Below are 63,146 nucleotides of genomic sequence, written 5' to 3' on the forward strand. Positions count from 1 at the left end.
TTAAACTTAAAAGCTTTTGCACAGCAAAGGAAACCATAAACAAAATGAAAAGACAACCTACGGACTGAGAGAAAATATTTGCAAACAATGCTACAGACAAGGGATTAATTTCCAAAATACACAAACAGCTTAATATTAAAAAAACCCAACCCAACCAATTAATGGGCAGAAGACCTAAACAGACATTTTTCCAAAGAAGACACACAGATAGCCAATAGGCACATGAAAAGATGCTCACTATTGCTAATTATTAGAGAAATGCAAATCAAAACCACAATGAGGTATCACCTCACACCAGTCAGAATGGCCATCATTAAAAAGTCTACAAATAATAAATGCTGGAGAAGGTGTGGAGAAAAAGGAACTCTCCTATGCTGTTCGTGGGAATGTAAAAAAGACACTATGGAGAACAGTATGGAGGTTCCTTGAAAAACTAAATATAGAGCTACCATACAATCCAGAAATCCCACTCTTGGGCATATATCCAGAGAAAGCCATAATTTGAAAAGATACATGCACCCCAATGTTCATAGCAACACTATTTACAATAGCCAAGATATGGAAGAAACCTAAGTGTCCATGGACAGATGAATGGATAAAGATGTGATGTATATATACAATGGAATATTACTCAGCCATCAAAAAGAATGAAATAATGCCACATGCAGCAACATGGGTGAACCTAGAGATATCATACTAAGTGAAGTAAGTCAGACAGAGAAAGACAGAATCATATGATATCACTTATATGTGGAATTTAAAATACGACACAAACAAACTTATTTACAAAACAGAAATAGACTCATAGACATAGGAAACAAACTTATGGTTACCAAAGAGGTTAGCAGGGGTGTGGAGAGATAAATTAGGAATTTGGGATTAACATACACACACTACTGTATATAAAATAGGTAAAAAAAAAAAGGACTTACTGTATAGCACAGGGAACTATACTCAATATCTTGTAATAACCTCTAAGGAAAGAGAATGTGAAAAAGAATAGATATATATGTATAACTGAATCACTTTGCTGTACACTTGAAACTAACACAACATTGTAAATTAACTATACTTAAAAAAAAGAACTCTAGACCTTCAAGATGGTGGAACAGTTAGATGTGGAGATCACCTTCCTCCCCACAAATACATCAAAAATACATCTACATGTGGAACAACTTCTACTGAACACCTACTGAACGCTGGAAGAAGACCTCAGACTTCCTAAAAGGCAAGAAAATCCCCATGTACCTGGGTAGGGCAAAAGAGAAAGGAACAAACACAGACAAAAGAATAGGGACCCACGTCTCTGGGAGGGAGCTGTGAAGGAGGCAAAGTTTCCACACACTAGGAAGCCCCTTCACTGGCGGGTACAGGTTGGGGGGAAGCTTTGGAGCCATAGAGGACAGCACAGCAACAGGGGTGCAGAGGGCAAAGCAGAGAGATTCCTGGACAGAGGATCGGTGCCGACCAGCACTCACCAGCCTGAGATGTTTGTCTGCTCACCCACGGGGGCGGGTGGGGGCTGGGAGCTGAGGGGCTTGGGCTTCAGAGGTCAGACCCCAGGGAGAGGACTGGGGATGGCTGCGTGAAGACAGCCTGAAGGGGGCTAGTGTGCCACAGCTAGCTGGGAGGGAGTCCAGGAAAAAGTGTGGATCTGACGGAGAGGCAAGAGACCATTGTTTCCAGGTGCGTGAGGGGGAGGCTTCCTGCTCCATGTGCCCACAGAAGGCAGAGCACTGCCTAAGCAAGCTCCAGAGACAGGCACAGCTGTGGCTATCATCTCGGGCCCCAGAGGCAGGCACAGACCACTACCGCTATCGCTGCCGCCACCAAGAATCCTGTGTGCAAGTGCAGGTCACTACTCACACCCTCCTGGAGCCTGTGCAGCATGCCATTGCCAGGGTCCCATGATCCAGGGCCAACTTCCTTGGGAGAACACATGGCATGCCTCAGGCTGTTGCTACGTCATGCTAGCCTCTGCCGCTGCAGGCATGCCCCACATTCTAATTATGACTACCGTACCCCTCCCTCTCCCCAGCTTGAGTGAGCAAGAGAGAACTAATCAGCCGCTGCTTTAACCCTCTCCTGTATGGGCAGGGAGAAAAATGCCTGAGGGCGGCCTACACAGAGGCAGGACCAAAACCAAAGCTGAACCCCAGGAGCTGTGCAAACAAAGAAGAGAAAGGGAAATTTCTCTGTGCAGCCTCAGGAGCAGGGGATTAAATCCCTGCAAAAGGCTTGATAAACCGTGCATCTGTGGAATACCTGAATAGACAATGAATGTTCCCAAAATTGAGGTGGTGGACTTTGGGAGCAACTGTAGACTTGGGGTTTGCTTTCTGCGTTTGACTTGTTTTTGGTTTTATGTTTATCTTAGTTTAGTTTTCAGTGCTTGTTTTCATTGGTGGGTGTGTTTATTGGTTTGGTTGCTCTCTTTCTTTTTTTTTTTCCTTTTTATGAGTATGTGTGTATGTTTCCTTGCATGACTTTTGCCTGTTTAGTTTTGCGTTTACCATTTGTTTTGGGGTTCTATCTGTTTGGTTTTTTTTTTTCTTCCTTTTCTTCCATGCCGTGTAGGTGGCAGGGTCTTGGTGCTCCAGCTGGGTGTTGGGTCTGAGCCTCCAAGGTGAGAGAGCCAAGTCCAGGACATTGGACTACCAGAGACTTCCTGGCCCCATGTGATATTAAGCAACAGCTCTCCCAGAGACATCCATCTCAACACTAAGACCCAGCTGCACCCAACGGCCAGCAAGCTCCTGTGCTGGACGCCCCATGCCAACAACTAGCAAGATAGGAACACAACCCTGCCCATTAGCAGAGAGGCTGCCTAAAGTCACACTAGGTTCAGAGACACAACAAAACACATCACCAGACGTGGCCCTACCCACCAGAGGCACAAGATCCAGCCCCACCCCCTAGAACACAGGCACCAGTCCCCCCACCAGGAAGCCGACACAAGCCACTGAACCATCCTCACACACTGGAAGCAGACACCAGAAATAAGAGGAACTACGAATGTGCAGCCTGAGAGAAGGAGATCCCAAACAGTAAGTTGCACAAAGTGAGAAGACAGAGAAATATGCAGCAGGTGAAGGAGCAAAGTAAAAACCCACCAGATCAAACAACTGAAGAGAAAATAGGCAGTCTACCTGAAAAAGAATTCAGAGTAATGATAGTAAAGATATCCAAAATCTCTGAAGTAGAAAGGAGAAAATACAAGAAACATTTAACAAGGACCTAGAGGAACTAAAGAGCAAACAAACAATGATGAATAACACAATAAATGAAATTAAAAATACTTTAGAAGGAATAAATACCAGAATAACTGAGGCAGAAGAACAGATAAGTGACCTGGAAGATAGAATAGTGGAAATAACTGCTGCAGAGCAGAATAAAGAAAAAGAATGAAAAGAATTGAGGACAGTCTCAGACCTCTGGGACAACATTATACACACCAACATTCGAAGAAGAAGAGAAAAAGAAAGGATCTGAGAAAATATTTGAAGAGATTACAGTCAAAAACTTCCCTCACATGGGAAAGGAAACAGTCAATCAAGTCCAGGAAGTGTAGAGAGTCCCATACAGGGTAAATCCAAGGAGAAATATGCCAAGACACATATTAATCAAACTATCAAAAATTAAATACAAAGAAAACATATTAAAAGCAGCAAGGGAAAAGCAACAAAAAACATACAAGGGAATCCCCATAAGGTTAACAGCTGATCTTTCAGCAGAAACTCTGCAAACCAGAAGGGAGTGGCAAGACATACTTAACGTGATGAAAGGGAAAAACCTACAACCAAGATTACTCTACCCAACAAGGAACTCATTCAGATTTGACAGAGAAATTAAAACCTTTACAGACAAGCAAAAGCTAAGAGAATTCAGCACCACCAAACCAGCTTTGCAACAAATGCTAAAGGAACTTCTCTAGGTGGGAAACATAAGAGAAGGAAAAGACCTACAAAAACAAACCCCCCAAAATTAAGAAAACGGTAATAGGAACATACATATTGATAATTACCTTAAATGTAAAGGGATTAAATGCTCCAACCAAAAGACACAGGCTCACTGAGTGGATACAAAGACAAGACCCATGTATATGCTGTCTACAAGAGACCCACTTCAGACAAACGATGAGGAAAAAAAATGGAGGCAAAGATCAAGAAGATGCAAGAAATGTTTAACAAAGACCTAGAAGAATTAAAGAACAAACAAAGAGAGATGACTAACACCATAACTGAAATGAAAAATACACTAGAAAGGAATCAATAGCAGAATAACAAAGGCAGCAGAACATTTAAGTGACCTGAAAGACAGAATGTTGGAAATCACTGCTGCAGAAGAGAATAAAGAAAAAAGAATGAAAAGAAATGAAAACAGCCTAAGAGACTGCTGGGACAACATGAAACGCACCAACATTTGCATTATAGGGGTCCCAGAAGGAGAAGAGAGAGAAAAAGGCCCCGAGAAAATATTTGAAGTGATTATAGTTGAAAACTTCCCTAACATGGGAAAGGAAATAGCCACCCAAGTCCAGGAAGCACAGAGAGTCCCAGGCAGGATAAACCCAAGGAGAAACATGCTGAGACACATAGTAATCAAACTGACAAAAATTAAAGAAAAATAAAAATTATTAAAATCACCAAGGGAAAAATGACAAATAACATACAGGGGAAGTCCCAAAAGGTTAACAGCTGATTTCTCAGCAGAAACTCTGCAAGCCAGAAGGGAGTGACACGATATATTTGAAGTGATGAAAGGGAAGAACCGATCGCCAAGAATATTCTAGCCGGCAAGGATCTCATTCATATTCAATGGAGAAATCAAAAGCTTTACAGACAAACAAAAGCTAACAGAATTCAGCACCACCAAATCAGCTCTTACAACAAATGCTAAAGGAACTTCTCTAAGTGGCAAACACAAGAGAGGAAAGGACCTAGAAAAACAAACCCCAAACAATTAAGAAAATGGTAATAGGAACATACATATAATTACCTTAAATGTGAATGGATTAAATGCTCCAACCAAAAGACACAGACTGGCTGAATGGATACAAAAACAAGACCCGTATATATGCTGTCTATAAGACACCCACTTCAGACCTAGGGACACATACAGACCGAAAGTGAGGGGATGGAAAAAGATATTCCATGCTAATGGAAATCAAAAGAAAGCTGGAGTAGAAATACTTGTAACAGATAAAAGAGACTTTAAAATAAAGAATGTTACAAGAGAAATGAAGGACACTACATAATGATCAAGGGATCAATCCAAGAAGCAGATGTAACAATTATAAATATATATGCACCCAACATCGAGCACCATAATATATGAGGCAAATGCTAACAGCCATAAAAGAGGAGAACGACAGTAACAAAATAATAGCGGGGGGCTTTAACACCTCACTTAAACACCTATGGACAGATCATCCAGACAGAAAATTAATAAGGAAACAGAAGCTTTAAATGACACAATAGACCAGATAGATTTAATTGATATTTATAGGACACTCCATCCAAAACCAGCACATTACACTTTCTTCTCAAGTGCACTCTGAACATTCTTCAGGATAGATCACATCTTGGGTCACAAATCAAGCCTCAGTAAATTTAAGAATATTGAAATCATCTCAAGCATGTTTTCTGAACACAATGCGATGAGATTAGAAATAAATTACAGGAGAAAAAAATGTTAAAACCACAAACACATAGAGGATAAACAATATGTTATTAAATAACCAAGAGATCACTGAGGAAATAAAAAAATACCTAGACACAAATGACAACAAAAACATGACGGTCCAAAACGTATGGGATGCAGCAAAAGCAGTTCTAAAAGGGAAGTTTATAGCAATACAATCCAACCTCAAGAAACAAGAAATATCTCAAATAAACAATCTAACCTTACGCCTAAAGGAAGTAGAGAAAGAAGAACAAAAAAAAAAAACCCCAAAGTCAGTAGAAGGAAAGAAATCATAAAGATCAGAGCAGAAATAAATGAAATAGAAAAAAAGAAAACAATTGCAAAGATCAATAAAACTAAAAGCTGGTTCTTTGAGAAGGTAAACAAAATTGATAAACCTTTAGCCAGACTCATCAAGAAAAAGAGGGAGAGGACTCAAATACATAAAATTAGAAATGAAAAAGGAGAAGTAACAACGGACACTGCAGAATTACAAAGCATCCTAAAGAGACTACTACAAGCAACTCTATGCCAATAAAGTGAACAACCTGGAAGAAATGGACAAATTCTTAGAAAGGTATAACCTTCCAAGACTGAACCAGGAAGAAACAGAAAATATGAACAGGCCAATGAAAAGTAATGAAATTGAAACTGTGATTAAAAATCTTCCAACAAACAAAAGTCCAGGAACAGATGGCTCACAGGTGAATTCTATCAAAACATTTAGAGAACAGCTAACACCCATCCTTCTCAAACTCTTCCAAAAATTTCAGAGGAAGGCACACTCCCAAACTCATTCTATGAGGCCACCATCACCCTGATACCAAAACCAGACAAAGATATCACAAAAAAAGAAAATTACAGACCAATATCACTGATGAATATAGATGCAAAAATCCTCAGCAAAATACTAGCAAACAGAATCCAACAACACATTAAAAAGATCATACACCATGATCAAGTGGGATTTATCCCAGGGATGCAAGGATTTTTCAATATACGCAAATCAATCAATGTGATACACCATATTAACAAACTGAAGAAAAAAGATCATATGATTATCTCAATAGATGCAGAAAAAGGTTCTGACAAAATTCAACACCGATTTATGATAAAAACTCTCAAGACATGGGCATAGAGGGAACCTACCTCAACATAATAAAGGCCAGATATGACAAACCCACAACAAACATCATTCTCAATGGTGAAAAACTGAAAGCATTTCCTCTAAGATCATGAACAAGACAAGGATGTCCACTCTCACCGCTATGATTCAACATAGTTTTGGAAGTCCTAGCCATGGCAACCAGAGAAGAAACAGAAATAAAAGGAATACAAATTGGAAAAGAAGAAGTAAAACTGTCACTGTTTGCAGATGACATGGTACTATACACAGATAATCCTAAAGATGCCACCAGAAAACTGCTAGAGCTGATCAATGAATTTGGTAAAGTTGCAGGATACAAAATTATGCACAGGAATGTCTTGCATTCCTATACACTAAGAACGAAAGACCAGAAAGAGAAATTAAGGAAACGATCCCACTCACCATTGCAACAAGAAGAATAAAATACCCAGGAAAAAACCTACCTAAGGAGGTAAAGACCTGTACTCAGAAAACTATAAGACACTGATGAAAGAAATAAAAAATGACACAAACAGATGGAGATATATACCATATTCTTGGATTGGAAGAATCAGTATTGTGAAAATGACTATACTACCCAAAGCAATCTACAGTTTCAGTGTAATCCCTATCAAATTACCAATGGCACTTTTTACAAAACTAGAACAAAAAATCTTAAAATTTGTATGAGACAGTAAAGACCCCGAACAGCCAAAGCAACCTTGAGGGAAAAAAACAGAGCTGGAGGAATCAGACTCCCCAACTTCAGACTATACTACAAAGCTACAGTGATCAGGACAATATGCTACTGGTACAAAAACAGAAATATAGATCAATGGAACAGGATAGAAAGTCCAGAGCTAAACCCATGCACTTATGGTCAACTAATCTATGCCAAAGGAGGCAAGGATATACAACTGAGAAAAGACAGTCTCTTCAATAAGTGGTGCAGGGAAAAGTGGACAGCTACATGTAAAAGAATGAAATTAGAACACTCCCTAACACCATACCAAAAATAAACTCAAAATGGATTAAAGACCTAAATGTATGACCGGACACTATAAAACTCTTAGAGGAAAACATAGGAAGAACACTTTTTGACATAAATCACAGCAAGACCTTTTTTGAATAACCTCCTGGAGTAATGGAAATAAAAACAAAAATAAATCAATGGGACCAAATGAAATTTAAAAGCTTTTGCACAGCTAAAGAATCTATAAACATGATGAAAAGACATCCCTCAGAATGGGAGAAAATATTTGCAAACAAATCAATGGACAAAGGTTAATCTCCAAAGTATATAAACAGCCCATGCAGCTCAATATCAAAAAAGCAAACAACCCAGTCAAAAAACGGGCAGAAGGGCTTTCCTGGTGGCACAGTGGTTGAGAGTCCGCCTGTCGATGCAGGGGACACGGGTTTGTGCCCCGGTCCAGGAAGATCCCACATGCCGCAGAGTGGCTGCGCCCGTGAGCCATGGCCGCTGAGCCTGCGCATCCGGAGCCTCTGCGCGGGAACGGGACAAAAAAAAAGAGCCACAAACCACAAAAAAAAAAAAAAAAAAAAAAAAAGGCAGAAGACCTAAATAGACACTTCTCCAAAGAAGAGATAGAGATGTCCTAGAGGCAATGAAAAGCTGCTCAACATTACTAATTATTAGAGAAATGCAAATCAAAACTACAATGAGGTATCACCTCACACCACTCAGAATGGCCATCATCAAAAAAATCTACAAACAATAAATTCTGGAGAGGGTGTGGAGAAAAGGGAATCCTCCTGCACTGTTGATGGGAATGTAAATTGATACAGCCACTATGGAGAACAGTATGGAGGTTCCTTAAAAAAATAAAAATAGCACTCCTACTACTGGGCATATACCCAGAGAAAACCATAATTCAAAAAGACACATGCACCCCAATGTTCATTGCAGCACTATTTACAATAGCCAGGTCATGGAAGCTACCTAAATGCCCATCGACAGACAAATGGATAAAGAAGATGTGGTACATACATACAATGGAATATTACTCAGCCATAAAAAAGGAACGAAATGGGTCATTTGTAGAGATGTGGATGGACCTGGAGACTGTCATACAGAGTGAAGCAAGTCAGAAAGAGGAAAACAAATATCGTGTATTAATGCATATATATGGAATCTAGAAAAATGTTACAGACGAACCGGATTGCAAGCAGAAATAGACAACAGATGAAGAGAACAAATGTATGGACACCAAGAGGGGAAAGTGGGGGTGAGGTGGTGGGATGAACTGGGAGATTGGAACTGACATATATACACTAAGATGTATAAAATAGATAACTAATAAGAACTTGCTATATAAAAATAAAATAAAATTCAAATAAACCCTTGTAAATTTTTCCAAAAAAAAAAAAAGGAAACGAAATTGAGTTATTTGTAGTGAGCTGGATGGACCTAGAATCTGACATACAGAATGAATTAAGTAAGAAAGAGAAAAGCAAATATCATATGCTAACACATATATATGCCATCTAAAAAAAAAATGGTTCTGATGAACCTAGGGGCAGAACAGGAATTAAGACGCAGACATAGAGAATGGACTTGAGGACAGGCAGGGCGAGGAAGGGTAAGCTGGGACAAAGTGAGAGAGTAGCATTGACATATATACACTACCAAACGTAAAGTAGATAGCTAGTGGGAAGCAGCTGCATAGCACAGGGAGATCAGCTCGGTGCTTTGTGACCACCTAGAGGGGTGGGATAGGGAGGGTGGGAGTGAGGCACAAGAGGGAGGGGATATGGGGATATATGTATACATATAGCTGATTCACTTTGTTATACAGCAGAAACTAACACACCATTGTAAAGCAATTATACTCCAATAAAGACATAAAAAATAAATAAAAGAACACTTCTATTACCTCACTTGTGGTTGAGTTCATGGAAAAATTAAAAACTGTGAAATAATGAAGAGAAAGTAAAGCTTTATTATTATGAAGACCTAAAGGAAAAACAGAATTTTGAAAATTTTTTACTATAACCTTTTAAAACTATTTTCTATTTAGGAGAAAATCATAAGCCATAGCTTCTTGGAAGCTGAAGTATGAAGTCATAAAGACCAGAAGAAGTTAGGATGAAAGAAAAAATTAAAAATAGAGCACTACAAGTTTTCATAGAGGTAGTAAAGGCAGAACTGGGGCAGCATGAAATATGTCAGTGGGTGGAGAATGAAACTGAAAAGATCTCCTGGAGGTCTTAGTGCCTCCTCTCACAGTCTTACAGGGATAAAACCTAAAATAAAATTAATTTGTTTTAAACAAAAAAGTATTACATGGGAGTATTGTGAACACTTCATGCCAGAAAGTTAGAAAACTCACAGGTAATAGAGAAATTTTTAGAGGTACACAAATTACCAAAGCTTATGCAAGAAGAAAACAGAAAATCTGAATAGACCGATAACAAGGAAAGAAATTGAGTTGGTAAATAAGGGAAAAAAGTTAAGCCTAATCCAAAATGGCTTCACTGGGGCATTCTACAAATATTTAAATGAAAAAATAATACCAATCCTTCACAAATGCTTTCATAAAGTACAGGACGGGCGAAGAATTCTCAACTCATTCTATGAAGTCAATATCACTCTGATATCAAAGCCAGATAAAGATATCAGAAGAAAAGAAACTGTAGACAATATACTTCATGAACACAGACATAAAAAATCCTTAATGAAATATGAATAAACCAAATTCAGGAACGACAACAAAATTATATGTCGTGACCAATTTGTGTCTATCTCAAAAATTCAAAGTTGCTTTAACATCTGAATAATATATAATATTATATAACCCAGTATATTATAGAATAAAGGACAAAACCATACAATAATCTCAGAAGATGCAGATAATGCAGAGAAAGCATTTGAAAAATCCAATCCAACATTTCTTCATGATAAAAATTCTCAACAAATTAGTAATATAAGGGGACTTCCTCAACCTGATAAAGGGCATCTCTGAAAAGCCAATAGCTAACATACTTAATGAGGAAAGAATGAATGCTTTGCACCTCAGATCAAGAACAAAGCAAGGGGGCTTCCCTGGTGGCGCAGTGGTTGAGAGTCCGCCTGCCGATACAGGGGACACGCGTTCGTGCCCCGGTCTGGGAGGATCCCACATGCCGCGGAGCGGCTGGGCCCGTGAGCCATGGCCACTGAGCCTGCGCGTCCAGAGCCTGTGCTCCTCAACGGGAGAGGCCACAACAGTGTGAGGCCCACGTACCGCAAAAACAAAAAAGAAAGAACAAAGCAAGGATGTCTCACTCTTGCCCCTTGTAATCAACAATGTCCTGGAGGCTCTAGCCAGTGAAATAACAGTGACATCTTAACAGCGTGTGGATTGGAAAGAAGTAAATCTAAACTGATTGTATTCACACATGATGAGCTGACATGTAGAAAATCCTAAGAAGTTCACAGAAAAGTTATCAGAACGAATTCTTGAGTTTAGCAAAGTTTCAGGAGGTTAGTTCCTAGAAGGGTGAACAAGGAAATTTCTGGGGGAGCTGTTAGTGTTCTGTTTCTTGATCTGGGTCTTGGTTTATTATACTGCCTATTTGTCATCTCCTTTAGATGTCTTACAGGCATCTCGAACTTAATACGTCAAATAGATTATTGGTTTTACTCCCTAATCCACATCCATTCCCAACTGCCCACCAACTATCTCCCTTCCCATTAACTGACATCAAGATTCACCTACTTGCTCAGTAGGAACTGGAATTATCCTTGATTCCCCCCTTTCCTTTGCATCACATGTGTAATTCAACAGCAACTCCAGTGAGTTCTACCACAAAAAACATGGTGGATTCGTCCACTTCCCACCATCTCTATTACAACATCGCCTTCCTCATCTACTGTCTTTCCTTGGTTTAATGAATGCATAGGCTCCACCAAGAACCTTGTCTGCCATCTCTTCCTACTCCCTTGCTTCATTAAAAGTAACCAACAACTTCACAAGTTTCCAAGTCCAAGGCAAAGGTCACTGGCATGGCTCCCAAAGCCTTGTACCACATGCCCCTCTCCATCTCTTTTGCCACGTCAGCCCTGTGTTTGTCCTTAGGACTTGGCAAGCTCTATCCTGCCTTGGAGGATTCATCTATGCTCTCTTGCTGCCTGGAACCCCACTCATTCTCCATAACGGCGTGTTGTTCATGACCTTCCACTCACTTTCCACAGTCTTTAACATTTTTAAAGTGTTGATTTATTTACTTGAATACTGTCTGTCTTCCTCTGCTACACTAAACTTGCATGAGGTAGGCCTATGCCTTTTTCATTCACCACTATGTGCCCAGCATCTGCACAATGCCTGGCAGGTAGTTAGCATAGTGCTTATTTATGCAAATGCACAGTGAATAAAGGAATAAATCAATAGATCAAGGAGTACTGGGGCAGACTCAGATGCTACATCTGATGATTCTTCATGCATTGCATATACCAGGGGTTCCTAAACTTGGCTGCATATTGGAATCACCTGGGTAGCTTTCAAAAATCCCAACATACAGATTAAATCCTATGCCTATCACATCATAATGGCTGGGACTGAAAGGCAGACAGCAGCAGTTTTTAAAGTTCTCCAGCAAAGTTGGGGAACCACTGACATATACCGTTTAAAATAAAAGCATGTAATAAAGTCTTCAAAAGAAAAACTTATTCCTTGTATTTACATCATACATGTTTGAAGTTAAAATGGCTCCTGCAATATACATTATAAGCCCGAAAACATAAAGATGTGCTATGCTAAATTCTAACTATGGTTAATATTGACAACTACTTTTATTTGTTAATTTGCAATGTATTCAAGAAGTTTGTAAATGATGTCAAGTAATGTAAGCACTTCTTTCAATATTAACAATGTTAAAAATGGTGTTTTTACCTGTATATTTTCAATTTTTAGCTGATTTTATTGATTAATGTTGATATTACCCGGCTATTATAATTACATATATATGTGTATGTGTAATTCCACAAACACTGAATGAACAAATATTATTTAGCAGGTATTCTGCTCAGTGTTACAGAATGTGGGAATCCTAAGACAGAGTTTTATTTATATAAAACATTCACGTGTTGGCAGTTTGCTAAGATGATGAGTGATATATTATCTGACAGAGCTCATTACCTGGTGTAGCAGCATCTTCCCCATTCAACCCAGTTCAAATTCCAGGCTGTCCTCTTTACTACCTTAATCTTTTTATTTCCGTTTTTTACCTGAAAAGTGAGATGGGCAAGCTGAGTGCTGGAACTTTGGATAGGTTTAAATCATATGAAATATACAAAGTGACACTGTTGTTTCCAATCAGTCAACAGACACTCATGTAAACGAACTCTGTTCACTCCCAGCAGCATATTTACTGTCCCACAAACAGGGTGTAAGGAGGTGAGGTATTGGGACAGCCAATTTATAACCTATCAAAATCTGATCACCAGCACCTTTAAAACCAACAACAATAAGAACTGATTCTCGGCAACCACACTGTTTAATTGTCAAGAAGAAAACTAGGCATTAGTCCCACTGAAACGAAAGTAGTAGCAGGGTGGGTAAAAAGAGTGAAAACGAGGCTATCAGGAGATGAACAATAACACAGCCATATATTATGATAGGGCAGAATGAGAGGCTTCTTTTCTTCCCCAAAACAGCCTGAAATAGGGAAGAACAAATCTGACTCCATATTAGATCTGTTCCTTTTGTTTTAACCTTTGTGTTCCCTTGACTGTGCTTAGTCATGCTGGCTCTGCACCTTTTGTAAAAGAATGTTGTCTATGGCATGAAATATACAGGATAGCCCATTCTCAAGGCTCTGACCTTTAAGAGTCCATTCATATAGAGATAAAAAGTTGCAGAACAGAATAACATTTGTCTTGTTGGAGGTCTACAGGAACATCATGACCTGAACCACATGGAGAGTTGCAAGAACAAAGGATTCTGACACCAAGAAGATTGCAACAACCAACCATGCCCTCCCTCACCTGGCCTTAAACCTGCTTTGCTGAAACCCTTTGGGGAGTTCGGGGACTTTTGAGCATTAGCCACCCCGACTCCTTGCACGGTCCTGCAATAAACCCTTCTGTGCTCTGAACTACAACGTTTCAGTTTGTTTGGCCTCACTGTGCATTGGGCACACAAACTGGTGTTTGGTAACAAGCCCTCCCCTGTGGTGTCCCACGGAATTAGCCATGAAGCACAGGATGCTGCCCTCCAAGGAGGGCTGCCCAAGGCTTCCTTGGCCTTACAGAAAACCCTGAGTCAGCAGGAAGTTCAGGTTCGCACAGGTGCTCTCTGCAGCCCTGGAACATACCTGCTGCCTGCTGGGTGGGAGCCAAGCCCACAGCTCCTAACCCAGCCCCATGGCTGCCCTGAACCTCTGCCTGCATGTCTTCACCCAAGAGCCCTCATCCTGGCTCTTTGCCCCTGCTTTAGACTTCCTCTATCACCAAGATGTTACCACACCTTGAAAAATACTATCTTTGGAGGAGGAGAACAAGAGAACTAAGAAAGACCAGCTGGGAGACAAGTGAAGGATCATCTACCTGCAGTGAAACATTCTGGCTGGAACCTGCCCTTCCAAAATGAACCTCTCATCTGCCAACGGGGATGTGATCACATCTGGTACATGGAAGACATTATCTCTGGAGGGCAGATCTCAAATACCCATTGCTCCTTGCTGATTACAGCAGCATCAGCCCCCTGGCAACATCCACATACTACACAGCATGCCTTTGATGGAGGCTTCAGTAGTGATCCCAGGTGTCTAGGAGACACGATTGGTCTCATGAATTAATTTGGGAGAAGAAGAGACATTTGCACTGAAACACCAAAAAGCTGGAACACCTCCTTAGTAAGAGTCAACCCAGGAGATGAGACCACCCAAAGCAGGATCCGAAGCTATTAGCACCTCCTGGGGGAGCCAGCCTAGTCAATCAGGGAAGGAGGACCTGGCGCGCGCACACACACACACACACACACACACACACACACACACACCCCTCCCCTCTCAACACTGAGCAATTCCAAAGTCCTGGAGAGTTTGACTACATGAATCATTGCCCTATTTGCTTTCTTGAAGACTCAGCTGCTTAAGAAATAAAATGCCAAAATATATGGACCCATATACATTTTTAAGTTCAGCAGAGTGGGTTCATGGAAACTAACAAAAATCCTGTATTTGTTCATTCCACAAATAATCACACAATGGAAATTATTTTAGGTGCTCAGCGCACAGGAGTGAACAGACAAAAATCCCTGCCCTGGGGGAGCTTATATTCCAGTAGGTGAGAGAGACAAACAATGAATAATCGGTATTAAAAAATGTCAATTAAACAAGAGGTTATGAGTCTGTTATAAAAAATAATAAGTCTCTTAAAGAAGAGATTATGAGTCTGTAAGTGCTATGACTGAAACAGAGGACCTGGCATGCCGGGCAGGAGGGGGTGGGAGTGGGAGAGAAGGTCATAAAATCAAACAGCCTCATGGAGAAGATGATGAGGATGCAAACTCTTAGAGAAGCTGAGTGCTTAGCTGTGCAGATATCTGGGGGAAAACCCAGATTTATTAAGTAACTGATTTATTAAGTAACCAAATGTGATCTTTTTCATAGGAGACACCATTTTTCTAACTCAATCCTAATGAGTGGGCTTTTAGTTCAGGGGGACAAAGTCTTGCTCCTGGATGCCTAAAGGAATGATTTTAGAACTGGGCAACGTGGCAGGGGCAGGGAGCAAGAGAAAGAAAAATATCAGTGTCTGCCTCAGGAGGTCAAAGTTGGAACTGGCTGCACCAGGGGCTGGACAAGGATGTCTGGGTCTCAAAAACCCAACCCACATGCATGGGAGCACCTTGAGTTCTTCAACTAGTTTGATTTCCAGCAGCAGTGTATTAAAAGCTTAATTTCAGTCTGCAAGTCATACAGTTAATATCTGATGTAAAGACAAATTTTTAAAAATCAACGGAAGAATACTTCAGGAAAAATGCATACCTCAGTGGACATGGACACACATCCTGCTCTGAGTCACAGCCGAAGCTCTGGGCCAGGCCCTGGAGAAGCAGCCCCCCTGGGGGGTCCTCTGAGCGCTGCCCAGGCGGGTGTCCCCCCTACAGGGCCCAGCACCCACCCGGCGTGGCTGAGGTTTACTCACTAGAACGCTTCCAAGGTGTGCAGAGAGGTGGTGACAAACCTCCTTCCTAACCACGCTGTGGGGAGTGCTGGAGAAGGGCAAAGTCCAGGGTGAAACTTTGTGGGCAGGTCAACCACAGAATGCAGACCTCACATAAGAGAAGTATCTTGGCAAACTGGGTAGGTTTGGAAATTTAAAGACTAAGATACACGCACGCACACACAGAGGCATGCACCTGCTCATTCTGGAATGTTCTGGAACGTGCTGGAACCCCACACACGCACAGATCTCCCTCTGCTCACTGCCCCTGCCGATGGCTGGCAGCTCCCATGTGTCGATGCCCAGGTGGAGGTGAGGACACCCCCAGCCCCTGAAGTCCCTGGCCAGTGGTTGTTAGAGGCCGGGGACTGGCTTCCAGCTGTGTGTCTGGGGACACTTCCATGGGTAGGCTGCTCTGGCCACCTTGCTGAGGCTGGCTTGGGTGGCCCTAGGGCTGGCCTTCTGAGCTCCTGGCAGAGCACGGGGCTGGGAGCACTGCTGGCCCCCTGCTCCCTCGGCTCAGGATGTGTGGCCCTCTCAGTGCCCCGTCCTTCCTCAGAGGCCTCCGGAGCCACCTGGTGAGAAATGTCTTCACCTTTGAGTTCAGTGCTTTTCACACTTTTAAATTCACACAACTATGAAAGATTTTACATGAGGGACAGGGCATTTATGATTGAACCAAAAATTACCCTGGCTACCCTTTAAGGTACATCTATTTTTCATTCTATTCCATTAAAAAATGATGGTTATGATCTACCGAATGGATTCCAGGCTCTAGGGGGTTGCTCGGAATGGCCTGACTTGAGCTGATATTGGGGATCTGCTGACTGAGCTGGTGAGTGGGGACAGGAAGGCAGGAAGGCCTGGACAGCATCCAGGAACAGGGGTGAATGACCAGCTCCCTCTGTGCTCCACAGCCCTTCACTCCTTGTTGTGGTCTAGATGTTTGTGTCTCTCCAAAATTCATGTACTGAAATCCTACCCTCAATGCAATGGTATTAGAAGGTGGGGGCTTTGAATGGGGTCAGTGACCTTATAAGAGACCCCAGGGAGCTCCCTCACCCCTTCCATCAAGTGAGGATACGAGCAGACGGCTGTCTGCAGCCCAGGAGAGAGCCCTCACCAGAACTTGGCCTGGCCCCTGATCTCAGACTTCCGGCCTCCAGAACCACGACAAATACATTTCTTTTGTAAGCCACCCAGTCTACAGCACTTCGTCGTAACAGCCAGGACTAAGACACTCCCACCACTTGGTTCTGTAATGTGACTGAGGAGGTTTCCTGAGGCAGGGGTGAGACTTCCCACAGCAATGGCCCCAGCTCCGGACATAGCTGCTGGTGAGCAGGAGGTCCAGTAAAACTTCAGTGGATGAACAAATGAATACTTTCAAGGTGGAAAAGTATATCATGCATTTAATACCACTTTTACTCACTTGAACTTTGCTAACAAGGAAGAAACAGTCAATTGATTTTTGAGGTATAAAGCAATAGCTAAAGAAAATCAACATTTTAAAGTTAGACTTTGTGTACAGGTAATATTTTATGACTCTGATTGCACTTCTTTATAAACATAGTGACAAGTGACACTGAAGGTGTACTATTTGTGAAGAACTTTTAAAGCACTTAACATGCATTATTTTATTTCATTGCCTCTACCATCCTATGTGGTATCATCATCCCCATTTTACAGATGAGGAAAGTGAGGTTTGGAGAGGTGAAGTCACTTGCCCAAGGTCACACAGTTGGTGAGAAGCTGGAATTCACATCTCCCGGTCTGACTCTAGAATCTATACTAGAAACCACAGCATAATTTACTAACCTCTGATGACAGATTGTTGTCTAGTAAAGAATCTGTCTGGCCTTTGTCCCTGGCTTCCTGGGAAGTGAACTTTAAATCCTTGGGATTTCCTGAGTGATAGGAGTGCCTTTGTCATTCATGGTGGGTCCCTTGGATCACAGCTGCATTTATGCTAACCAGATGACTCAGGACAGAGCTGCCCGGGCCACAAAGACCAGCCGTGTAATTAGTGATTAGTAGGTTGGGGCTTTGAGTCAAATGTTATCAGCCTAACCTCCCAACCTCCTGGGAGGGAACTGGGGCTGTGGCCAGTGACCCAACTAATCACGTCTCCATAGTGAAACCCCCCAAAAAACTCTGGACACAATAGCTTGGGTGACCTTCCTGGTTGGTGACCACGCCTGTGCCAGGTGGGTCATATGCTCTGACTCCACGGGGAGAGGACAAGGAGGCTCACAGGCCTCACGCTGTGCATCTCCTCATCTGGCTGGTCCTGATTTGTACCTTTATCATAAAACGTAACTTGTAGCAGTCAGAAGTACAGGTGGCCTGGGGACTGTAGAACTTGTGCCCGGTGTCTGAAGTGAGGCAGGCTTGTTGGGGACCATGTTCTTAACTTGTGGGGTCTGTGCTGACCCTGGGTGGTCAGCGTCAGAACTGCCCAGCCACACTAAGCCATCCGAGCTGGAGAAGCAGGAAGACAAGGGAGGGAGCCTCAGATAAAAATCTGGTTCAGCCTCATGGGGAGAAATTGGCCCCAAAAGGGAAGCCCTTCAAAGATGTGTCCCATCCTTGCTGGATTGCAGGAAAAGAAATGTCTCCTTGTCAGATGCAGAGTGCTCCAGATTTACTGTGGTCAGCCTTGAGCATGGCTGTCTTCCCACCGAATGGGGTGAGGAGAGCGACAGTTCCATTTCAGTGGAACTGCTTTGCTCTACTAAAACTATAACCAAATTAAAATCAAAGGACCATAAGACTAGGACCACTGAGGAGAAAGTATTGTATCCCTTGTGCACCAAACAGCTTTGCAATGCGACGTGATTGCCAAGGTCTGTCTGTAGGAACTGAAGAGCCCTTACAACACCCTTCAGGGGATGTGCAATCCCAGAGCTGAGCTCTTAACATCATTTTGTCCCTAAAAGCAGCTGTTCAATTTTCTAGGAAATGAAATTGGGCTTTAAGTGTATACTAGGGAAACTTGCTATATATTTAATAGGTTCCTATCATTAATCCTGAAATGGAACATCTTGTTATAAAGCCACCTGACCACTTGTCTTGGTCCATTTGGGCTGTTGTGACAGAATACCATAGATGGGGTGGCTGATAAACAACAGAAATTCATTTTCCACAGTTCTGGAGGTTGGGAAGTCCAGGATAAAGGTGCTGGCGTACTCAGTGTCTGGTGTATGCTCCCTGGTTCATGGATACAGCCTTCTGTGTCCTCACATGGTGGAAGGGGCAGGGGAGCTCTCTGGGGTCCCTTTATAAGGGCAACAACCCCATTCATGATGGCTCCATCCTCATGACCTAATTTAACTCCTAAAGCGCCCCCTCCTAACACCATCATACTGAGGGGTAGGATTTCAGTATATGCATTTTGGGGGGACACGAGCATGGCATGCAGTCTATAGCACCCTCCTAATGGCTGGTATTCCCATAGGTTCAAGGTGATTCAAAAGGTTAATGCTGAACCAAATTAAATGTGATCCTTGCCTAGTGGGATATCAGGACACTTACGTGGACCGTGGAGGCACTGTGGGGTTTCTGGGGTCTTGGGTTAAAGCTGGCAGCCAGCATGGCTGGGTGATGGGGGGAGGCCCCTCACCCTCTGTCCATGGAGGAGGCTGGGCTAGGAGCACTGCACAAGGCAGGCAGCATGAGTGGGGCACAGTGCCTGGAAGCTGGGGTCGCAGGGCTAGTGCAGGCCCTACTGCCATCTGGCCGGGGCCAGCAGGCAGCCAGGCAGGGCCTCCGCCCCAGGTGCACACTGAGTGAGACCTCACCACAGGCCCTGGAGTAGGTGGGCTGGAGAGAAGGTGGGGGGTGGGTTCTGCCTAAAGGGGGCTAAGGGGAAGGGCTCTGCACCATCCTGTGTACAGAGGACCACTCTGTATGCAAAGTAGCCAAAGGCAGGAGCCTGGTCAGAGGATGGCTGCAGTGTTCAGAGCCAGGACGCCACTGGCCGAGGGAGGTGAGAAAGGGGATGGACACAGGGAGTTGAGGCAGGTAGGGCTGACAAGCAGTCTTGGTTGGGAAGGGAAGGGTGGCAGGGGAAGGGGACAAGAGGCCCCTCCCCAGTCTCTGGCTTGGGTCCTGGGGTGAAGTGTGTGTGGGACAGCGCCTGGGGGCTGTGTGCCTGGAGGGGCCCCTAGGAGGGGAAGGTTAGGATGAAAGGGAATGGTTCTTAGACACAGAGTTCCCAGTGGTCAGCCAAGTGGGCCCCCATCTCAGGAAGAGGGATGGAACTGGCTGAGTTATTCGCCCCACGGAGAGGGGCAGGAGGAGCAGACGTTAAGTCTAAGGACAGTAGCTCCACGTTGTGGTCCAAGTTCTACATCGTAAGAGCTGCAAGGCTCCTCTGTGGGGCTCCAGGAGGTATGTTCACAGATAAACCACAGAGGATGACCACCGTGAGGACGGATGTGCCATGTGTGAGATAGAGGGGGTTCACCTGGATCCCCCACGGTGATGGGAAGGTCTGAGAATATCAGACTCGCTCACTGCAAATTACTTTTCAAAAAGAAAACAATACAGAACCCAAGGCAAGGTTTCAAGTACCTGACAAAGTAAGTGCATCTTCTAGTTGAAGGTGTCACAGAACCACACACAGCGTACCTGCCACCAAGGGGCAGCATTCCACCTGCTGGGAGGACGCCCTGCCCTGGGCCTGCACCCTCCCCTCCAGAAGCGCTTGTGTGCATCAGTGTGCCCGTGATGCAGAGGAAACCTCTCCTCAGTTGTGGGCGTGTTTGGGAGATGAAACATGTTTTTTGAAAAAACAAAGAAACAAGATGTGCATACATCTGATTGCGAGTTTGAGGTTAATAGATGCAAACTAGTATATATATAATGGATAACCAACAAGGTCCTACTGTATAGCACAGGAAATCTATATTCAATATCCTGTGAAAAACCGTAATGGAAAAGAATATGAAAAAGAATGTATATATATGTATAACTGCATTACTTTGCTGTACAGCAGAAATTGTAAATCAACTATATTTCAATAATATTTAAAAATAAAAAAGATGCACATACATATATTACACACACATAAATGGGGGGGTGTTCCTTTCTTTCCTTGCTCTTCCCCTCCCCTCCCGCAACCCCCAAATCAAGAATAATGTCTTCACTCTTGTAATTTCAAGGGGATCCATGAAACAAAATCACTGTGGACACCAGTGTTTGTAATAAAATGTAGCATTTCAGCCCCATAGGAAAGTTACACAGAGGGGACACTTGGGAAAACAGCTGTATCTTAAAAGGATACAATCTACTTGATGAAAATAAAAAAAATATTTTAGAAACTTTGAATACATCTAAACAGTTCATTTCCACAGAAGAGTTCCAGTCATTTTGAAAAAAAAGACGGTTCTCCCTTTAGCTCTCTCCCAGGTTCACTGTAGAGGTCGAACACTGCACCTCCCGAGCCCATGTGCACCGCTGAGCCCAGAGGCCAGCGTGTCCCCAAGGCCCTGCATCCCTTTCTTTTGCGGCACTGTGACCCCAACTGACACCTGGCTGGGATCTTGGAACTGAAACTCGCATAAGGAAGAGTCACACGGTGCTAATGCACTTTGAAAAGTCTGCTTCACTGATTTAAACTTGCTCTCAAAGGCAGCTGGGCAGCATATGCATTTCATCCACGTTCTTAGAGGCTGCATGGGAAGCAAACCTGGTATCAGAATTATCTCATGGGTGTGATAAAGCCAATCATTTCATATAAATAGCATTTGTTACATAAGAAAAAAGATGCACGTTCCTGCATACCTCACGTTCCTGCAGGCAGAGGAAGAAACCTGCTCCTTGCCCTGGCTCTGTATATTAAAACAGATGTCTGCCTGGGTCTGAACCTCCAGGAAACAACTTCAAAGTATTGTCACACCTTTTTCAGCCCAGATTTGGGCTCCTGGTGAAACTTCCTGAACATCAAACCAGATTGTCACTGTCAACCTCTGGTCACCAGAGCCCTCCTCCTGGACACTGTGTAGGCCTTGGGGGGGGGGGGGTTGCCTACAACACAGGGACACAGAGGGAAGGGGCATGGCCACTCTAGATCTGTCTTTGGTAAAGGAGGGTTTGGAATTCACCCTCTCCAAGGGTCCTGCCAACCCTGCAAGAGTTACAAAGAACCTACGAGAGACTGGAAATTGCACACCTGCCTACCTCCAGTGAAGGCCTTTGAAGTTTCCTAGGGTGGCCCAGAGGCCCAGGACAGAGCAGCACGATGTGCTGTGATACATCTCTCCTTGGGGGAATGCCCCATCGTCATACAGGGAAGAGAGAGACAACGGAAGAAGCAGGCAGGCCACCATAGCTGTAATTAGAAGCCCCTGCATTATCAGCCCCTCTGCTTTATGGATTCACCTAAAACTTAAGCAACCGGGTATCAATTTAGCTGGCCCCGTGATACTTCCTGCTGTTTTATCCACTTCTGATAATGTGCACATAAGCACTTAATGTTCGAACTAGCTCCTACTTTATGTATATATTATATCTAAATCATTTATTTAAAGGGGCTCCTGAAACGTAAGAAACAGCTACTTGTCTTTTAGAAATCAGGGTGTAATCAACCTCACTCTGGATTAAATTCTTGAATTAAACTAACAAGAAACCTAAATCAAGCCTCCTGACAGCAGAGAGTCTTGCAGGATACAGGAGGTGCCAGCAGGAGCCACCCTGAGCTTGGCGCCTGTGACAGTCTGTCCTGGGCCTCTGGACTCAGAGCCTGAGGTTTCAGTGACCTGAAAATGCCCCTGGCCTGGAAGAGGGATTCAGTAAGGGGTTTTCACTTACTAGCTAAGTCTCCCCACATAAGTTATGTAGGGAGAACAGAGGAAGGAGTCCTCTTCGGTAAGAAGATCCCCAGCAAGAAAGAGCTGCTCATGCTGCCTTCCGCAGAGGAGAAAGGGCAGGGGGATATGCAGGAGTCTTCCGCCAAGTTGACTGCCAAGTACATCTCTACACAGGATGGGCTGGCACTAGGTTGGATGGTTGGAGATGCTGGGCCCTGCCCTTCAATTCCTCATATTCCCATGTTCTAAACAGTCAGCGGCTTCTGTAGACTTTCCCCAGGGAGAAGGAGGCACTGACCACAGGGGGACATATTCTGGATCTACTTAGCAGTTTTTCACAGCAAATTTTAACAGTAGGGTTATACGTCAGCCTCTTGCTTGCCTGGTTAAAGTTCATAATACCCCTTGTGGCAAACTATTCTCTAACAAGGCAAGGGCATTTCTATTATCACAGCATCATATCTGCTCTTTTATTACATGGCCTTGCTACCCCTTCCCCCAAGAGGAGGGGTCCACTACATTTCCTCTTGATTCCTGGCAGGCTCACGACCATAGGATCAAGAGAACACAGCAGGCAGGGAGTGACCTCCTAGGATGGGTGCTCACAGGTGATGCAGCCTTGACTCCTGGAATCCTGTAACAACAGCCCTGAGGCCGCCATTCTATCAGGATGCCAGGCCACACGGACAGGCAGGTGCAGGTGGTCCGTGGGCAATCCTAGTGTTTGCGTCATCCAAACCCAGGCCCCAAAAGGAGCCTTCAGGTTAATCCCACCTTCATTCTTTCCAGCTTGGGCCCCAGATGTTATGGAACAGAGACAAACCATCTTCATTCTGTCTGAATCCGGCTTAATAAAAAAGTGGTTTATCTGGGGCTTCCCTGGTGGCGCAGTGGTTGAGAGTCCGTCTGCCGATGCAGGGGACACGGGTTCGTGCCCCAGTCCGGGAAGATCCCACATACCGTGGAGAAGCTGGGCCCGTGAGCCATGGCCGCTGAGGCTGCGCGTCTGGAGCCTGTGCTCCGCAAAGGGAGAGGCCACAACAGTGAGAGGCCCGCATACCACAAAAAAAAAAAATAATAAAACAAAATTTTAAAAAGTGGTTTATCTGCTAAGTTGTGGTGTCATTTGCTAGGAAGCAGTTAGTAACCAGAACACCCTGAACCAGACCAGCTTGAGTATGTTGAAGTTTGGGGCTATGCGAGGCTGCACATGACACATGGTCCTCCCAGGTACCCTCGACTTTGTGAGACCACCCTTGGCACCCAGCTGTCTTTCCTGAAAGGCATGGTTTTGCATTCTTGCTCACAAAAATGTATTTTAGTGCCTGACTATGAAAACGGGTACATCTTTACATTTTTAAAGGCAACACACGTCCCAGGTCTATCCTGGGTCAGCTAGGACAACACAACCTCCCCTCCCCTTAGATTCTGACTTGGCACCCGATGCCCTGCACTGCCTGGTCCCCACATAGCCTTTCCATCCCCAGATGCACTGTCTATGCTCCAGCCACACTGGGCCACTAACCTCACCCACTGTTTATTCATTCAACCTTTATCCTAACGAGGGGCATTTTTACTACTTCCAACCACTTAGGACAGATTTTAAATAATAAGGGATAAACATCCTCACATATAAGTCTGCATCGTATCTTTAGTCATTTCCATAGGAAAGATTCTTAAAAGTGGGACTGTGGGGCACTGAGTGTGAGTTTCAAGGATCCTGATACATACTGCAGAGTGGTTTTCCAGAAACCGATTACTAGCAAAGTTGGACACGGTTTGAAACCTCATAGGTCATTCCTATTTTTCTTTTGTGAACTGTTTCCCCCGGTCCTTTGGCCATTTGAGGGCATGTGTTTTCTCACTGGCGGGCGGGGGTCTTTTGTGATGCCCGTGTTCCCAACGTAGTTACTGCACCCACCCTGCCTCCGTGCGGGAACAAGGCAGGTGGGCGCCGGCTGGCTCAGAACCCACACTGGTGGAGACTGACCGCATGATGATAACCCAAAGGTTAGAGTCATGAGGGGGTGCAGGGTAAGGAGATACGGGAGTCTGGGAGGGGGGGGAATGCAGGAGCTTAGCTGCAGAGCTGCTCACTGAAATGAGGCCCAAAGGGACTTCATAACCACAAACAGAAAGCCCAGAGGGGGCCAAAGGCTGGGTCTGTCCCCAGAGTCCACCAGAGATCAATGTGCTTGGATCTGGATGGGCAGGTAAAGAGGCAAAAGGTGAGGTCAGAAAGTGAGGGACAGGGCCCCGTGGGTGCAGGCAGGGTGGCAGGAAGCCTGAGGAGTGGTGAACAGGGAGGGCCTGAGTAGGGGCCCTGGCTGGGGGATGGTGTGGGGCAGGGCAGACCAGGCAGACAGTGACAGCAACAGTCCTGGCAAGGGGCCTGAGGACCTGACTGGCAGATGGACAGTGACAATGGAAAGCAGGTAAATTTAGAAATAACTTCTCATGACTTCATGATGGATTGGCTGTGCTGAAAGACAGGTGTTAGGTGTGAATCCAAAATCTCTGAACGTCGGGAGGCCTGGAGCAGAAGCTGGCCGACAGACAGAGCTCCCTTTGGAACCCCACGTTGACGTGCGGATGTCACCCCGGTGACTAGCATGCTGGCCCGGGGCACAGAGGACAGTTCTGAGTGGAGGGATAACTTTGGGAATCTGCACAAAACTAGCATTGAAAGCCACAGATCTTGAGACACCAAACAAGAGTTGAGTTAAAAAGAAAAGGATTCTGGGCTTCCCTGGTGGCGCAGTGGTTGAGAGTCCGCCTGCTGTTGCAGGGGACACGGGTTCGTGCCCTGGTCTGGGAAGATCCCACATGCCACGGAGCGGCTGGGCCCGTGAGCCATGGCCGCTGAGCCTGCACGTCCGGAGCGTGTGCTCCGCAACAGGAGAGACCACAGCAGTGAGAGGCCCGCATACCGCAAAAAAAAAAAAAAAAAAGAAAAGGATTCTGGACTGAGCCTGCAAGAACTCCAACATCTGAAGGTCAGGTGGACGAGGAAATACCAAGAACCAACACTTGGGCTGGGAAAGCGTGGCCACTGAGCTGGGGAGAAACCGAAACGCTGTGGCATTCTGGAAACCCAGGGAGAAAGTGCTTAAAGACTATGGAAAAAAGGCAGAACCCCCAGCTGCTAGAAAACAGGAAATGAAAAAGCTGAGTTTAACAGACACCGGCTGTGGGCAAGTATGGAGGGGATGATGTGTCCAGCACCCAGTGGCCTGGACTTCAATGGCCATGAAAGAACCCCAAAGCGGAGCTTCCTCACGACCCTTCCAGGGGATCCACAAGGTCAAAGCAATCACTCTAAGTTGGTGTTTGTCTTTTCACGGTACTGACACTGACGGTGAAAAGCAAAGGTGGTGCCTTTGCACGAATCAAGACAATAGCACCAAATGTACCAACAGCCTTTGTCCTCTTTACCATCGGTCAGAATTACAGAAACACAATCACAAAAATAGAACAGAAAAACAAACAGAAAACAAATTGACTTAAGAATGCCCTTGCACTTGAGCCAGGACATTTGGGTATGTGTACGTAGCAGTGAAAGCTGCCCTATTCAAGCCACATATTAGGTGTCACTTTGAACAAACAGCATAATCTTACTGAGCTTCAGTTTCCTCATCTATAAAGTGGGGCAAGATCAGAAAATTCAGTGATGCATTCTGTAACACACACGAAACAGGGCTAGGTACAGAATAAGCATTCAATTAATATTAGCTACTATTATTATTTAAAACAAAGGTTTTTATCTAGTACGGCAAGTTCTCTATCTTCCAACAATACCTTCTGAGTTTGCCTGGGCACTGAAGGCAAAGAGGCCTGGAGCTTGGACAGGAATCGTGTTACAAGAACCTCCTCTTGTATGAGCCAGACAGAGAGGGTGGGTGAGCCAGTGGAAGGGGCTGTGGCTCAAGGCTGGGGTATGTCGCCTCAGCTATGGGTGCAGTGGTGAGCGGTGGATGGTGCCTGTGAGACAGGTGACCCAGGATCCTGTGCGAGTGCACCGCTGTGGGGTGTGTCACTGCACCCCGTGGCTCCTCTCTGTGCCCTGCTGCTTCCTCCATCACCGCATTTCATAACCACGTGGGTGGCAGCAGAGAAATGTCCTCAAGAAAAAAGTCAGATAGTGGGTCTGACAATGAAGCTTTCTAGCAAAAAGGTAGAGCCAACTCACTCTGGGATGGGGAGGTCTAGAAGGGACCCCTTGGCAGAGCTCTGAGAGAGCCACTCCGCGGCTCAGAACCACAACATCACCAGAGCTCTGAGCTGGGACCCTGGACTGATGTCAGAGATGGCCCAGCCTCCCTCCTCATTCCATCTTGTTACATGCATAAGGCCTGCTGTTCTCTAAAAGAAGGACCTCAAGGAGGAGGGAAAATGTTGTTTTACATCTAAACATAGATATTTGGCTCCAGAGATGCTTCTCCAACCGGAGAAACCCAAGGAGGACTGATCAGACCTTGCAGGTGGGAAACCATGGCACAGAGATCCGTGACATGCAGAGGCATGGCGGTTGTGTCCTGCAGGAACCGTAGGGTTGTCTGGACCTTGCTCCCAAGAAGGTCCACCACCACATGGTCACGGAAACAAGTAGCTTGATCTCAAGGCAGGACATTGTGTTTTCTAAGCCAGATGTGATTGCATTATTGGAATAACAAAAGGAACCCTTGGTGGTTGTTAGGGAAGGAACAAGAAGACAGCACGCATTTGTTGGCTTAGCAAGTGAAGCTATGTGTTACCTTGAAACCGAGTTCTTAAAGGACACAGCAGGAAAGGATTTGGTTCTCTAATAGGAATGATAAATTTTCCAAGTTTGGAGTTAGGTAGCTAATCAGCTATGGAGAGATGACCATGTGAAGAAAATGTACATTTCCCTCCCTGCATCAGGGCACCTATAACGGAGGAGGACCCAATGGCTGTAGGAATGTGGGAAGCCTCTTGGAACTCATACTGGAGAGGTGCCCTGTGACTGCGATGAGTGTGGGAAGGCATTCAGTGCACAGCACCCACTTGCTGGAAATCAGAGCACTCCTACTGCTGAGAAACCTTTGAGTGTGAAAAATGTAGGAAGTTCTTTAGACTTAATTCAAGCCTCAAAGTATATCACAGAAGTCAGAATGGTTAGAATCCCTCTGAGTAAAGATAATGCAGAGAGGCTTAGAGAAATGGCAGGCAATGTCACACATAGCATAGAATTCACAGCAGTGCAAAATCCCTCCCATGAACACAATATGGGAAGATCTTTAGATATGGTTCAATCCTTAGAAGAAATCAGGGAATTCATACCGGCATAAGACCCTATGGAATACAGGGCATCCCCCAATAATGGCCCAAGCCTTGTCCAACATCAAAGAATTTGTAATACGCTTTATTTAACCTAAAAGCCTACTGTTATATCATTACAGTATCTTGTAGTTGGACAGTATACTGAATAATCATTCTGTCATTCCACAATGCCAGACCCAGAGTAATAATCAGAAATTCATGTTTTTTTCTTTTTTTTTTTTTTTTTTTTTTTGGTACGCGGGCCTCTCACTGTTGTGGCCTCTCCCGTTGCGGAGCACAGGCTCCGGACGTGCAGGCTCAGCAGCCATGGCTCACGGGCCCAGCCGCTCCGCGGCATGTGGGATCTTCCCGGACCGGGGCACGAACCTGTGTCCCCTACATCGGCAGGCGGACTCTCAACCACTGCGCCACCAGGGAAGCCCAGGAATTCATTTTTTAATAACTGGGTGAATGAATGGGTTCTCTTTGATTTTCTAGGTAAACTGATTGCAAAGAATAAGTTTTGTTTCTGCCTTTCCAATATTTATACCTATATTTTCTCTTCCTTGTATTAATGCATTAAACCTGATGTCAGACCCTAAGAAATACAGAAAAGACTTTGTACTAATGTGCCTGATGAAGGTGTCATCATGCCAAAGGGCTTTTTGGACTGCAGTTATGGAAACCCACACGAGTTGGTGAAACTGACTCTCAGAGCCAGGAGCGATCTGGGCCCCAGACGGGGCAGGAACCAATGTTATGCTATAAGGTACCCAAATGATGTTCTCTCAACTCCCATCTCTGCCTCTCATGTTTTCCATCCCAGTGGCTATTGATGAAGAGAAGACTCTCCTGAAGAACCATGTGCAAGGTCCCAGGAAAGAATGCCTTGCCTTTCAGGTACCCTCCTTGGGTCAGTCATCAACAGTCCACAGCTAGGACCATGTCGGCCCTGGCGTGGGTGAGGCACCTGTCAATCAACTGCGGTAGTGGCACCAGTGGTATTGGGGTGCAGGGACAGGGCCGTTTCTATCACATGCACCAATGAGAGGTGAAGGGAAGGGCATCCTTAGAACAGAGGTGCTGAGAGCCCCAAAGTCATCCATAGCACAGAGCCCAGATTTGCAGGGCCCTTTGTAGTTTATGCAGAGCTTGTTCATATCATCTCCACCGCTCCATCTTCAATATTCCGGGATTCTTTTTTATATACATTTTACACATGAACAGACAGAGGCTCAAGGACATTCAGTGACTTTTCCAAGGCCATACAATTACGAAATCCAGGGACTCCAACTCCAAATTCTATTCTCTCCAGTCTCTCTGGCCATTGTCATACAGCGATGACCATCTCTTACACCCAGTTAGATCTCTGACATCATTGAAGTCTTAAGGAGGTTGGAAGTGAATTTCAAACTTTTGAGACTCTCAGGGATGATACTCCCAATTAAACACTGAGTGAAGGTTACAAAGAATATCTACAAGTGTTCACTATAAGAAACACTAAACATCGCGAAGCCACGTCGTTCCCCACATGCGGTAGAAACTAAGAGATCTGCTGGGAACTTTGTCTGGAATCAGAATCATATTCAGCCTCACATAAAAACAAGTGGGAATATTTGTTTCCTGGCCTGCTGTGGTATTTCCCAAGAAACACAATCGCTCCCAAGATGTCTGAGAGTAATCCCCACCAAAATGTCAATGGTGTCAATGTTTCTAGTGCTAAATGTTAATTTTGGAAATAAAAAATAAAGTAAGGCCACTATTTACATGAACTCTCTGAAACTAAAAGACATAGGAATAAGGACAACACACTTGTCTTTCTCCATGAATCATATTTCAAATGCATATTCTCCCCACCTAGTCTGGTGTTATTGAGGCCCCTTATCACAACCTCAAAAGTCCTGGACACATTTGCTCACACCCTGATGATGATTTCAATAGGCAGCACATTCAAAAGATACCCAAACCCTAACTCTAACCCTAACCCTGAGACTGGATGGTCTCAGCTTTTCTGTAAGAAAGTTGGGAGTGGATGCCTTCCCTAAGGGTCACCAGGGATGGGGACTCACGCTGCACACACTGTGAGCCCATGTCGTGACTTGGGGCTTATCCACTGCCCTAAACTCCCCAACTGAGTCAGCTGCCTGGGTCTCCTCATGACCCCGGCCCCTTCCTCCTCTTCTCTGCTGGCTGCTCCAGTCTTTCATTCAGCAGAAGCTTTTTCCTGTTTCGAATATGAATGATTTCAGCCACTTATTTTCTTCCACTTCTCAGATCCATCTGATGAGCACAGCTGGCCCCAGAGCAGAGCAACACAGAGGAAGGTGGTGGGGTAGGGGGTGGGGAGCAGGTGGGAAAAGGGAGCAGAAAATGCCATCCTTATTCTTCTCCTTGTCACAATTATATCTGCAAAAGGACACCAGTAGTTGTGTTTCAGAGGAAGACAGAGGTAAAACTATGAAAAGCAGTGCTGCTGCGTTATAGCCCACCAACCTTGCCTCCACACCATTTTCATGCAGTTAGAGCTACTGGCGCCAGGGCCGGGAGACTTCATTCCCAGGTCCCATCCAGTCTGAGGATTCTCAACAGCTGGGAGAAAGGGTGAGGGTACAATTTAAAGTCCTCACAGCCGGATGCATCTCTGGATTCTAAGGTTCTACCATGTGGAGGTGTAGCACCACTGCCGTGTGGACTCGGCATCCCTGGGAGATGGAGAATGTCATCCCTCCCAGATAGACCGGGGCCAATAGCGGCCAGGGACCTCTGATACCATGGCGGTGGCTGGGTGGGTGGGTGGTCAGAACCAGCAGGGACTGTGAAAACCAAGTGGTTGAACCCATGCCCAGAGGTTCTGATTCAGGAGGGCTGGGAGGGCCTGAGAATGTGCACTTCTAGAAAGTTTCCAGGTGACGCTGATGCTGCTGGTTTGGGACCCTAAAGCTTTCATTTTATAGATGAGAACCTTGAAGACCTCAGAGGGGACGCCATGACTGGAACCCAGGTCTCTTGACTCAAAGACTCAAAGAAATCCTCTAACAAGAAGGAAAGAAGGAAGGGAAGAAGGAAGGAAGGGAGGAAGGCATTAAATAATCTTAAAAAAAGAAGAGAAAGCACAAAACAGCTCGCAAGTCTGAGTGTGTGGGGAGGGCACAATTCCACCTGGGACCCTGGGATGAGGGCGTTGGGGGGCTGCAATTGGCTCCACTGCTCAGCTGCCTTCCAGCCTATGTCTCACAGCAACTCAGACAATGTAACTAACTCCTGTAGCCTGCAGAGCCCTCTGGGCCCACCTGCCCTCAACCCACGAATGGCAGCCTGGGGGCAGCATACACTGCCTTGAGGCACCAAGCCTGCAGGAAGAGGTGCTCCCTTTATGGAACTGCCCGAGGGAAGGTCTCAAGGAGACAGAGTCAGAGGTCAAGGTCCTCTATGTAAGTAGGGGTAAGAATCAGAGAATTGGGACATTTACCAAGGTGACTTTTTTTTTTATTCAAGTATAATTAATTTACAATATTGTGTTAGTTTCAGGTATACAGCAAAGTGATTCAGTTATACATTTTTTTCAGATTCTTTGCCATTATAGGTTATTACAGGATATTGAATATAGTTCCCTGTGCTAAAGAGTAGGACCTTATTGTTTGTTTGTTTTATGTACAGTGGACAAAGTAGGAGTCTAGGATTAACAAACACAAACTACTATACAAAGTGACTTCTTTTCCCAGAATATTCGTGGTGGAAACAGTGGGCTGAGAGGGAGAAGTCTTGATTCCTAGTCTTGACCTGACAACGAGCCGTCATCTTAGGTGAGTCACTTGGTCCCTAGGAAGTTGGATTTTGTTAAATATACAAAATTAATGATTTATTAGGGATTTTTCCAAATTTTCTATTCCATCATTCATCTTAGTCTTTGGTTTTCTTGCTTTGCCCCTCTTTTTGAGTAGGAGGGTCAAGAAAGTCACATCTCCGCTTCTAGTGTGTAGAATAGGAAAAGCTTACCTAAACGGGTATTTGTGACATGGGCCCATGATGAGGGAGTTAGGTAACCCAGCAGCTAAAAGGCTTTCTAGTCGGCTTTGTGTTGACCAGGCTGACATGTGTTCCTATGATCTGCCATGAAGTGGATTTTATATTAACTGGCCTTCAAGAATATTCCACAGAGGGGGCCTCTACCCCATTTGAAACCTGCCTTCCTGCAGCTCTCCTGGGCCTCGTCCTTCCCCTCCAGCTCCCGAGGACAAAGGTCCTGGGGCGCAGGGCTCGGCCGGGGATGCTCTTTGTCTCCATCTCCATCGACACTCTCCTTAAATGCATTCATACGTGAAGGCTCTAAACAGCACCTGTGCGACGCAGAGGAGGCCACAGCCCTACCTCCAGCTCAGACATCTCCCCGTGACTCTGGATTTCTGCGTCTGCCTGCCCTCCTGACGTTTCCACTCACTCCAACCCAGCCTCACCCAGCCAGACCTCTTCACTTCCTACCCCACACCCTCTCCAACTCCTCCTCTTCCCTCCCCAGCTTAATAAACAGCACCGGCAGCCACCCAGCTTCCCAGCCTAGAACCTAAGCCTTCCTGATTTCTTCTCTTTTTCTGTCCCTACTTGCAGCCAGTGGGCAGATTAGAACACACATCACATCTCTCCCCTTCTCGTGGCCTCCATGTCCCCACCTTGGCTACTTCCTAATATCTCTTGCCCCACTGCCTGATACTCCTGCATCCTTTACCTGACTACAATCCAAGCCCCACACAGCAGGCAGTGACTTTTTTTAAAAAGCAAAAACCAGATTTCATCACCACCAACTGAAAACCTCCCAGTGTCTGAAACCCAAACTCCATGGCCAGGCTCACAAAAGCCTGTCCTGCTCAGCCCTGCCTCCCTCCCCGGCATCCCGGGCCTCACGGCCCGCCGACCAGCTGGCCACCTTGGGTCCTAACCTGGAGCTTCTTTCATCTGTTGTTCCCACTGCCTGGCTCCTCCCCCTGGTACAGGTCTCACCCTGAACGTCTCCTCTGAGACACTCTGCTGACCAGTCAGGCTGAAGTGGGCCAGGCTCTCTCTGCCACACCACCCTCAGTTCTCTGCACCGCAGTTATCACCGCCAGATCATTTTCTTGTTTATGTGTTGTCTTCCCCGCCAGGATGTGGGCATGCTCACCTCTGCGGCCTCAGAGCCCACTCGGGACAGTGGCTGGCCCCTAGGAGTGCTCAGGAAACACTCACAGGGCCCCAATGATGGGACACTGGCAGGGCTTCCTCTGGGAGCAATAGCCCAGGGGCAGAGCGGGGACAGAGGCCAGCGCCAGGGGTCTTGTCCTGCACTGCTGGGAATAACCCTGCCGCAGTCACGCAGGATGGCTCTTCTAACCACCTTCCACAGAAAGCACCACAGACTTCGCACCCAATGCGAAGGGCCAGGTGGCACGTGGACACTGAGAATGACCCCCAAACTGACTTACCTCACCCCACCTCCTGCCCACAAGGGCACTCAGAGGACCTGTGCGGCTCTGCATCTCAGCTCAGCTTCCCAGCTTTTCCGAGCAACTCTCCAGGAAGAGCCAGGGACGCCCTTTCTGATAAACTGGGGTAGGATCTGTCTTCTTCCCCTGCCGGCATCCATCGGGTACCTCAGTCACTTCAGTTCCCACCCTCTGAGCTGATTCTGGCTTGGTGGTGGCTGTTACCCACCAGGATCACCAACCTGGAGTGGAGGGGGCATGGGAGCTGCTAGGCTGCGGGGGTCCTGGGGGAGACCAAGGCCAACATCTCCCTTCCCTCCAGCCTCCACGGCTCCCCTTGGGACAGAGGGTCACCTCCTGCCTGCCCTAGTCTCCCCTGGCCTCTCTGCTTACCGTCCTCCATTACCCCTCCATGGTCCACTGTTGCCTTCTTCCTAGAAAGCATCCCTACTCCTGTCTCTGCCTCTTATGAACAGAATGACATATGTTTCCTGCTCATTCTCTGTCATTATTAAATCACAGCTCTGGAAGGGGGAGGGAGGTGTCATTTTCTTAAGTCTTCCTGTTTTTGTGACCAGACCTACCAGTGGAAGGCTTACCACCATTTCCCTGCCACTTACAAAAGGCCATTCAGTTGCCCTCCAATGCATGCTTCTCTAATTAAAAATGATTTGGAGCATCTTTCTTTTTGCTTTTTAACCTTGTGATCTTCCTGTCCTGTAAAATGCCTGAACAGATACTTTCCCCTTTTTTCCATCTGGGCTTTTCTTGGTTTCTGTTGATTTGGAAGAGGTTCCCTGCATATTGTTCCTTGAAATTGGTGAGATTCCCCCCAGAATGTCATCTGACTGTGGGTGCTATCCAAGGTCACTTTCATTGAACAAAAATTCTTAATTCTGATGTGATCAAATTCTTTTTTTTTTTTTTGCCTTATAATTTGTGCTCGTCAGGTTCATTTAAGTCCTTCCTACAGCTAAACCTTCTTCAATTAACTTTATAATTTTATCTTTCACATTTAAGTCTTTTTAACCTCTGTATGTGGTGTTTGGTATAGATCCAGTTTCCTTTTTCTCTATATTCAAATTTCCCTCTATGGAGAGTTTCTATACAGAAACTTTCCTTATTGATTTGTGGTTCCACCTTAACGTATATTAAGCTCCTGTCCTATGGAAGTCTGTTTCTGAGCTCCTTCTTCTGTGCTGTGGGTCCATTTGTCTGTACTTGCACAAGACCACAATTTTTAATCACTAGAGATTTGTGGTATGCCTTAATATCTGGCAAAGTAACTTTACACTGACAGCTAGATCTTTAAAGAGATTATTTAATAACTCTATCTCACCATGCACAAGGCAATGTAATAATCCCAGTGATATACACACCTATTCTAATATAAAATGGTCACTTCCTATTTTTGTTGAGTGCCCATTGTTACTGGTATACGATGGGGGGGAATGGGAGAAAACTATAAATGATAAATGATTGCTTCATTCATTCACCAAATATTTATTAAGCACCTACTAAGTGCTAGCTGGCATTGTTCTAAAGGCTGGGGATGGAGCAGTGAACACAAACCAAGAAAGAAACCCTGCCTTCATGGAACTTACAACTGAGTAACGGAAATCAGGAAATCATTTCAACAGCCTCTCCTCCCCCTAGCCTACTGGCTAGGGAATGTCCCTTCCCTGGGTGTCCTGGGTAAGAACCTACTCTGGCTTTTTGAGTGAGTGTTTCATGAGAAGAGAGACCATTTTAACCTGCAAGTAAATAAAACGTTATTGCTTCTCTTAGGGTTTATAGGCAACCCAGATCTATGAATTAATTTACTCAAGATTTAATTTAAAAATAAAAATCAATGTTATTTAGGTTCATTGAAATAACAGCTAATTTCTTTTCTCTCCAGAGTTTAGTCATTGTTCTGATATTGAATAAAGATCTGCAAAAATGAAGATTAAAAATACTGCTGTTATGAAGCTTTTAAATGATAATACAATCTAGTTATGTTCATTATGTTTTTTTCATACTGAAAATGAGACTATCCCTGAAAACGGCAACTTGGGACTAAAAGAAATCTACACAAATTCAGATCTGCACTCTCCTTCTCATCCCAGGGCGAGGAGTAACACAGGAGGACGCAGTTCATCCTAGATGCATGCACAGGCTTTGCTGGGGGCCTCTCCCAGCCAGTGGGTGATCCCAAGGTACCTGAGGTTTCCAGTCCACCAGACGCTCAGCTGGAGGAGGGCTGACTGCAGTTTTTAGCACCACGGTGGTTTCACTTCATTTGCTCAGAACAGTATCGTAACATGGGGCTCAGACACCCTCAGGGGTTCAGCCAGAGAGCCGACCTGGGGGAGATAGGTTTACTACGCTCCACAGAGGCTTTAGAGTGAGGGAGAGCCGAGGTAGGAGGAGGAGGAGCTATGACACACACAGTTATGGACTGGCTGATCTCTCTAGTATTTCTGAGAGGGGACAACAGTGGGCTGGGATTCCTGTTAACTTCCTCTGTCCTCCCAGGCAGGTCCCACAGAGGGTGCCTCCTCACCCGCCTTTACAGAGCACTGGGGTTGGGAGCACAGCTGGGCAACATGGGGCATATGTTGACCTCTCTGTACTCGTAGGTAAGCCTCCTAGGACACACAGAATTCTGAATGCAGCCAGTGGTGCTAAGTGCTTTCCCCTGCACGGAGCTTCGAGCTCTTCCCTCTTCCTCCAAGCCTGGCACCTGGGCAAATGCTTTAACAGTCTTGTTCCCAAAACCCTCGAGATAACCCCGTGAGGACAGTGCATCGTTCACATTTCACTGAAGGCCGAGATGAGTCTTGGAGAGCCTGCACAAAATACAACAGGAGGGCCTCTTCCTTGTGGCAGCGGCTAGGGAGCAGAGTACCAACTGCGGCAACCAGAGTCACGGCAGGACAGGCATTTAGAAAGTTTCTTCCCCTCTCTGACCGAGTATTAGCTGAAAGAAGTGCAGCCAAAACTGTAACCAAAGAAGGCATTATGTTTCCAAAACAATCACAAGGAAAAGTATTGCAAGCAACAGTAGTACCTGTTGGATCGGGCTCTAAAGGAAAGGGTGGAGAGATTCAACCAGCTGGTGTGAAAGTCAGAGATAAAGTTCTTCTCCCAGAATATGGAAGCACCAAAGTAGTTCTAGATGACAAGGATTATTTCTTACTTAGAGATGGTCACATTCTTGGAAAATACGTTGACTAAAATAAGTCACTACTGAAATGGCATCACGTGAAGCTAGCTGCCCATTCCACTGAAGTTCTGAAACCTTTCATCATGTAAATAATTTCCATGTTTCTCTTTTATAATAAACTAATGATATCCAAACTAATGGGAAAAAAAAGGCAACAAGATTCAGAGCAGGAACTGTAACCGAGCAGGACCCCATGGGGCCTTCGCTGAATAGACACCCTCCACCCCCATGTCCTCTGCCTGTCTCTTGTCTGCAGAAAAACCTTAGCTTCTTAGGCCTTCCCTGATTTCCAAAGAGTAAATTTAATCAGAGAAGTGAAAAAAATGCAGAAAGAAAGGAAACAGTTAAGCAAACCAAAATAATAATAGTTTAGCCATTAAACAAAGTCAAAGACCTTTAGTTCCTCCTCAAGAGCTATGGATAATATTCTGAGCCATGTCCTTTGAGCTATTTTGCAGGTAATGAAACCTCTACCAGGTGGAAGAAGTTAACTGTATGCTGCCCACAAGCACATAGACCCCAGACCAGTTGGAACCAGAAGGTTGATGGTGTTGACTCCCTCGTCACCAACCAATCAGAAGAATGTCCACAAGCTGATCACACACTCCACAACGCCCCTCCCTCACTCAGTCTCTAAAAACCTTTCTCTGAAACCCACTGGGGAGTTTAGGTCTTTTTGAGCATTAGCTGCCTGGACTCTTTGCTTGGCTCCTGCAATAAATGCTGCACTTTCCTTCACCACAACCCAGTGTTGTGTTAGATTGGCTTTACTGCACATAGGCAAGCAGACCCAAGTTTGGATCGGTAACAGAACCACGGCCATGTTTACTAAACCTGAATCTCTGCATTAGTCAGGGTTCTCCAAAGAAACAGAACCAGTAGGGTGTGTGTGTGTGTATGTCTCTATCTATATGTCTCTATTTTTTCTCTATTTACCTACCTATCTGTAACAGAGGCTGATTTGAAGGAACTGGCTCCCATGATTATGGGGGTTGGCAAGTCCAAAATCTGCAGGGTGGACTGGTAGGCTGGAGACTCAAGGAAGGGATGATGCTGCAGCTTGAAGCAGAAGGCTGTCTGGAGGCAGAATTCCTTCCTCCAAGGCTGACCCAAGTTTGTTCTCTTGAGGCTTCAGCTGATTGGATGAGGCCCACCCACATCATGGAGGGTCATCTGCTTTACTCAGGGTCTACTGATTTATATGCTAATCACATTTTAAAAACACCTTCACAGCAGCATTCAGATGTGTTTGACCAAAATATGGATACTATGATCTAGCCAGGTTGACACATAAAATTAACCATCGCTGTTTCCATAATTGTTAGACATAACGTAAAAGAAATTAAGAACAAAAGTAAGCTTCTAGGTTAACTAGGACCCCACATTTTTATAGCACTTCTAGTTTTTATTCTACATTTATATTAGACAGAGGTTTCTTTCCAACATCATTCTTGTGCAAACATGAAAAGAAAATTAAGATTTCCTGGAATTCTTCATCAATGTGAAGAATGTGAAGCAAAGTGAATCAGCTACAGTATATATATATCCCCTCTTTTTTGGATTTCCTTCACATTTAGGTCACCACAGAACACCGAGTAGAGTTCCCTGTGCTACACAGTAGATTCTCATTAGTTATCTATTTTATACATGGCAGTGTATATATGTCAATCCCAATCTCCTAATTCATCCCACCCCTCCTCCCCTCTCCCCGTATCCATATGTCCATTCCCTACCTCTATGTCTCTATTTCTGCTTTGCAAACAAAGAACACTCTTTGACATAAATTGCAGCAAAATCTTTTTTGATCCACCTCCTAGAGTAATGAAAACAGAAACAAGAATTAACAAATGGGACCTAATTAAACTTAAAAGCTTTTGCACAGCAAAGGAAACCATAAACAAAACAAAAAGACAACTCTCAGAATGGGATAAAATATTTGTAAACGAAGCAATCTCCAACATATACAAACAGCTCATGCAGCTCAATATCAAAAAAACCAAACAACCTTATCAAAAAATGGGCAGAAGACCTAAACAGACATTTCTACAAAGAAGACATACAGATGGTCAAGAAGAACATGAAAAGATGTTCAACATCATTAATTATTAGAGAAATGCAAATCAAAACTACAATGAGGTATCACCTCACACCAGTCAGAATGCCCATCATCAAAAAATCTACAAACAGTAAATGCTGGAGAGGGTGTGGAGAAAAGGGAACCCTCCCACACTGTTGGCGGGAGTATAAAGTGGTACAGCCACTATGGAGAACAGTATGGAGGTTCCTTAAAAAACTAAAAATAGAACTACTATAAGACCCAGTACTCCTAACTCCTAGGCATACACCCAGAGAAAAGCATAATTTGAAAAGATATATGCACCCCAATGTTTGTTGCAGCACTATTTACAATAGCCAGGACATGGAAGCAACCTAAATGTCCATCAACAGAGGAATGGATAAAGAAGATGTCGTACATACATACAATGGAATATTACTCAGCCATAAAACACAACAAAATAATGCCATCTGCAGCAACACAGATGGACCTAGAGATTGCCATATTGAGTGAAGTCAGACAGAGAAAGACAAATATATGACATTGCTTATATGTGAAAACTAAAAAATGATACAAAATGAACTTACTTACAAAACAAAAGTAGAGTCGCAAATGTAGAAAACAAACTTATGGTTACCAGAGGATAAGGGGGGGATGAATAAGTTGGGATTGACATATACACACTACTATATATAAAATAGATAACTAATAAGAACCTACTGTATAGCACAGGAACTCTACTCAATACTCTGTAATGGCCTATACGGGAAAAGAATCTAAAAAAGAGTGGATATATGTATGTATATGTATAACTGATTCACTTTGCTGTACACCTGAAACTAGCACAACACTACAAATCAACTATACTCTAATAAAAATTTTTTAAAATGTTTAAATTGATTTGAAATAAAACAGACAAACAAAAACAGAGATATGCTCCTATTACCGTTGTTCTAAGGAAAAATCCGTGTGTGTTTCGAGTCTCTAGTGCTGGACTATTTCTGCACAGCACATCTGTTATTGGACATTATATTAGTCTGCTAGGGCTGCCATCACAAAATATTGGGGGACTTAAACAACAGACATTTATTTACTCATGGTTCTGGAGGCTGGAAGTCCGAGATCAAGGTGTTGGAGGTTTGGTGTCTCCTTAGGCCACTCTCCTCGGCTCCCCCATGGCCACCCTCTCCCTGTATCCTCCCGTGGTCTTCCTCTGTGCAGACACATCCCTGGTTTCTCTCCCTCTTCTTATAAGGATCAGGTCCCCACCCTCATGACCTTCTTTATCCTTAACTGCCTCCTTAAAGGCCCTGTCTCCAAATACAGTCACACTGGGGTTGGGGCTTCAATATATGAAGTTTATGTGGGGCCACAATTCAGTCCATAGCAAATGCGACCTTCCGGGAAACTCTGAGACGGAGGAGGTCGTTGATCTAAAGGTGGTTTCCATGAGCTGCCTGGTGTCATGGGTACAGTTCATTCTTTCATTCAACAAGCATTTACTGAGCTGCCTGATGCCTGATGTGTCTGCTGTCCCAGGTGCCCCGGCTATGGCAGCGGACAAGTCAAGAGCAGGTTCCCATGCTCCTGGGTTGGCATGTGGGCAGTGGGGGAAAGTACACCTAAAATAAACCAGGCAGCTTCTGGTGCTGGTCAGGCAGGCAGAGGAGAGAGGTCAAGGGTACCGGGCCTGAGACGTGATTTTTCTCCTGCTCACTGCACCAATCAAGAGGAAGGACCAAACCTCCCAGGGGATGGCCAGGAGTAAACCTGCTATAGCCCTGTAAATGCCCAAAGTGGGCAGCGAGACACTGCATCCCAGCAAGATGACCAGTTACTCTCAGCTCAGCAAACAGAAGTGTCACCCTGTGTGTTCCGGCTTGCCCATGCACAGGGCCGCTGGGAGACCATGGGAATGCCACACACAGAGGGAAGACCTGTACTTAGGGAACCCGTGGCTTTGACGGCGGGTAGAGAGAAGCCTGCTCCTGACCTGGAGGGAGCCACACTCTCACCTCTGTGACAAGGCCCAAGGGAAAGAGCAGTTGGGCCTCTAGAGGTGCATCGAGTCGGGAATGCTAGGTGCACAGAGGGGCGGGAGAAGATGAGGTGGCCGCTGAGGCCCTCAAGGAGGAGACAGGGCTGAGGGCTATGTGGCCAGGAGGCAGCCACATAACCAGCTGGAGAAAGCTTTCTGAGCAGAGCGAAAATCAAGTGCAAAAAGCTTAAGGCAGGAGTGAGTCTGGGGTGGTTCCTGGACCAGAGAGAAGGCTGGAGTGGCCGGAGGGGACCCAGCCAAGACAAGGGGCACAGAGGGGCAGAGGGCTGGGCTGCATGGGCCTGCAGGTCACAGGGCGGAGGGTGGGGGTGGGCTTTGTTCTGAGCGTGATGGAAAGACACCAAGCAGAGGAGAAACACCACCTGATCTGTGTCCCTGAAAGACCTCCCTAGCCATGGGGCAACAAGGGGATGTGTGCAGAGCTGGAGTAGCCACGAAATCAGGGGTCAGTCCAGTGAGACAGGAAAGGTGGTGTGTCTGGGCCAGTGCCAGGTTCATGCGGTGAGGGGGTCAGAGCTCATCAAGGGGAAGTGTGATGATGACGACCAAGCTGATTCAGCTACCACCTGCTGGGTGATGATCCACGGCCCACGTCGGGGATTTGCACAAACGGTCTCTTTTTATCCAGACAGTAGTCCCAGAGCTATGTTTTTCTTCTCAATTTGCAGATGAGAAAACACTATCAGAGATTGGTTCAAGACGGCGGAGTAGAAGGACATGCTCTCACTCTCTCTTGTGAGTACTGGCATCACAGCTAACTGCTGAACAATCATCGACAGGAAGACACTGGAACTCACCAAAAAAAGATACCCCACATCCAAAGACAAAGGAGAAGCCACAATGAGATGGTAGGAGGGGCACAATCAAAATAAAATCAAATCCCGTAACTGCTGGGTGGGTGACTCACAAACTGGAGAACACTTATACCACAGAAGTCCACCTACTGGAGTGAAGGCTCTGAGCCCCACGTCAGGCTTCCCAACCTGGGGGTCCGGCAATGGGAGGAGGAACTCCTAAAGAGTCAGATTTTGAAGGCTAGCAGGATTTGATTGCAGGACTTTGACAGGATTGGTGGAAACAGAGTCTCCACTCTTGGAGGGCACACACAAAGTAGTGTGCGCGTCGGGACCCAGGGGAAGGAGCAGTGACCCCATAGGAGACTGAACCAGACCTACCTGCTAGTGTTGGAGGGTCTCCTGCAGAAGCGGGGCGGGGCGGGGGGGCTGTGTCTCACCGTGAGGACAAGGACACTGGCAGCAGAAGTTCTGGGAAGTACTCCTTGGAGTGAGCCCTCCCAGAGTCCGCTATTAGCCCCACCAAAGAGCCTGGGTAGGCTCCAGTGTTGGGTCGCCTCAGGCCAAACAACCAACAGGTAGGGCACCCAGCCCCACCCATCAGCAGACAAGCGGATTAAAGCTTTACTGAGCTCTGCCCACCAGAGCAACAGCCAGCTCTACCCACCACCAGTCCCTCCCATCAGGAAACTTGCACAAGCCTCTCAGAGAGCCTCATCCACCAGAGGGCAGACAGCAGAAGCAAGAACTACAATCCTGCAGCCTGTGGAACAAAAACCACATTCACAGAAAGACAGACAAGATGAAAAGGCAGAGGGCTATGTACCAGATGAAGGAACAAGATAAAACCCCAGAAAAACAACTAAATGAAGTGGAGATAGGCAACCTTCCAGAAAAAGAATTCAGAATAATAACAGTGAAGATGATCCTGGACCTCAGAAAAAGAATGGAGGCAAAGATCAAGAAGATGCAAGAAATGTTTAACAAACACCTAGAAGAATTAAAGAACAAACAGAGATGAACAATACAATAACTGAAATGAAAAATACACTAGAAGGAATCAATAGCAGAATAACTGAGTCAGAAGAACAGGTAAGTGACCTCGAATACAGAATGGTGGAATTCACTGCTGCGGAACAGAATAAAGAAAAAAGAATGAAAAGAAATGAAGACAGCCTAAGAGACCTCTGGGACAACATTAAACAGAACATTTGCATTATAGGGGTCCCAGAAGGAGAAGAGAGAGAGAAAGGACCCAAGAAAATATTTGAAGAGATTGCAGTCGAAAACTTCCCTAACATGGGAAAGGAAATAGCCACCAGTGTCCAGGAAGCGCAGCGAGTCCCATACAGGATAAATGCAAGGAGAAACAGGCCGAGACACATAGTAATCAAGTTGGCAAAAATTAAAGAGAAAGAAAAATTATTGAAAGCAGCAAGGGAAAAACAAATAACAGGAAGAAGACAAATAACATACAAGGGAACTCCCATAAGGTTTACAGCTGATTTCCCAGCAGAAACTCTACAAGCCAGAAGGGAGTGGCATGACATATTTAAAGTGATGAAAGGGAAGAACCTACAACCAAGATTACTCTACCTGGCAAGGGTCCCATTCAGATTCGATGGAGAAATCAAAAGCTTTACAGACAAGCAAAAGCTAAGAGAATTCAGCACCACCAAACAAGCTCTACAACAAATGCTAAAGGAACTTCTCTAAGTGGGAAACACAAGAGAAAAGGACCTACAAAAACAAACCCCAAACAATTAAGAAAATGGTCATAGGAACATACATATCGAAAATTACCTTAAACATGAATGGATTAAATGTTCCAACAAAAGACACAGGCTCGCTGAATGGATACAAAAACAAGACCCATATATATGCTGTCTACAAGAGACCCACTTCAGACCTAGGGATACATACAGACTGAAAGTGAGGGGACGGGAGAAAGATATTCCATGCAAACGGAAATCAAAAGAAAGTTGGAGTAGCCATACTCATATCAGATAAAATAGTCTTTAAAATAAAGAATGTTACAAGAGACAAGGAAGGACACTACATAATGATCAAGGGATCAATCCAAGAAGATATAACAATTATAAATATATATGCACCCAACATAGGAGCACCTCAATACATAAGGCAACTGCTGACAGCTGTAAAAGAGGAAATCAACAGTAACAAAATAATAGTGGGGGACTTTAACACCTCACTTACACCAATGGACAGATCACCCAAAATGAAAATAAATAAGGAAACAGAATCCTTAAATAGACTTAATTGATATTCATAAGACATTCCATCCAAAAACAGCAGATTACACTTTATTCTCAAGCACGCATGGAACATTCTCAAGGATAGATCACATCTTGGGTCACAAATCAAGCCTCAGTAAATGTAAGAAAACTGAAATCATACCAAGCATCTTTGGTGACCACAACACTATGAGATTAGAATTCAATTACAGGGAAAAAAATGTAAAAAACACAAACACATGGAAGCTGAACAATACGTTATTAAATAACCAAGAGATCACTGAAGGAATCAAAGAGGAAATCAAAAAATACCTAGAGACAAATGACAATGAAAACACGACGATCCAAAACCTATGAGATGCAACACAATCAGTTCTAAAAGGGAAGTTTAGAGCAATACAAGTCTACCTCAAGAAACAAGAAATATCTCAAATAAACAATCTAACCTTACCCCTAAGGAACCAGAGAAAGAAGAACTAAGAAAACCCAAAGTTAGCAGAAGGAAAGAAATCATAAAGATCAGAGCAGAAATAAACGAGATAGAAACAACGAAAACAATAGAAAACATCAATAAAACTAAAAGCTGGTTCTTTGAGAAAATAAACACAATTGAAAAACCTTTAGCCAGACTCATCAAGAAGAGGGAAAGGACTGTAATCAATAAAATTAGAAATGAAAAAGGAGAAGTTACAACAGACACTGCAGAAAAACAAAGCATCCTAAGAGACTACTACAAGCAACTCTATGCCAATTAAATGGACAAGCTGGAAGAAATGGACAAATTCTTAGAAAGGTATAACCTTCCAAGACTGAACCAGGAAGAAATAGAAAACATGAACAGATCAAGCACAATAATGAAACTGAAACTGTGACTAAAAATCTTCCAACAAACAAAAGTCCAGGACCAGATGGCTTCACAGGTGAATTCTATCAAACATTCAGAGAAGAGCTAACACCAATCCTTCTCAAACTCTTCCAAAAAATTTCAGAGGAAGGAACACTCCCAAACTCACTCTATGAGGCCATCATCACCCTGATACTAAAACCAAAGATACAACAAAAAAGAAAATTACAGACCAATATCACTGATGAATATAGATGCGAAAATCCTCAACAAAATACTAGCAGACTCCAACAACACATTAAAAGGATCATATGCCATGATCAAGTGGGATTTATCCCAGGGATGCATGGATTCTTCAATATATGCAAATCAATCAATGTGATACACCACATTAACAAATTGAAGAATAAAAACCATATGATCATCTCAATAGATGCAGAAAAAGCTTTTGACAAAATTAAACACCTATTTATGATAAAAACTCTCAACAAAGTGGGCATAGAGGAAACCTACCTCAACATAATAAAGGCCATATATGACAAACCCACAGCAAACATCATTCTCAATGGTGAAAACTCTAAGATCAGGAACAAGGATGTCCACACTCACCACTGTTATTCAACATAGTTTTGGAAATCCTAGCCATGGCAGTCATAGAAGAAAAAGAAATAAAAGGAATACAAATTGGAAAAGAAGAATTAAAACTGTCACTCTTTGCAGATGACATGATATACATACAGAAGCCTAAAGATGCCACTAGAAAACTACTAGAGCTAATCAATGAATCTGGTAAAGTAGCAGGATACAAAATTAATGTACAGAAATCTCTTGCATTCCTATACACTAATGATGAAAAATCTGAAAGAGAAATTAAGGAAACACTCTTATTTGCCATTGCAACAAAAAGACTAAAATAACTAGGAATAAACTTATGTAGGGAGAAAAATGACCTGTAAGCAGAAAACTATAAGACACTGATGAATGAAAGTAAAGATGATATAAACAGACAGAGAGATATACCATGTTCTTGGATTGGAAGAATCAATACTGTGAAAATGACTATACTACCCAAAGCAATCTACAGATTCAATGCAATCCTTGTCAAATTACCAATGGCATTTTTCACAGAACTAGAACAAAAAAATCTTAAAATTTGTACAGAGACACAAAACACCCCGAACAGCCAAAGCAGTGTTGAGGGAAAAAAATGGAGTTGGAGGAATCAGACTCCCTGACTTCAGACTATACTACAAAGCTACAGTAATCAAAACAAAATGTACTGGCACAAAAACAGAAATATAGATCAATGGAACAGGATAGAAAGCCCAGAGAGAAACCCACGCACCTATGGTCAACTAATCTATGACAAAGGAGGCAAGGATACACAATGGAGAAAAGACAGTCTCTTCAATAAGTGATGCTGGGGAAATTGGACAGCTACATGTCCAATGAAGTTAGAACACTTCCTAACACCACACACAAAAATAAACTCAAAACGGATTAGAAACCTAAATGTAAGACTGGACACTATAAAACTCTTAGAGAAAAACACAGGAAGAACACTCTTTGAAATAAATCACAGCAAGATATTTTTTGATCCACCTCCTAGAGTAATGGAAATAGAAACAAAAATAAACAAATGGGACCTAAGGAAACTTAACAAGCTTTTGCACAGCAAAGGAAACTATGAACAAGACAAAAAGACAACCCTCAGAATGGGAGAAAATATTTGCCAACAAATCAATGGACAAAGGATTAATCTCCTGAATATATAAACAGCTCATGCAGCTCCATATTAAAAAAACAAACAACCCAATCCAAAAATGGGCAGAAAACCTAAATAGACATTTCTCCAAAGAAGACATACAGATGGCCAAGAAGCACATGAAAAGCTGCTCCACATCACTCATTATTAGAGAAATTCAAATCAAAACTACAGTGAGATATCATCTCACACTGGTCAGAATGGCCATCATCAAAAAATCTACAAACAATAAATGCTGGAGAGGGTGTGGAGAAAAGAGAACCCTCTTGCACTGTTGGTAGGAATGTAAATTTATACAGCCACTATGGAGAACAGTATGAAGGTTCCTTAAAAATCTAAAATTAGAAGTACCATATGACCCAGCAATCCCACTACTGGGCATATACTCAGAGAAAACCATAATTCAAAAGGAGTCATGTACCAAAATGTTCATTGCAGCTCTATTTACAATAGCCAGGATGTGGAAGCAACCTAAATGTTCATCAACAGACGAATGGATAAAGAAGATGAGACACATATATACAATGGAATATTACTCAGCCATAAAAAGGAATGAAACTGGGTCATTTGTAGAGACGTGGATGAATCTAGAGACTGTCATACAGAGTGAAGTAATTCAGAAAGAGAAAAACAAATATCATATATTAACGCATATATGTGGAACCTAGTAAAATGGTACAGATGAACTGGTTTGCAGGGCAGAAATTGAGACACAGATGCAGAGAACAAACATATGGACACCAAGGGAAGAAAGCGGTGGGGCGAGGGGGATGGTGGTGATGTGATGAATTGGGAGATTGGAATTGACATATATACACTAATATGTATAAAATGGATAACTAATAAGAACCTGCTGTTTAAAAAAATAAATTAAAAAAAATTTTTTTAAAACACTATCAGAGACAGAAGCGAGACGCTCCTTCACCTGGCTCCTGAGCGGTGGGCTTGGGGCCAGGGGCCAGGCCCTGCTGCTCACATCTAGCTTCTCCCAACACCTTCGTGCTCTTCTTCTTGGGATGTGGGGCCTCCCTTTGGCCAGTGGGGTCACAGGCTGAGGAGGCCAGAGGCCTGAAGACATGGTGTCCTTACCTGCAACCCAAGCTTTCCTTCAGGCCAACCTGGCCCCCATGTTACAGTCTAATCCTAGAAACAACACTTCAGATGCAGAAGCCAGGAGGCTGTTTATCACATCAGAAGCTGCGGGAGCAAGTAGGCCGGCAGAAATCTGGCCCTGATAGTAGGAGTATGTGTCCCTTTTGGGGCTGGATGCCTCTTAATGACACAAGGGACTCAGAGTGCTCTGAGAGCTCACCCTGAACGTTCACACGGCAGCCCCCCCATGAGTGTGGCTACCAGACCCCAGGGGCCTGGCCTCTAGGCGGTGCCGAGTGTCGGGGGGAGGGGTCTTTTGCTGCTTCATGGGTTTGCACTCTCGTGACATCTGACACTTGACAACACACTGCCACGCTCTTCTTTAGGTAAGACTCACAACACCCAGAGGCAGATGAGTTTAGTCCTCATCTTAAAGATTGAAGAAAACTGAGACTGAGAGTCATTAAGTAATTTGCTCAAGGGAAAATAGACAGGAAGTGGTAGAAAGATGACTCAAATCCAGGTCTGACTGATCCATTGTCCTCCCTGCTTCCCATAGAACTTCCATCCATCAATTCACCCATCCATCCACCCGTCCATCATTCACGCATCTGTCCTACTACATGTCTACAGTGTGCTTGCGGGGTGATGGGCTTGGGCGATTCAGCCGCATGGATGCCTCCCCCCAGGAGCTCACTGGGAGACATGGCATGTCCGTGTGTTCAGAGGACTCAGATCTAGGGACACACCAGCCAAGGTCTCGGGGCCTTCTGGAAGGACTGGGAGCACTAAGTGGTGGGGACAGACGTGGAGGGGGAGGGGGAAGAGACAGACCCTGACTCCATCTCTGCGCCAAGTAGCCCTTCCCATCAGGACAACAGCCTGGGGCCAGGCCCACCCTAAACCTGCCAAAGCCAGGCAGCCTTACAACCACAGCAAGAGGACCCTTCTCAAAACACAAAGGGAATCTTGCTCTTTGTAGGCACTCATAAAACCATCAACGTTTCCCATCGCTTGGCTCCTACCCTGAACACCTAGCCCTGCCCTGCGCAGCCCAGCACCTCCTACACCCTCTGCTGTAGCCTTAGGGCCTTGGCACAGACTGCTCCTGCTGCCAGCATGTTCTTTTCTCCCTCTCTTCACCTCTTTAGCACCTACTCACCCTTTAGACTTGAAAATAACAGTCACTTACTCAAAGGCTTCCGAGACGGCCATGTCTGTCCCATCCTGCTGCTCTCATGGTCACTGTTTGACACATTGGGCACCAGTTGCCCTCAGCAAGATATTTGCATATTTTGTTCATCAGTGTCCCGCACCCCTGTAGGACCTCCACAGAGGCTGGATGGAAGGATGGCTGGATAGACTGGCAGACAGGTGCTCCCTGAAGAAGCTCCGCCTTTGTCAGCTGGGCCTCGGTGTCTGAGTGCAGGTGGGGAAGGGAAGGGTTGGACACGCCCAGGGCACGAACAAATGGGGTCTGGAGATAACCAGGGCCCACGTCGTAGTTCAGCACACTGTCTGTTGAGACAAAGAGCCCTGGGGCCCCACACCACTGTACCTGAGGCTCAGTCAGACAAGGGCACTTTGACCTGGCTGAGGAGAGGCCAGGGCCTGTGCCCAGGGTGTTGGTGGTCCAGGACCTCACTCTCCCCCACCCTGCCCCATGCTGGGGGAAGATTAGGGATGCTGGGCCTTATGCCCACTGTCTTCCCCGAGGTTGGGAGTCCCCAGGACTCTGTGGGGCCATCACATCACAGTGCATCTAGGGTCACAGTGATGGAACCAGTAGGGACAGAGCAGCCGGCTGACCCCACAGCCCCCATGGCTGGAGAAAGCTTTATGAGCAGAGTGAAAATCCAGTGCAAAAGTCTTAAGGCAGGAGTGATTCTGGGGTGGTTCCTGGACCAGAGAGAAGGCCAGAGTGGCCTGAGGGGACCCAGCCAAGACAAGGGGCACAGAGGGGCACCTGGGTAGGAGCAGAGAGCCAGGCTGGCGGCAACCACCCCTGGTGGCAGCCTGGGCTCTCCACGGGCCTCCCTGAGGTCCCCCATTCCAGCTGCACAGAGCCAGGTCCAGGGCTGAGTCCTTCTTCCCTACCCACAGGGGCCCCCAGGCGACAGAAGCCTCCTGCTGTCAGAAGTTCAAGCTCCTCCTGCCCTTTAGAGAGAGAAGCTGGGAAGGGAATGCTACACCTGGTTCACAGCCCAGAAAAACCAGGACTGGGTTTTTTGTTTTTTTTCATTCACTCTAAGATCCCTGATAAGTGTCTGTCTGAGCACTTCGCTAAGTCCTGCTGTCAGGAACCACGGGCATCCACAGATGGCTCCACCCTCGCTGCGGTCACCCGCAGCCCCCGCCCACATGCACAGGCATCCTCGGGCCCCCTCCACAGGTGCTGGAAGCACACTCTCAGGCCTCTGAATGCTGAGCCAGAGATGAACCAGGAAACAACCACCACTGAAAGAAAACGTGCACCCACAGAGCCTAATGTATGGCATTATCCAGCAGCCCCATTATTGAAAAGAATGGAATCAGGTTTCCACAAATGGTTCTGGAAAGCAGATATGGCCAGAAACCCCACACTACAATTAGCCTTCCCAGTGAACAATGGCTGGAGCCTTTCCCACTTGGAGCACAAGCAGGATGGAGCTGCGGCACGGCTGCCAGGTGGAGCTCCAGGTGACAGGGAGGCCAGGTGTGAGGACAAGCCATGTCCTCAGCACAGACAGGTGCTCTCCTCTGCTTCCCTGGCCAGGCCCGCAGGACACTGCCACGCTGTGTCCCCCACCCCCACCCCAGCTCCAGGCGGCCTCAGAAAACGAGACTGCTCAGAACCCAGCTCTGCTGGGAGCTCAGCACTTGGAGGGCCTGTCAGGACAGCCCCTGGGCCTGAGCCCAGGCTGCTGCCACCCTGGGATGTGCAGGGGCCATCACCATGGATACACAGACACTTTCTCAAAGTACATAAAATGGGATTTTTGGAACAACAGTAACATCTTAAAGTATCTTTTTTTAAAAAAATCAAACAAATTAGGAGAAATCATTTACTTTGTGAGTGTTAAAATGTTCTGTGGATAGATTGTGTTGCGTATGTGTGTATATACAGGAATATGAGGTTTACTATTGGTTACTTTCAATTTGCAACTAAAAGCCAAGAGAAATCAGGATGGTTTTAAATCCTGAACTTACACTGTGTGACTGATGGTTCTTTATATAAATATGTAAAGATAGAATACAATAATACATTATACATATCAATATTAGAATATGATAATGAATGTGATTATATATATATACTATATAAAGTATATATGTATATAAATCAGTCTATATATGTATAGTATATATATGAAACAATCAGCCGCACAGCATCGATTTGGGATAAACATAATGTGTGTCTACGTATCATATTAAAGTAATACTACTTTAGTGTCACATAACCTCCATGTACCAACAGTGTAATTGTCTTCCATTATCTATGGCTTTTACATGAAATTACGAAAAAGCATGATAATATTCAACCTCACATTACACTTAGTTATGCCAATATTCACAATAGAAGTAACTATGAAGTAAATTTGATGTTATTAAAATTCAGTCCAACTTTAGCACATATGATCTGTGGGAATAAGTAGGCTGGAGAAATATTAATATCCTACATCTTTTTTAATGAATTGAGTTATTTAAGAGGAAAAAGAAAGAAATGAAGTCATAGTTATTTCTTCTTTTTAATGCTGTCTTTGGAAGGCAGTTACCATTGCTTTGATACAAAAATACTATATATGGACTATTTCAGGTCTAAACCTTTCAGGCCTGAGTTGAACCCCTCTTGGGAGTCCGTACAAAGACAGCTGGGTTGTCAGGCTCTGCACTGTCCTGGAGTGAGGGGGATCCCTAGAAACCTCCCAGGCCTCTGGGTACCCTTTTGGCTGAGGGAGAGAAGAAGGATTCATGGACAGGCTTGTCTGGTGACTTTCATGGGTAAGACTTTACTTGAGCAGGGCACTCCAGGACAAATGAAAATACTAACAGCCAATAGAGAGGGTGTGGAGAAAAGGGGACCCTCCTACACTGTTGGTGGGAATGTAAGTTGGTGCAGCCACTATGGAGAACAGTATGGAGGTTCCTCAAAAACTAAAAATAGAGCTACCATATGATCCTGCAATCCCACTCCTGGCCATATATCCAGACAAAGCTATAATTTGAAAAGATACATGCACCCCAATGTTAATAGCAGCACTATTTACAATAGCCAAGATATGGAAGCAACCTAAATGTCCATGGACAGATGAATGGATAAAGAAGATGTGGTGTATATAAACAATGGAATACTACTCAGCCATAAAAAAGAATGAAACAATGCTGTTTGTAGCAACATGGATGGAGCTAGAGATTATCATACTAAGTGAAGTAAGTCAGACAGACAAAGACAAATACCACAGGATGCCACTTATATGTGGAATCTAAAATATGACACAAATGAACTTATGTACGAAGACAGACTCACAGACATAAGAGAACAGACTTGTGGTTGCCAACGAGGAGGGGGGAGGGAAGGATTGGGAGTTTGGGGTTAGCAGATGAAAAGTATTATATGTAGAATGGATAAACAACAAGGACCTACTGTATAGCACAGGGACTATATTCAGTATCCTGTAATAAACCATAATGGAAAAGAATCTGAAAAAGAATATGCATATATACGTATAAGTGAATCACTTTGCTGTACACCAGAAACTAACATAACATTGTAAATAGAATTTTAAAATAGTAACAGCTGAAGGCCACTGATCCCACAACCAATAATCATGTTCTAGAGAAGAAGACAGAGGTTCAGAGGGGGCCAAGTCACTGGGTCATGGTGCAGCGAACCCCAGATCGGGACTGGCAGTTTTGATCTGCAGGACGCAGATGCTCGCCTCTGCGGCACAGTGCCTGCTGCTCAGGGCTCAGGGCTTAAAACATCCTTCCACATCAGACTCCAGAATCACTTCAAAATCCTTAAGCAGAACTGTAAAAATACAAAGTCATTTGCAAAATGTCATTTTCCCTTTATGTCTTCCCCATTCACAAAATATTTCTTGAAAATTGTGTAATTTAAGCTTGTTCCTTATTGTCCCTAAGACTGATGGCTCAGATTCCTCACTGGATACACTACTGACACCCCCTTTCTGAGCTCGGTGACCAGGCTGTCCGGGGAGGTTGGGGGCCACCACTCGCTTGTCTTCCCGAGGACCCTGAGGGAGGCCAGCACCCTGTCTGAAGCCATCCTGTCCCACGGCTGGCCTCAGCTCCATTAGGAGCAAAGACTCCATGTCTTTTCCACACATGCTGCCCAGCCACGAGGCTGAATCACAGAGTTTTAATTATAACTTTAAAGACTGGCCTCTGAGGTCCATCACCCTGTCCTCAGACAGCCTGTCACTTAAGTGCCCTTACAGTGACCACCCGAGAGCAACATTCTCTGGCAGCTGATGTGCGGCGCCTCCCTGCCCCGTGAGGCTGGGCCAGGCAAAAAGCCCTGGAAACCACGTCCCGCAAGGAGATGCTTCAAGGTGCCCAAGGGCAGAAGCAGAGAGTTCTCAGCCCAGAGCTGAGCTGCCCAGCTCCACGTGTCTTCCTGGGCACCAAAGTGTCCCCTTGGTGTGGGTCAGGGCGATGACAGTGGGTGACAGCTCAGTCCCCAACTGGAGGGTAAGACGGATGCTGCCCTGACCTACGAGGGGACAGAGTGTCACAGGTGGGAGACACTTCTGTCCTGAAAAGTGAAGTCAATTTAACCAGATCCCATTGCTGTCCTGGCCATCACCTGCCCGTCACGCCTCAGCTCCACGGAGGCTTCCAGACCCTTTCGGGGCAGCACTTTCTTCAAATGGAATTGCAAGAAGAGCTGGGAGTAAAATGCAGAGCAGGGCGGTGGGGGAGGTGCCCACCTCCCTGTGCCCCTGCAGTTCCTCTAAAGCATGTTGGGGAGAGCCCCTGGGGCACAGCCCTAAAAGCACAGCCCCAACTGGGTGCTTTTACGGTTTATAGGACACACTGGGGTCCCACCCACTCTCTGAACTAGAATCTCCCCAGGAAGCTCTCCCTTCCGAAGCTCAGGGCATTCCCCTGCCTTGCCCAGCTCCTTCCCTGGGGACCGTCTCCTCCTCCCTTCCTACCCTCCCTGGACAGGACCTCAGGATGGTGCTCTGCCAGGGGTCATGTCTGCCTCGCCCTCCACTGACCTCCCCTCCACCTCACACAATTCTTAGGGCGCTGCCGAGAGCCAGGCCTGATGGCAGAAACCCAGCTCAGTCTGCCAGGGACTGCACTGGTCCTGGGGTGAGGCTGGGGTGGAGGACCTGCTGGACCAGAGAGAGCTGGTGGACCCCCCACCTACAGAGGAGCCATCACGGTGGGGCTCAGAGCACACTGCCCCCAGGCTGGATGGTGCCTGTGTGTGCACGTGTACACACACACACACACACACAAACCCAGGGGTGAGTACAAGGCATGCCAACCCAACCTACCTGGGGAGAAGGTCAACCCCATATCTGTGCAGACTCCTTTGGTTTAAGCACTGACTGGCTATTTCTCTTGAATTCTAGGAGAACCACTCACAAAAGGCACAAAAGTGACTGCTGAGGGCTTCCCTGGTGGCGCAGTGGTTGAGAGTCCGCCTGCCAATGCAGGGGGCACGGGTTCGTGCCCCGGTCCGGGCAGATCCCACATGCCGCAGAGAGGCTAGGCCCGTGAGCCATGGCCCCTGAGCCTGTGCGTCCAGAGCCTGTGCTCTGCAACGGGAGAGGCCACAACAGCGAGAGGCCTGCGTATCGCAAAAAAAAGAAAATGACTGCTGAAGGAATAATGGGCTTGAGAAATATACAATCACCCCAAGCACGTGTAGGGAGACCTTGGAAGTAGACAGGCATCAGAAAAGCAGCTGTGTGTGAAGGCTCCTTGCAGGCAGGCAGGAACTGCCCTTGACCTTTTCCTCCCCCTAAACCAGGCTGGAGGAGGGAATGCTTCCCAAGACTACTTGGAAGGCCCACAGCTGCTGGACCCCAGCCCCTGGGGAGGATGGGGGTTCAGGATTAGTTGGAAGCAGGAGGGCAGCCCCTGGAGGCCCCACCAGCCCTGAGGCTGCCACGGGCAGAAGGAGCCTTAAAGCTGGTTTTTAATGAACTGGAAAAGGCCAGATGAACGCAGGCCACCCTGTAACCTGGAGAGAGTGGGCAGCTCAGTAGTGGGCCTGCATTGGAAGGCCAGGCCAACAGGGGCTTGGCACAGGGCAATCTGGACTCTTCCTGCCTCTCCCGAGGGCCCAGCGTCCTCCTGAAGGTGGGGATGCGGCCCACCTCACAGGGCCCTATGTGGGGGAAGAGCCTGAAAGGGTTTTGGGGTGGCGCCCAGCTGGCCGGCACTCAGCACGTGTCCATGTCCTCCCTTCTCTCCTCCCCAGAATGGGCGGTGCTAACGGCTTCCATCTGGACAGGCACACGGCTGGGGAATGTGGCAACACGGCCTCCAAAGGGAGGCCTGTGACTGACCCAAAGGTCAGAGGCACAGGCAGGACAGAGGCACAGGCAGGAACTAACAGACTCATATTTGGCAAAATCCAAGACCTAATTATATCACACTCAGTGGACTTCCTCTGGGGGCCTGACAGCTAAGGGACAGCCTGGGGTCTCTCAGGATCGCCCTCCTCCAAAACCCAAGAAAGTGAACAAAAATTACCCACATCAATCAATGAATACAAAACTAATTAAAATACCTCTCAGCTACCAAGCAAGAGAAGAGGCCAGAGGAGTAAGATGAACATTTTCAAGGCTTTCTCTGGCTTCCCCAAATTGCCAAAATGCCATATTATTTAGAATACCTTTTAAGAAGGTTTCTATGTGGTAGTATACCAAATTAGTTTAGTGATCTGGAGATTTTCTACATGTTCAGGAACTGCATTCCAACTAATCTATAGTGATCATGGCCATAAAACTGTAAATTGCTTTATGCAAAACTCTTGTTGGCTTCCAATCCCTAAATCCGCTGAGGTTCATTCTGTCTAGAGAACTATGATCATTTTCTGCTAAGAGTTCATTTAAGATCTTTGCTGACGTTAACACAATTCTCTGAGTCTCATTTAACCCCAGCAGCACGTAGCTCCTCTTGCAATAATTGGTGCCTCTCTGGACAGGAACTTTCCCTGGCCCCTCATGGATGTGCCCTTGGTGAGTTCAAAGAGAAACATGTGCACCAGGAGAGATTTTCTTGTGAGTCAATAAGTCATTCTTTCAGCAATGCATTTAAGAAAAGACCATCCAAGCCAACTTCTTAAACCCACCGGCAAATGATTCAAAGCTCAATTTAGTCTGTAGAATATACTGCAGCAGGTATTCAAGGCTTCTGTGATTAAAAAGGCCTGTTCAAATGTTTACTGGCACTCCAGCCTTCTCGTCAGACCTCTTTGCAGCCCAGTGAGGAGCTGTGCGCCCACAGGGCACCCGCCGTCACCACTGACGGCTCTGGGTTCAAACCCACCTGTCTCCCCATCAGTACCAGCGTCTGTGCCTGGTGTCCCAGGATCATGTAGAGAAATCAGTCCCTTTTATTAAAAAGAGAGATGATTTATCAAACTATATAATCAATTAAAAAGTAACCACAGAGTACTTACGATTCAGTATAAATGCTAAATCAGGAGCAGTGAGTTTCCCACTGGAAAAGTGTTGCTGCCATCCTAGCCCTGCCTCTGGGGAGCCAGCCAGGCACACAGCCTACCACCCTGACAGACCAGATGACAGGGGTCCACGGAGCACATGGACACCCCTGCCTAGCACCATGGGATTTGGACTCTCCCGCTTTCCAGGAAGTGGGGTTGGCCTTGGGCTGTGTGTGCCGCCAAACCCCAGGTCCCCCTCTCTTGCTGGTAGACATCGGTAAGCCTCTGGGTCCATTCAATTCAATTGTCCTTTATTTGCCAGTTCCTATGTGCCAGGCAGTGTACTAGTCTTTTTATAGCATTTCCTCATTTAATCCCCACCCAGGCTTGGGGGTGGTCAATGACATCACCCCCTTCCACAGGGGCAAGGGGGTCTCAGAGAGAATGAGTAACCTGCCCACAGTAGCTATGGTGCAGACCAGGCCTCCCACCACTGAACCCTCCTGGGCTCTTCACTGTCATCACCCTAGAAACATGGTCTAGCAGGGAAACGAGTGTGTGCACACACACGCACATACACACTCACACATGCACATACACATGCACTCACACACCTGCACACACTCTCACACACACACATGCCCATACTCACACAGCACTTACATAAACACATATTCACACTCATACACACTCTCACATACATACACATGCACATACACACATATTCACACACACACTCATAGACACAGGTGTCTGAAAGGGACCATGCCTGTGTGAGTTACTACAAGTCACTGTGGTTTGTGAATGTGCTTAATGTCTGTTTTTAATTCTAAGTTCCTATTATTAAGCATTTACATATTACTTTTCTGACTGTCTCCAAATTGCACTCTAATTTGGCCCAAAAGGTGCAGCAAAAAAATGGAGAAACACATCCAATCTCTTGTCTGGGCTTAAAATGACTTGGGGGCTGACGAGGACGCGCCCCAGCTCCCATTTGGACAGATCTGGAGAACGCGTTGGAGAGGCCCGCCGTGGCCCAGTGAGACTGTGAGGCCCGCCTGGCACCACAGCTGAGCCAGCAACGCTGGCCCCTCTGCTGTGAGCGAGCAGAGCCCACCGCAGCCAGTCTCCTAGTGATGGATGTGCCACATTTGATTAGAGTCTCACAGTCTCACAGGAGTACAATGGATCTGGAATCACAGAGCAGAAAACAAACAAGCAAACAGCACATCAGAGGAAGTGACAGGACCCTCCTGGGATGCTGCTCACCCGCCTCCATGGTCTATGTCACGTTACCGGAACTCTCCCGAGAACTGAGGGGAAACCATCCAGTTCCGAGAGCCTCTGTTACCGAGATGCTGTTTTTATATTTAATGATCTAGAGAAAGTTCCCCTGCCTATCGCTGCCACTTTTTAAACAGTTTTTTTAAACTAATAATATGTGTCATTTTCATCTGTCATTTGAAGAGTTGATACCTCAAAGCATGTGGTACTTTTACATAGAGAAGGAGCGGGCTATGGTCTGAATGTTCATGCTCCCCCTGTTACCCACCAGGGTTCTTGGCCTCCTTAATTAACAGAAATTGATCAGAGGCCAGACAAGAATTTCCAGCAAGGCTTTACCGGGGCCCCTGCTGCAGCAGCCGGGAGTGAAAACAAGCAAGTTTCAAGCTTCCCTTGCTTGCTCACTCCCCAACAGGGGCGAGCTGGTTGGTTCCTTATAGCGAGTGAGGGTAGGGGTGTGTCCAGGGGTCCAGCTGGAGGGTTGGCTTAGGTGGTCTGCCCACCCCTCTGTGTTGTGTTGTGTGCAGGGGGCATGTGCAGTACCCTGCTTTTGCTCCTGACCCCCTGCTTTTGCTCCTGGCTCTTCAGAGGTGGCAGTTGGGTTTTCTGGTCTCTTTGTATCTTATCCAGAATTTGTGCCAACTGTGCATACATGCAGTTATTTTTAGCCCATTATAGTTTCTTTATATTTTGTAGCTCGAGGAGATGTTTGTCCAGGTGCAAGCATTTCAGCACTGCAGCAAAAGGTCCCAGGTCCCAGCCTGTTTCCTCCCAAAATTACTATGTTGAAATCCTAACCCCCAAAGATGATAGTATTAGGAGTTGGGGCCTTTGGGAGGTACTTAGGTCTCATGAGGGTGGAGCCCTTATGAATGGGATTAGTGTCCTTATAAAAGACCCCAGAGCTCCCTCACCCCTCCCACCACATGAGGACGCAAGGAGAAGAGGCTGTCTACAAGCTGGGTAAGGGTCCTCACCAGAACACAACCATGCTGGGGCCATGATCTCGGGCTTCTGGCCTCCAGAATTGTGAGAATAAAATTTCTGTGGTTTACAAGCTGCCCAGTCTGTGGTATTTTGGTTACAGCTGCCTGAATGGACTAAGGGTCAGAAGAGAGAAAATCCAAACACATACTATTTTGTTCCACAGTCGAGCTAATAAATGCCTATATATGAGGGGATAAAAGTTTGCTACCACCCAAAAGGAAAGAAACCTCATAAATCCTTCACAAAATTTCAATTAAAACATGATCCGACAATTGCCAAACCATCAGCAAGGTGCCAGGATAAACTTTCCAAGCAAAGCAACCCTCCTATTAAGCAAAACTCTGCTTCCTTGTTACACGGGCCCCAAGGTGAAGCCAACATGCCTTGAAATCCAGTCAAGCATCCACAGTGACACCTGCCAGGACCTCCCAACATGCACCCTGTTTAGATGAGCACATCCAGGGCTGTGAAGAACTTTTCAGAAAACAGATGCTCTGAGAACAGAAGGTGCCTGGGCCACAGTCTAGCATAGGCTGTCCTTCCCGACCCCACTCCTTTTTGCCTCGGGATGGCCGTGCACATGTATCTAGGACTTCACTTTCCATGTTTAGAAGTCGAGTGCAAGAGACCCTGGGGTCCTTTCCTTTTTTAGAGACACCAGAGCCCAACGTTGGATCTACTTCGTGTTCTGGGCTATGGAACAGCCTGAACCAAGGCCTTGCCTGGCTCTGCACACAGGGCTACTCACATGGGCTGAGAGCCAACAAAAGAATGAACCAAAGACACCTGCTTCTGCCCTGCACCTCACGACTGCAGGGCAGCAGTGCTGAGTGCCTGCACAGACCAGGCGCCTGATGAGGGGAGCCTGGCCCGGGTCTTCCTGGGTCCCACCCTGCCAGGGCTGCTTCCTGTTACAATATTTAATCATGCACAGAACCCTGCCTTTCTTTATTTTTTTACTGAAGAACAGCTGATTTACAATGTATATTAGTTTCAGGTTTACAGCATAGTGATTCAATATTTTTGCAGATTATAAATAATTACAAGATAAGGGCTATAACTCCCTATGCTATACAATATATCCTTGTTGCTTATCTATTTTATACATAGTAGTTTGTATCTCTTAATCCCATACCCCCTTCGTGCCCCTCCCCCCTCCCCCTCTCCTTTGGTAATCACAAGTTTGTTTTTTGTATCTGTGAGTCAGTTACTGTTTTGCATAGACATTCATTTGTATTATTTTTTAGATGCCACATATAAGTGATATACAGTATTTATCTCTCTCTGCCTGACTTATTTCACTAAGCATAATATCCTCTAGGTCCATCCACATTGCTGCAAATGGCAGCATTTCATTCTTTTTTATGGCTGAAGAGTATTCCACTGTGCCTATATACCACATCTTCTTTATCCAATAGTTTGTTGATGGGCACTTTGGTTGCTTCCATGTCTTGGCTATTGTAAATAGTGCTCCTATGAACATTGGGGTGCACGTATCTTTTTGAATTGCTGTTTTTGTTTTTTTCTGCATATATACCTGGAGTAGGACTACTGGATCATATGGTAGTTCCACTTTTAGTTTTCTGAGGAACCTCCATACTGTTTTCCATAGTGTCTGCACCAATTTACATTCCCACCAGTAGTGTACAGGGTTTCCTTTTCTTTACACCCTCTCCAACATTTGTTATTGGTAGACTTTTTGATGAGAGCCATTTTGACAGGTGTGAGGTGATATCTCATTGTTGTTCCGATTTGCATTTCTCTAATAATTAGTGATACTGAGCATCTTTTCATGTGCCTGTTGGCCATCTGTATGACTTCTTTGGAGAAATGTCTACTCAGGTCTTCTGCCCATCTTTTTTTTTTCTTTTTGCAGTACGTGGGCCTCTCACTGTTGTGGCCTCTCCCGTTGCGACGCACAGGCTCCGGACGCACAGGCTCAGCGGCCATGGCTCACGGGCCCAGCCGCTCCACGGCATGTGGGATCTTCCCAGACCGGGGCACGAACCCGTGTCCCCTGCATCGGCAGGTGGACTCTCAACCACTGCGCCACCAGGGAAGGCCTTCTGCCCATCTTTTGATTGAGTTGTTTGGTTTTTTGATATGGAGTTGTATGAGCTGTTTATATATTTTGGATATTAACCCCTTGTTGGTCACATCATTTGCAAATATTTTCTCCCATTCCACAGATCTTTTCATTTCGTCAAAGCTTTGCTGTGCAAAAGCTTTTAAGTTTAATCAGGTCCCATTTGTTTATTTTTGCTTTTATTTCTTTTGCCTTAGGAGCCTGATCCAAGAAAATACTGCTACAATTTATGTCAAAGAGTGCTCTGCCTATGTTCTCTTCTAGGAGTTTTATGGTTTCAGGTCTTACATTTAGGTCTTTAATCCATTTTGAGTTTAGTTTTGCATGTGGTGTGAGGGAGTGTTCTAATCTCATTGTTTCACATGTAGCTGTTCAGCTTTCCCCACATCACTTGTTGAAGAGACTTTCCTTTTTAAACTTCCTGCACAATTGACCGAAGTGGAGACTGAATGGAAAAGCAAAGCCAACAGGAAGCCAAGGCACAGAGAGGTGCGGGGGATGTGCAAGACAGATGCCAGCGGGAAAGGAGATGGGCACAAGGAGAGCGGAGGGCAATGGCGGGCGGGAGGGGTTGGAGGACACACCAGGGTCAGGACCCAACATCTGCATTCCCCCAGGTTAGATTCACACCTGACTCCAAGTCCCCCAGACTCTGTTTTCTATTCACAGCCCAGGTAAGATACACTGGGGAAAGTCCCTTTCAGAGAATCTAGTAATCTTTCCACCACTGGCAATTCTGAATTCCAGCTATTAGGCAGTAAAGTGTATTCCATGAGAGACACTACTTTTGTTTGCCATCCACCTAGCACCAGTCCAGTCCCCTCCTGTCTCACCATCAGAACCTAGTTTGGGTGGTGGTGGTGGGTTCACATGCCTGGCTCAGGCGACAGATCTTGGTGAGTGTAAGACAATGCCAGTTAGTGTGAGATAACATTGTTTCCCACTTTCCCTGCCTCCCTCCAAGCCAGTGGTAGCCATGTGACCCAGCTCTGGCCAATAAAATCTAAATATAAACCCGTCTGACAGATTTCCAGGAAATCTTTTTAATCCTGATCAACAAAAATCAGAAACAGCTGGCACTGACCCCTCCTCCTTCCTTGAACTAGGACATAATGGCTAGTGCTTCAGCAGCCACCTTGTGGCCAGGTGGTCAGGAGAATTACAGAGACATCAACCAAAAGGTTGACCAAAAACCAAACCAAAGCCTCTGAACCAATGCTAGGAACCTCCTTATGTGTGAGAAGCAACCCACTATCTGGTCAGTTTTCTGTTACTTACACCTGAACAGATTCCTGATACACAGGCTAAGGTATTTTATTTTCACACACCAGTAATTCAGTGATAACAGCCATAATAATTATCTTCCTGTGTATAATCATTGTTTAATCTACTGAAGACTTCCACAAAGCCTATCTAACTGGACCCACTGACATCTTGTTACCAGGCAAGTGTCTTCTCCCCATTCCTGAGATAAAAACACATACTCTGAAAGGTAAAGTGGTAAATCCAAGTGATGCCAGCCAGGCCCACCCCAGGGCTTCCTGTAGAATCAGCACCCGGCAGCCAGGTTGAGGAGGACAGTGCAGCTTATCAGGTGGCTGAGGAGAGAGGCCATTCCAGGAGGCAGGGAGGGTGTCCCTCCCCACATGGCACACTGGCCTGTCTGTGAGCTCACACATAGAGCTCCAGGGAGCTACCTACACAAGGAGTACACGTGAGACAAGGGAGGGCAGCTGAAGGAGGCCAGAGCAGGCAGCAGAGCCAAGCTGAAAACTCCACCACTGTTACAGACTGAAGAGCGTGCCTCCAAATTCATTTGTTGAAGCCCTAACCCCCAGTGTGAGTGTATTTAGACATAGGACCCTTGGGAGGTAATTAAGCTTAAATGAGGTCTTAAGGATGGGGCCCTGATCTGATAAGATCAGTGTCCTTCCAAGAAGAGGAAGAGACACCATCTCTCTCTCTCTCTCTCTCTCCCCTGTACGTGCACAGAAGAGGTCAGGTTAAAACACAGCGAGAAGGTGGCCATCTTCAACCAAGGAGCATGGCCTCACCAGAAACCAGAGTGCCAGTGCCTTGATCTTGGACTTCCAGCCTCCAGAGCTGTGAGAAACAGATGTCTGTTGTTTAAGCTACCTAGTCTGTGGAGTTCTGTTAGGGCAGCCTGAGCTGATTAATACAACCACCACCTCGACTGGAAATTTCAGCAGCCTCTAAGTGCTGCTAAAATGAGCCATATCTCCAATGGTTCTGGACTAACCTTTGGAGGATCAGTGCTCCAAGGACTAACTTGGTCCCTTCTGGAATTGCTCACGAACACCAGCCTCTCTCAGCTCTGCAGCGTCGGCTAGCTCAACATTTGTGCCCAGGAGGCTCTGAACCCTGAAGGACACCCAGCAGGGCAAGGCAGGGCTCCCTCTGATGAGAAAGCCCCAAATTCAATCAGGCTCAAACCACGTGACTGCCAGCCCATGCTACATGCCCGTGGATGGAGAGGCCTTGCATGTGCACACCTCCAGAGCCAGGTCCGAGGGTGTCCTGTTGAGGGAG

General features: G+C 45.6%; 1 pseudogene; it reads left to right on the forward strand.

Moving 5' to 3' along the window:
- The first annotated feature begins 29,018 nt into the window (after nt 1-29,018).
- Nucleotides 29,019-36,750, forward strand: LOC113629363 (10 kDa heat shock protein, mitochondrial pseudogene; annotated as a pseudogene).
- The last annotated feature ends 26,396 nt before the right edge of the window (nt 36,751-63,146 follow it).

Source organism: Aethalodelphis obliquidens, unplaced genomic scaffold (assembly GCF_003676395.1).
Source record: "Aethalodelphis obliquidens isolate GAN/ISIS:26980383/991018 unplaced genomic scaffold, ASM367639v1 scaffold26, whole genome shotgun sequence".
NCBI lineage: Eukaryota > Metazoa > Chordata > Mammalia > Artiodactyla > Delphinidae > Aethalodelphis > Aethalodelphis obliquidens.